The sequence below is a fragment of the Symphalangus syndactylus genome, chromosome 6 (genome assembly GCF_028878055.3).
Source record: "Symphalangus syndactylus isolate Jambi chromosome 6, NHGRI_mSymSyn1-v2.1_pri, whole genome shotgun sequence".
Classification (NCBI taxonomy): Eukaryota; Metazoa; Chordata; class Mammalia; order Primates; family Hylobatidae; genus Symphalangus; species Symphalangus syndactylus.
Window position 1 is genome coordinate 140,076,037 of NC_072428.2, and position 72,089 is coordinate 140,148,125.

At 39.5% G+C, this 72,089-nt stretch overlaps 2 protein-coding genes and 1 pseudogene across 3 annotated transcripts; all 3 read left to right on the plus strand.

Annotated features, from left to right (window-relative positions):
* Positions 1-21,430: 21,430 nt before the first annotated feature.
* Positions 21,431-23,610, plus strand: LOC129484063 (glutamate dehydrogenase 1, mitochondrial-like; annotated as a pseudogene).
* Positions 23,611-27,150: 3,540 nt separating this feature from the next.
* On the plus strand, positions 27,151-35,440 carry GIMAP2 (GTPase, IMAP family member 2). 2 transcript variants are annotated; one of them, XM_055284514.2, is made up of 3 exons: positions 27,151-27,618; positions 28,877-28,912; positions 34,117-35,440. In XM_055284514.2, exons 2-3 carry the CDS (start codon positions 28,885-28,887, stop codon positions 35,100-35,102), a joined length of 1,014 nt encoding a protein of 337 aa, XP_055140489.1. In that variant the 5' UTR covers positions 27,151-27,618; positions 28,877-28,884; the 3' UTR covers positions 35,103-35,440. The 2 variants fall into 2 exon arrangements, with proteins under 2 accessions (XP_055140489.1, XP_063498423.1); XM_063642353.1 differs by having other exon boundaries at positions 27,464-27,618; positions 28,877-28,940.
* Positions 35,441-65,598: 30,158 nt separating this feature from the next.
* GIMAP1 (GTPase, IMAP family member 1) lies at positions 65,599-70,171 on the plus strand. The gene is made up of 3 exons (XM_055284515.2): positions 65,599-65,733; positions 68,061-68,109; positions 69,052-70,171. The coding sequence occupies exons 2-3, from the start codon at positions 68,067-68,069 to the stop codon at positions 69,942-69,944; spliced, it is 936 nt and encodes a 311-aa protein (XP_055140490.1). The 5' UTR covers positions 65,599-65,733; positions 68,061-68,066; the 3' UTR covers positions 69,945-70,171.
* The last annotated feature ends 1,918 nt before the right edge of the window (positions 70,172-72,089 follow it).

Sequence of the window (72,089 nt, forward strand, 5' to 3'; positions counted from 1 at the left end):
ACACATCAGAGATTTTAAACCTTACTTGGAGTTCATGTAAATGGCCCAGTCATTCTGATGGTCCCCAGGGGTGCTAGTTTATAGTATTAGCTCCTTTTCAGACTTACTGTGTATTAGACCAGTGGTTCTCAAAATGTGGGCCATGGATCAGCAGCATCAGTATGAACTGGAAACTTGTTAGGAAATATGGGCTTCATCCTTAACTCACTGAATGAGAAACTCTGGGGGTGGAGTCCAGCAATCTAAGTTTCAGTAAACCCCCCAAGTGAGTCTGATGCCTGCTAAAGTTTGAGAACCACTGAGCTAAAGCTTTGTCTGTTAAAGGACTCTCACCTATGATTAAATCAGCTGAAATGGAGATCATAAGAGAGTTTTTAAAAGCACATCTGAAACGTAAAATTTTAGGTGAGAAAAGTCAACATAAGACCCTCTCATCTAAGATCATCCTAGAAGAAGCAAAATGGAGAGGTGCTGTGGGCCATCAGGAAACAGCCTAAATGTCCCTGAAAGTTGAGATGCCTCAGAAATAAACCTCCAACTTTTATTTGTAGCTGGGTGCAGGTCCCAATTCCACCAGTCGTGGCAGTGGCCCAACTTCAACAGTGCAAATGATACAGCAATGCCCAAGAGCAGTGGTTCTCAAAGTGAGGTCCCCAGACCAGCAGCATCATGGGAATTGTCAGAAATGCTATTTTCAGGCTCCATTCAAAACCTACTAATTCAGAAATTCCAGGGATGTTGCCTAGCCATTTGTATTTTAATAAACTCTTTAGGTAATTCTGATGCAGTCTGAGGCTTGAAAACCTCTGTGCTAGCCACTGGGAATTCACCCTTTACATGCACTTTTCCATTTAATTCAGACTGGATAGTTTAAATTGTTCCCATCTTAAGATGAAGGAAATTAGGCTCAAGTTTGAGTAAGGACACTTAGCTAGTCAGTGGCCAAGTAGAAACTGGAACTCAGTTCTGTCTAATTCCAGAACCCCAGTGAGAATATGGAGGACGTATTTTGGGTATATGTGATCACTGATGGACTGAGTAGTTAGAAATGTATGTGGGAGAACTGCAGGCCAGGATGAAGAAGGAAAGTTAGAGAAAGGCAAATAGAGCAGTCTCTGCTATTTTAATGGATGATATTCAAGCCCAGGATCTGTAGCAAGTTAAACCTATAGAGGTCATCTCTTTTACAAGATGTGGCCAAGATAACAGGCAACAGACCACGTCAAAGAAACCTTCCAGTGGACCCCCAGCATTTAAGGACTTGATTTTTTTGTTTGTTTGTTTGTTTTGAGGCAGAGTCTTGCTCTGTCACCCAGGCTGGAGTGCAATGACGTGGTCTCAGCTCACTGCAACCTCTGCCTCCCAGATTCAAGCAATTCTCTTGCCTCAGTCTCCCAAGTAGGTGGGATTACAGGCACCCACCACCATGCCCAGCTAATTTTTTGTATTTTTAGTGGAGACGGGGTTTCACCACGTTGGCCAGGCTGGTCTCAAACTCCTGACCTTATGATCCACCCACTTCAGCCTCCCAAAGTGCTAGGATTACAGGCATGAGGCACGGTGCCCAGCCAAGGGCTTGAATTGTTAACTCTTCACTTGAGCTATTAATATTTGATTTGTATTCAGCTCCTTTGACTTCCTTCTCAGTATCACCCTGTGCGTTATTTTCCCCTTACCTAGCCACTGTCCTGATGGAAAACCTTTACCTCTGAGACAGGAATGACAGCTCCAGACCAATGGGGCACATGTTTTACAGAGGGGAATTTCAGCCCTTTCAGATCACACAGGATAAGACAGTTATCTACCCTCTCTGAGGACAGAGCTTGCCACTATAGCAGCCCTGGGTCTTGTGGTTTCCTTTCACACACTGAAGTTATTTTTCACACTTGACAAAACACCTAGAAACCAAACGCCTCTCAACACTCAGGGAGATGAAACTGAGGAAGGACAGCCAGTGAAAATGAAAAGATATTATGGGAGAGTTTTTGGAGAGGAAATGGGGTAGGGGCTGACAGGGTTATGAGCAAAAGAAACAGAATGGGCTGGTGACCCCAGTGGGTTCACCTCAAAGTTTACAGCCAGGGTTCCTCTATGCTCTCTTTGACACACTTGTTCTGTTTCCATGCACTGAGATGGTGGGGTTGGTGGGAGGCAGAGCAAGTGGAGGAGGACCACAATTAAAGCGACCAAAATTCAGATCATGTAAAGCCTGATGAGGGAGAAGGTTTTGAATTCATAATTCACACAGCCCACAATTACATATATCTGACTGTGACATACCCAGATTCAAGCCTGGAGTGTTTTTCCATTTTCCATAATAAAACATTCAGGATCCAAACTTAATTATGAGTTTCTGTAAAAAATCATCTGCTAAAATCTCCAGCCTCATTTCTACACAATGTGACTTCCCTCCTTGAGGAACTAGCCATCCTTGGCTTTCTTTGATTAACTGAGAGCTCCATGTTTTCACTTACCTTGGAATATGCTTTATCTTCTTCCTGAAAATACTTCTAATCTCTTTCCCTAACTTCTACTCACTATTCAGTTTCAGCTCAAACAATGTTGATTTTTCTAAGAAGTCTTTTCCGACCACTCCTATTAGTTTAGCAGATCCTCTATACACTCTTAAAACATCCTAGTGTTCTCCTTAATAACATTCATTATCCTACAGTTTTGTTAACTGTCATGTTTGCCTGAGAAAGGAGGTAGTGATAGGGAAAAGGTGGTGATGGCAAAAATAGAAGAGAGAGGCTTTTATAGGATGGGCACAGAAGAAAGTAAAATATTTGATTGGTTACAGTTATACAGTTACCTTATTTGGTCTACCCTGTTGTAAAGTCCGTAGTTATGTTTGTTGGCTACTTCTAATTAGTTGAGCTTAAGTTCTGCTTTTATTTAATATTAAACATTTACAAGAAATAGCGCAAGTTAAGTCTTGCTTATCTTTGCAAATAAAGCAAGGTTGAGGTCATTTGTAAGGCCTAACTGCTTTTGTCTGCTCAGGGATTCTCCGGGTCTGGTCTCCATTTTAATTTACTTTAACAAAAAGAGATGAGACCCTGAAACCAGGTCCAGCTAGAACTAGCACAATTGAAGACAGAATTGCTCTGTCTTAGAAATGGATAAGATTACTTAGGAATATCAAGGCAAAAATCCTGAATTAGCTATTAACAAATAGAGTCAAGCAATATCTTGTATGATTAAGATTTGTCTAAGTATGCAAAGAATTCAATATTAGGAAACATTAGGAAATATTTTTATATAATCTAATGTATTACAAAGCTATGGAGCAACATAATCTGATCACCTCCTTAGCTGTTGAAAGGTAATTTGGTAAAATTAAATGTCTAATAATTGGTTCTTTTTCCCCATAATAAAATTTTCCATCTCAACCTCAAAATCTGCATCTAGTTTAGTGGTAAGCATTGAGATATTGCCACAAAAGTTAAGAACAAGCTAAGGAAGCCTACTATCATTGTGATTACTTATTTAACATTCTCTTAGATACTAGCCACAATAAATTAACAGTGAAAGAAATTAGAAGTTGTTTTATAAAAAATTCAAAAAAGAAGGTAAATTATCGTTTTTGGCCGTGTAAAGAACTTTTACAAATCAATATCAAAATTATTCCCATCAGAATTGAAACATGGGCAATAAATATATAAGACAGATATCAATAAAAAATATAGTTCTTTCTTTAATAAATAGACGTATGACAAATGACTCAATCATATTCCCATTGAGTGATGTGTATGAAAATCACACTAACATCATCTTTCACCTATCAGTCTGGCAAAGATAAAATTATGAGCAATCAACATGGGAAACTAATAAAATGCTGGTGAAACTAATTTGATTAAAATTTTTATTGTAAGCAATTCAGTAATATCTCTCAAAATTACAAATGCATGTACCAATTGTATAGCAATTCTCCTTGTAGGAACCCACTCAGGTGATCTGATTATCTGTTGCTGCATAAGAAACTACTCCAAAACTCAGTGGCTTAAAACAACATGTTTTTGTGTGTCAAGAATTTGGGCAGAGCACAGTGGGTACAACTTGACTTCACTCCTTGCAGACTGGGCCTCAGTTGGAGTGGCTCAAATGGCTCTAGATGGGGTGCAAGACAGATCAATGAGGGCCACATGTGGAGCCTCTGGTTGTCAACTGTGTCCCTAGCTGCTTCTCCATGTTGCACCTGCTGAGCCTAGAATTTCCCAAATGGCTTCTACCCTCCTTCACCAAGGTAACAGACTCTTCTCTTGGTGGTTTTACTTTCCCAGGTTCAACATAGAATTGTAAAGTCAGCAGAACTTAAAGGTAGTATTGGTCAGCTTTATTCACTGTTTGACTCATAATAGCCAGGAAAACAGATTGTGTGTGAGAAGCAGGCTCTCAGATGCTCAGAGATCTTTATAGAGACCTGACTCACCCACAACTCTTTGCCTTCATGGCCTGCTGAGTCTTTTACAATGCCACCCCATTACATCTCACAGTAGAGGAATCCCTTGCTCCAAATGTCATACATCCCAAAAAAAGTTACATAGCAAAATTCCACAATAGAGGCTCTATATTTCATCATTTAAAGGGGAAAAGCTGCAATACATTTCTAGCTCATCCAAAAACCCCAACAATTTCCTCTGGATATCACTAAAACACTTTTAAGCAATCAAAGCAATATAATAACAATCACCAATGATTTCTGCAAAATGTAAGGCCATTAAATGCCAATCAGCTAATTATTTAGCTGATTATTTGCCAGTTATTTAACACTACACTCATGTCTGTCTGCAGTAAGCAATGATATAAATGCAAACATTCTTTTCTACTACACTTCTACAAGCATTCAGAAAAATTGATTAAATATAAAAATAGGTTCATATAGATAACAAATTCAAATTTCACTCACAAATTTAAAAAAGGTTTATTTACTAATTAGAATTGCCTAAATGAGGTTTAGAGGAGAGGAGAGGGAGACCAGAGTCCTCACGGTGGCTGTTCAGTGGGGTGAGTGTGTGGGATGAGCTGATAAAGGAGGAGGTGGAATTGTTCACTCCTAGGGTTTGTCCATATCCAGTTCCAAGGGACTGGGAACTGTCTTTACGGCACTTGACCCTCCAGAGGAGATGATTGTGGCCTGTTGTCTGAAATCATAGTCAAAGCAATGTGATGGGAAAAACTCAAAATGGCCATGTCTTTGTGTTTCCTCTGCTTGAAAGCGTACAGACCCCTGGGTAATAATGTAACACTGTGCTTGAGATTGCATCATCTAGTGGAATGCTTCTGTTGATGTTTTTTGTATGATTTTAGTTTCTTTTATTATTATTATTATACTTTAAGTTCTGGGATACATGTGCACAATGTGCAGGTTTGTCACATAGGTATACACGTGCCATGCTGATTTGCTGCACCCATCAACCCGTCATCTACATTAGGTATTTCTCCTAATGTTATCCCTCCCCTAGCCCCCCACCCCCCAACAGGCCCCAGTGTATGATGTTCCCCTGCCTGTGTCTATGTGTTCTCTTTGTTCAACTCCCGCTTATGAGTGAGAACATGCAGCGTTTGTTTTTCTGTTCCTGTGTCAGTTTGCTGAGAACGATTATTTCCAGCTTCATCCATGTCCCTGTAAAGAGCATGAACTCATCCTTTTTATGGTTATATAGTATTCCATGGTGTGTATGTGTCGCATTTTCTTTATCCAGTCTATTATTGATAGGCATTTGTGTTGGTTCCAAGTCTTTGCTATTGTGAACAATGCTGCAATAAACATGTGTGTGCATGTGTTTTTATAGTAGAATGATTTATAATCCTTTGGGTATATACCCAGTAATGGGATTGCTGGGTCAAATGGTATTTCTGGTTCTAGATCCTTGAGGAATGGCTACACTGTCTTCCACAATGACTGAACTAATTTACACTTGCACCAACAGTGTAAAAGCATTCCTATTTCTCCACATCCTCTCCAGCATCTGTTGTTTCCTGACTTTTTAATGATCACCATTCTAACTGGCATGAGATGGTATCTCATTGTGGTTTTGATTTGCATTTCTCTAATGACCAGTGATGATGAGCTTTTTTTCATATGTTTGTTGGCCACATAAATGTCTTGTTTTGAGAAGCGTCTGTTCATATCCTTCACCCACTTTTTGATGGGGTTGTGTTTTTTTTGTAAATTTGTTTAAGTTCTTTGTAGATTCTGGATATTAGCCCTTTGTCAGATGGATAGATTGCAAAAATTTTTAAATTCAAAAATGTAGTCAATTAATCTTTAAGATTATTCTGCAAGATTGACTCCTTCTTGCAACTCTGAGCATCGGTTTGAATTGAATTCTCTGGCAGTAAGTCCTTTGCTATGTAAGGCTCACAATTCTTCACATTCTTCACTGTACATGTCACCAATTCAGACCTCTTCAAAAAGATCCAAGAAGGGTTTTTCTGTTGGTGATGTTGGTGTTGGTGTTGTTATTGTGTTGCTTTGCAGTTATCACTTCATGAAACTTTGGAAATCAGCAATAAATTGTCCCTTTCTCACAGAAGAAACTTTCACTTAATAATGTGGAGAAAATGATTCCAGCAATTAAAAACCAATTTAGACAACGTGGGAATAAGACAGGATCTTGTCAGGAAACAACTGAGATATGACTGCAGTTTACTTCACTTTCACCCTACAGACTCAAGGGCAATATCCATGTTTTACTGGTGTACACAACGAGATTTGCTTCAGTGGAGTTTCAATTCAAATAATGAATTTTGGGTGAAATCAATTGAAAGTTATTTATGGCAAATATTTAAATTTGGGGAGTTTACTGAGGGAGAGCTTGAAGTTAAACATCTCCTGAATTCTTAATTATTCCAAAATATAATGATGAATTGAAAACTGCCTAGTAAGTCAGGAAGCTAAACAAACCTAAAAGAAGTCACTGCAATTTTTTTCTTTTTTTTTTTACGAAATTTTCCTGGACTAAATTCTTTTTCTTTTTTTATTATTATTATTATTGTACTTTAAGTTTTAGGGTACATGTGCACAACGTGCAGGTTTGTTACATATGTATACATATGCCATGTTGGTGTGCTGCACCCATTAACTCATCATTTAGCATTAGGTATATCACCTAATGCCATCCCTCCCCCCTTCCCCCACCACACATCAGTCTCCGGTGTGTGATGTTCCCCTTCCTGTGTCCATGAGTTCTCATTGTTCAATTCCCACCCATGAGTGAGAACATGCGGTGTTTGGTTTTTTTGTCCTCGCGATAGTTTGCTGAGAATGATGGTTTCCAACTTCATCTATGTCCCTACAAAGGACATGAACTCATCATTTTTTATGGCTGCATAGTATTCCATGGTGTATATTTGCCACATTTTCTTAATCCAGTCTATCATTGTTGGACATTTGGGATGGTTCCAAGTCTTTGCTATTGTGAATAGTGCCACAATAAACATATGTGTGCATGTATCTTTATAGCAGCATGATTTATAATCCTTTGGGTATATACCCAGTAATGGGATGGCTGGGTCAAATGGTATTTCTAGTTCTAGATCCCTGAAGAGTTGCCACACTGACTTCCACAATGGTTGAACTAGTTTACAGTCCCATCAACAGTGTAAAAGTGTTCCTATTTCTCCATATCCTCTCCAGCACCTGTTGTTTCCTGACTTTTTAATGATGGCCATTCTAACTGGTGTGAGATGGTATCTCATTGTGGTTTGATTTGCATTTCTCTGATGGCCAGTGATGATGAGCATTTTTTCATGTGTTTTTTGGCTGCATAAATGTCTTCTTTTGAGAAGTGTCTGTTCATATCCTTTGCCCACTTTTTGATGGGGTTGTTTGTTTTTTTCTTGTAAATTTGTTTGGGTTCATTATGGATTCTGGATATTAGCCCTTTGTCAGATGAGTAGGTTGCAAAAATTTTCTCCCATTTTGTAGGTTGCCTGTTCACTCTGATAGTAGTTTCTTTTGCTGTGCAGAGGCTCTTTAGTTTAATTAGACCCCATTTGTCAATTTTGGCTTTTGTTGCCATTGCTTTTGGTGTTTTAGTCATGAAGTCCTTGCCCATGCCTATGTCCTGAATGGTATTGTCTAGGTTTTCTTCTAGGGTTTTTATGGTTTTAGGTCTAGCATGTAAGTCTTTAATCCATCTTGAATTAATTTTTGTATAAGGTGTAAGGAAGGGATCCAGTTTCAGCTTTCTACATATGGCTAGCCAGTTTTCCCAGCACTATTTATTAAATAGGGAATCCTTTCCCCATTGCCTGTTGGCCACCATAGCTTCAAGTCAACACTGCAAGGTCTACTGGGTATTGGAGCATGTGCTAAACACCTTTGGTCTTTCTTCTATTTGTGTTTTCACTTGGTAATGAGGTTCTCACAGGCACCACTTTTGGCTGCACTGGCTGTTCATCCCTTCCTTCCTGGGTTTCCTATTTTGCAAATGGTGCCATAATCTGTACAGTTGTCCAAGCCAAAGCCTTGACTGTTTCTTCCAATAAGTAACAAAAGAGTTGTGTATTATAAAGGCTTCATATCTCTCTGGAGCGTCCACTTTTTTTTCCTTATTTCTACTCAAGTTATGGTCACCATCATTTCTGGACTGGATTGTTGCAACTGTCTCTTTGGATTGAACCTGTTTCGAGGCTTGCTTCTCTCAAATTACCTTTCACACTGCAACCACAATGCTATATATTTATAAGACAAATATAATTGTGAGATGATGTCAGTGGGAATAGCAGAATAATGCCCTCCAAAAATCTCCACAAAAATAGAGAACACCGTCAAAAAATAGTCAGAATCAACTCTTTTTTTTTTTTTTTTTTTTTTCAGAACTCTGGGTATCAACCCAACACTTGAAGCAATATTGAGACTGTTCATTCAAGAAAAATAGTAAGAATAGTGAGTTCTGTCATGTTTCAACTTGCCCCTTTCTCATTACCCCCAAATCTGTGGTAACCTTGAAAACCAAAAAACTAAAATCACTATGAAAACTAGCAGCCTGGAAGCCACTGAAGGGAGCTGAATGGAGTTAGAGCCCCTTAAAAGTCCCATTTCTAGAAAAATGTCATTATTTGACCTGTCTAGTGGTGCCCTGGGAGATTCCACTTGCAACTCACCAATGGAAAACCAAATACTGTATTTTCTTCTTTCTTAGTGGGAGCTAAGCTATGAGGACGCAAAGGCATGAGAATGATATAATGGACTGAGGAACTGGGAGGGGGGAAGATTGGGAGGGGGATGAGGGATAGAAGATGACACATTGGGTCCAGTATACTCTGCTTGGGTGATGGGTGCACTAAAATCTCAGAGATCACAACTAGATAACTTATCCATGTAACCAAAAACCACCTGTACCCCAAAAACTATTGAAATAAAAATAAAAATTAAAAAAGGAACAAGGTAATGAAAAAGAATAAATATAGTACTAATTTAAAGAAAGAAAAATCCTGAAATCCTCCCCACTGTTTCCAAGAGTCCCCTTTTTCCTCAGCCTTTTCTCTACCTCCTCAATCCTACAGAATTATGCACTGTTTCTTTGCTGGTGCAAGACTCCAAAAGCCTAAAATTTGGTGTTTTTACTGTTACTTTAAAAAAAAAAACACACACCCTGGTATTCACCCACACAATTATTCCTATTTGACTTTTTCTTTACTGTTGTTTCAGTTTCAGGAACTTTTACTGGAGTTTCTGCAGAGAACATGCAGAGTCAGCATGCAGCCTTCCTTCCTGATTTTGATCACTGTTCCTTTTGCTCTTTCCTCTTTTAAAAAAGTGTAAGATGCTTTTATTTGTGTCTTTGAGAGACTGTTCTTTAGTGGATAAAAATATCTCTGTCTGTCAAGCTTTGGTTAAAATTTAGTCTGTCAAGCTTTAGTTAAAAAAACTCATTCCTACCCCCTTCCACATTATATTGAAAGGTAGAAAAAGTCAATTTAATAAACATTTAAAAATCCCACATATTCAGAATATTGGATACGTTATAAATGATCATCAAGTATGGGCATAAGAATATTTAGAGTACTCCATCAGGTTTAACAAAAATATATATTTATACTGATTTCTGGCATTCAATTTATGTTCTTTAAATATCTAAAAGACTCATTTCTAAATCTTCCACCTCCTGGAGAAAGGTTGTCTCTTTTTGAATTTTCTCCAGCTGCTTTTTTTCCTAGCTGTTTGCCGGTTGCTGCTTGTTATTTCAATTGTTTGATTGTTTTCAGTTTCTTAGGTTCTCATGTTTTCCCCGCTATCTTAAAATCTCTCAATGTTGGCTGAGAGAAGATATTTTGGGGTGTATTTCTTGTTTTGCAGCGACCGGCCTCATGCTTCCTTTGTTCTTAGGGGATGTTTTGGGAAATGGCTTATCATTTGCCCTTGTAGTTTCATATTCTCTGCGGCCCCTCCTCATGCAGCTTAAGATCAATGACTTGTTCATTTCTTCTAACTGGAGTTCTAAAAGTCATTGCGATATTGGCTCCTCACAGGGTACTTAGAACTGCTTGATAAGTTATTGATTTTATTGGAAATACTATGTCCAGAATTTTTCACTAAGGATTTCTGCATTTGATGGCATGATATTCTTGTGCAGGATAGAGCTAGTATAATGGAAAATCTCGCACCCATTATTAACACATAACCTGGGGGCACATGTAGTAGTTGTTGCAAGACAGGTTCAGTATACAAGTATCAGTCATGTATTACACCATATTAATAGAATGAAGGACAAAAATTGCATGATCATCTCACTGGATGCAGAAAAAACATTGTACAGCTCTTTCTCTGGGCACCAAGCAAAGTATGTAAAATTTGAAGCCGTAGGTTTGGAAATAAGTTTGTGGTTTTTAACGCCCCACAATTTGTCCCTTTGATTTCCAAACCCCTACAGTAGTAATATGTATGAATACAGTGGTAATATGTATGAAGGCTATAGCAGACTGTATTACAAGAGCCAGTTTCAAAGTCAAGTTTACAATCACACAGCAAGTAGAGAATTGCTGCTTTGACAAGAGTTTTCCTAGAGGGCCCAACTCATTATAAATGGGATCACTCTTCAGTATTTACATTATAGCATTTTATTTGTTGCAATATAGAAACATGTTTGTTATTGCCAGTAAGAAACTATGGTTTTGTTGACATCTGCACTACCTATTACCAACTCACTGGTAGCTTTTAGATTATATTTTAGTTCTCACTGCTAATGTTACTTTGCCTCAAACCAGGAAACAGATACCATCTTGGAAGCAAGGAGTAAGCCTTTACCAGGCACAGAATCTATTGTAGGATACTATTTGTAGAATAATATATCCAGTTAAAATATATTTGAAAATGAAGGTAAGATAAAGACATTAAGATTGAAAAAGAAGGAATTGCTGTGAATACAGTCACACTTCGAGATAAGAAAATTTTCCTTCCTTCCTTCCTTCTTTCTCTTCTTTCTTCTTTCTTTTTTTCACATTTATTCCCCTTTTATTAACTGATTTAAAAGGCAACTTTACAAAACAATATGTATATTATTGTATTGTAGAATCTATAACATAGAGAAATATAATGTTTACTAATAAAAGCACAGAGAAGGTGAGGGGAATAAAGCTATATTGGAGTAAGAAAATGACAAGAGCGGGGAGGAGCCAATGGCCAAATAAGAACAGCTCCAGTCTGCAGCTCCCAGCATGAGCGATGCAGAAGATGGGTGATTTCTGCATTTCTAACTGAGGTACCGAGTTCACCTCACTGGGGAGTGTTGGACAGTGGGTGCAGGACAGTGGGTGCAGCACACTGTGCGTGAGCCAAAGCAGGGCAAGGCATCACCTCACCCAGGAAGTGCAAGGGGTCAGGGAATTCCCTTTCCTAGTCAAAGAAAGGGGTGACAGATGGCACCTGGAAAATCGGGTCACTCCCACCTTAATACTGAACTTTTCCAATGGGCTTAACAAACGGCACACGAGGAGATTATATCCTGCGCCTGGCTCAGAGGGTCCTACGCCCACGAAGTCTTGCCCATTGCTAACACAGCAGTCTGAGATCAAACTGCAAAGTGGCAGTGAGGTTGGAGGAGGGGCGCACCCCATTGCCGAGGCTTGAGAAGGTAAACAAAGTGGCTGGGAAGCTTGAACTCGGTGGAGCCCACCACTGCTCAAGGAGGCCTGCCTTCCTCTGTAGGCTCCACCTCTGGGGGCAGGGCACAGACAAATAAAAGGCAGCAGTAACCTCTGCAGACTGAAATGTCCCTGTCTGATAGCTTTGAAGAGAGTAGTGGTTCTCCCAGCACGCAGCTTGAGATCTGAGAATGGGCAGACTGCCTCCTCAAGTGGGTCACTGACCCTTGAGTAGCCTAACTGGGAGGCACCCCCCAGGAGGGGCAGACTGACACCTCATACGGCCGGGTACTCCTCTGAGACAAAACTTCCAGAGGACCGATCAGGAAGCTGCATTTGTGGTTCACCAATATCTGCTGTTCTGCAGCCACCACTGCTGATACCCAGGCAAACAGCGTCTGGAGTGGACCTCCAGCAAACTCCAACAGACCTGCAGCTGAGGGTCCTGGCTGTTAGAAGGAAAACTAATAAACAGAAAGGACATCCACACCAAAAACCCATCTGTATGTCACCATCATCAAAGACCAAAGGTAGATAAAACTACAAAGATGGGGAAAAAAACAGAGCAGAAAAACTGGAAACTCTAAAAATCAGAGCACCTCTCCTCCTCCAAAGGAACGCAGCTCCTCACCAGCAACAGAACAAAGCTGGATGGAGAATGACTTTGACGAGTTGAGAGAAGAAGGCTTCAGGAGATCAAACTACTCTAAGCTAAAGGAGGAAGTTCCAACCCATGGCAAAGAAGCTAAAAACCTTGAAAAAAAATTAGATGAATGGCTAACTAGAATAACCAATGCAGAGAAGTCTTTAAAGGACCTGAAGGAGCTGAAAACCAAGGCATGAGCACAGCATGACGAATGCACAAGCCTCAGTAGCTGATTTGATAAACTGGAAGAAAGGGTATCAGTGGTGGAAGACAAAATGAATGAAATAAAGTGAGAAGTTTAGAGAAAAAAGAATAAAAAGAAATGAACAAAGCCTCCAAGAAATATGAGACTATGTGAAAAGACCAAATCTACTTCTGAATGGTGTACCTGAAAGTGACAGGGAGAATGGAACCAAGTTGGAAAACACTCTGCAGGATATTATCCAGGAGAACTTCCCCAATCTAGCAAGGCAGGCCAACATTCAAATTCAGGAAGTACAGAGAACACCACAAAGATACCCCTCGAGAAAAGCAACTCCAAGACACATAATTGTCAGATTCATAAAGGTGAAATGAAGGAAAAAATGTTACGGGCAGCCAGAGAGAAAGGTCAGGTTACCCACAAAGGGAAGCCCATGAAACTAACAGCTGATCTCTTGGCAGAAACTCTACAAGCCAGAAGAGAGTGGGGGCCAATATTCAACATTCTTACAGAAAAGAATTTTCGAACCAGAATTTCATATCCAGCCAAACTAAGCTTCATAAGTGAAGGAGAAATAAAATCCTTTACAGACAAGCAAATGCTGAGAGATTTTGTCACCACCAGGCCTGCCCTAAAAGAGCTCCTGAAGGAAGCACTAAACATGGAAAGGAACAACTGGTACCAGCCACTGCAAAAACATGCCAAATTGTAAAGACCATCAAGGCTAGGAAGAAACTGCATCAACTAATGATCAAAATAACCAGCTAACATCATAATGACAGGATCAAATTCACACATAACAATATTAACCCTAAATGTAAATGGGCTATATGCTCCAATTAAAAGACACAGACTGGCAAAATGGATAAAGAGACAAGACCCATCAGTGTGCTGTATTCAGGAAACCCATCTCACATGCGGAGACACACATAGTAGACTCAAAATAAAGGGATGGAGGAAGATCTATCAAGAAAATGGAAAACAAAAAAAAGCAGAGGTTGCAATCCTAGTCTCTGATAAAACAGACTTTAAACCAACAAAGATCAAAAGAGACAAAGAAGGCTATTACATAATGGTAAAGGGATCAATTCAACAAGAAGAGCTAACTATCCTAAATATATATGCACCCAATACAGGAGCACCCAGATTCATAAAGCAAGTCCTTAGTGACCTACAAAGGGACTTAGACTCCCACACAATAATAATGGGAGACTTTAACACCCCACTGTCAACATTAGACAGATCAATGAGACAGAAAGTTAACAAGGATATCCAGGAATTGAACTCAGCTCTGCACAAAGTGGACCTAATAGACATCTACAGAAATCTCCACCACAAATCAACAGAATATATGTTCTTTTCAGCACCACACCACACCTATTCCAAAATTGACCACATAGTTGGAAGTAAAGCACTCCTCAGCAAATGTAAAAGAACAGAAATTATAACAAACTGTCTCTCAGACCACAGTGCAATCAAACTAGAACTCAGGATTAAGAAACTCACTCAAAACCGCTCAAACACATGGAAACTGAACAACCTGCTCCTGCATGACTACTGGGTGCATAACGAAATGAAGGCAGAAATAAAGATGTTCTTTGAAACCAAGGAGCACAAAGACACAATATACCAGAATCTCTGGGACACATTAAAAGCACTGTCTAGAGGGAAATTTATAGCACTAAATGCCCACAGGAGAAAGCAGGAAAGATCTAAAATTGACACCCTACCATCACAATTAAAATAACTAGACAAGCAAGAGCAAACACATTCAAAAGCTAGCAGAAGGCAAGAAATAACTAAGATCAGAGCATAAGTGAAGGAAATAGAGACACAAAAAACCCTTCAAAAAATCAATGAATCCAGGAGCTGCTTTTTTGAAAAGATCAACAAAATTGATAGACCACTAGCAAGACTAATAAAGAAGAAAAGAGAGAAGAATCAAATAGACGCAATAAAAAATGATAAAGGGGATATCACCACTGATCCCACAGAAATACAAACTACCATCACAGAATACTATAAACACCTCTATGCAAATAAACTAGAAAATCTAGAAGAAATGGATAAATTCCTCGACACATACACCCTCCCAAGACTAAACCAGGAAGAAGTTGAATCTCTGAATAGACCAACAACAGGCTCTGAAATTGAGGCAATAATTAATAGCTTACCAGCCAAAAAAAGTCCAGGACCAGATGGATTCACAGCCGAATTCTACCAGAGGTACAAGGAGGAGCTGGTACCATTCCTTCTGAAACTATTTCAATCAATAGAAGAAGAGGGAATCCTCCCTAACTCATTTTTTGAGGCCAGCATCATCCTGATACCAAAGCCCGGCAGAGACACAACAAAAAAAAAGGGAATTTTAGACCAATAGCCTTGATGAACATTGATGCAAAAATCCTCAATAAAATACCGGCAAACCGAATCCAGCAGCACATCAAAAAGCTTCTCCACCATGATGAAGTGGGCTTCATCCCTGTGATGCAAGGCTGGTTCAACATATGAAAATCAATAAACATAATCCAGCATATAAACAGAACCAAAGACAAAAACCACGTGATTATCTCAATAGATGCAGAAAAGGCCTTTGACAAAATTCAACAGCCCTTCACGCTAAAAACTCTCAATAAATTAGGTATTGATGGGACATATCTAAAAATAATAAGAGCTGTCTATGACAAACCCACAGCCAATATCATACTGAATGGACAAAAACTGGAAGCATTCCCTTTGAAAACTGGCATAAGGCAGGGATGCCCTCTCTCACCACTCCTGTTCAACATAGTGTTAGAAGTTCTGGCCAGGGAAATCAGGCAGGAGAAGGAAATAAAGGGTATTCAATTAGGAAAAGAGGAAGTCAAATTGTCCCTGTTTGCAGATGACATGATTGTATATCTGGAAAACCCCATCGTCTCAGCCCAAAATCTCCTTAAGCTGATAAGCAACTTCAGCAAAGTCTCAGGATACAAAATCAATGTGCAAAAATCACAAGCATTCTTATACACCAATGACAGACAAACACAGAGCCAAATCATGAGTGAACTCCCATTCACAATTGCTTCAAAGAGAATAAAATACCTAGGAATCCAACTTACAAGGGATGTGAAGGACCTCTTCAAGGAGAACTACAAACCACTGCTCAATGAAATAAAAGAGGATACAAACAAATGGAAGAACATTCCATGCTCATGGGTAGGAAGAATCAATATCGTGAAAATGGCCATACTGCCCAAGGTAATTTATAGATTCAGTGCCATCCCCATCATGACTTTCTTCACACAATTGGAAAAAACTACTTTAAAGTTCATGTGGAACCAAAAAAGAGCCTGCATTGCCAAGTCAATCCTAAGCCAAACCAACAAAGCTGGAGGCATCATGCTACCTGACTTCAAACTATGATACAAGGCTACAGTAACCAAAACAGCATGGTACTGGTACCAAAACAGAGATATAGACCAATGGAACAGAACAGAGCCCTCAGAAATAATGCCGCATATATACAACTCTCTGATCTTTGACAAACCTGACAAAAACAAGCAATGGGGAAAGTAACGACAATTTTTAAATTCACAGTAACAGGCATCCCCACCCCACGTTTTGGAATTTTGGGATGTTAAATCTACTTGTTCCTTTTGTTTTGCAATTTCTCATTATATCTTTACCTGTGCACCCCTCTCCTTTGACAAACACAATGCTTTGTATCATCTTATTAAGAATGATATACTCTATAACTGCATGGTTCAAAACGGTAACCACTAGCCACATGTGGCTGTTTAATTATATGATTTAAAATTAAAATGTAAAATTCAGTTTCTCCATCACATTGGCCACCTTGCTATGCTCAACAGACACATGTGCTAGTAGCTGCCATATTGGACAGGGCAGACAGTAAACATTTCCATCACAGAATTCTCTATTGAACAGTACTGCTTTATAAATAAACACTTTACAAGAAACCACAGAACAATTGTCAAGTACATCTCAATATGACTGCAGGAAATCTGTGGTCTATTCCTTTGGCTTGACCCATTTTCCAAAATTGCCTTGAACCATGGGAATAAAATGAATTTTAAAATGTCATAGTACTCTAAAACATGCACCTCTACTCAGCCACTGCCCTCTCCTTCCTCACCTCCTCCCAACATCTATCTTACTCCTCATTTAAGGCTGTAGTCACATCACTTGCTAGAAGCATGGGACGTAGGGGAAATGTCCCATGTATGCTCATGTTCAGAAGGGACAGGAGTGAGAAGGCTTGAGCAAGAAATTTCATCAGGGAGATATTTAAAACTGTGCTTGGAAGTCTCTACAGATGATCTAAAAGATGAAGCAGGAGAAGCAATATTTGCATCTCCAAACCTAGAGGAACAGTGCAAAAACAGAAGGACCTATCTCCAGTTGCTGGGAGTGAGGCCAGTTGTTAGCTCTCAGCTGTTGAGCTGTCAGACCTGTCCAGAAATTAGCTTGTGCTGAAGAGAGATGCCCTACGTAAGTCAAGTATCTTTTCCAGTGGAAGTTTGCATCCGATAGGGATTATAAAGTCCTTCTCACTCTCCTTCATTCTGAAAGTCCAACCAAACTTTAGAACTCCCTGAAGAGTCTGTATTTGTTGTGACTACATCTCAGTCTCACTTCTCCCTGCCTAATCCTGGGTTCTTCCCTTCCCCCTCTAGCACTTTTCCTGAGAAGATTCCCTAACGAATTTCCTTCATCCATTTTATCTTCATCTCAACAGTCCGTATTCCATGGAACCCAAACTTTTGCACATGTACATGTACATATCACTTATGTTCGGAAACACAGTGATGTAATTTGCAATATTAGTAGGTCAAAAGGAAAAAGACATGGAATTATATCAGTCAACATTAAAATAAATTTTTCTAAATTTATACCTCAGATAAAAGACTTTCATGAAATAGGACTAAGCAAAGTATAGCCACACTGATTTTAAAATAAACTAATTAATAGCCAATAACCAACATCAATATTAATGATAAGATATTAGGTGCCCTACAGGTAAATAAATAATAAAAACACATTAACTCACTTTTGAAAAGGTAGCAAGCAATTGTAATCATACAAGAGAAAGCAACATAAGATATTTTTGGAAACAAGGAGGGAAAATTATCACTATTTGCAACTGAGTCTATAACAAACCTAGAAACTCCGAGACAATCAAAAGGAAATTTTTTAAATGCTAAGACGTGGAGAAATAGGAACACTTTTACACTGTTGGTGGGACTGTAAACTAGTTCAACCATTGTGGAAGTCAGTGTGGCGATTCCTCAGAGATCTTGAACTAGAAATATCATTTGACCCAGCCATACCATTACTGGGTATATACCCAAAGGATTATAAATCATGCTGCTATAAAGATACATGCACATGTATGTTTATTGCAGCAGTATTCACAATAGCAAAGACTTGGAACCAAGCCAAATGTCCAACAATGATAGACTGGATTAAGAAAATGTGGCACATATGCACCATGGAATACTATGCAGCCATAAAAAATGATGAGTTCATGTCCTTTGTAGGGACATGGATGAAGCTGGAAACCATCATTCTCAGCAAACTATTGCAAGGACAAAAAAACCAAACACCACATGTTCTCACTCATGGGCAGGAACTGAACAATGAGAACACATGGATACAGGAGGGGGAACATCACACACTGGGGCCTGTTGTGGGGTGGTGGGGGGATAGCATTTAGGAAATATACCTAATGTTAAATGACAAGTTAATGGGTGCAGCACACCAACATGGCACATGTATACATATGTAACAAACCTGCACGTTGTGCACATGTACCCTAAAACTTAAAGTATAATAAAAAATATTTTTTAAAAAAGAGAAGTTACTGACCCAGGAGTATGAGACTTTTACACCCATGAATCTGACATAGAGGGAGTTATATAAGGGTGGGAAAAACCCTGTATCGAATGGTGCATTAAAAATATTTAATCACCTTCAAAAAAAATTAAATGTTTTAAAATATTGAAATAAGTAAATTAGCTGTTTATGAAATTAATTTACTAATTTTATTGTATTCCTCTTATAAAATAAAAGCCCTTTAGATAATAGGGTAAAAGGATAAATTCTGATTTAGAATCGCAACTTAAAAAGTTAAATTCTCATGAACAAACTGGGTAAAAACTGTTATGTGCTGTCTATGAAGAAAGACTTAATACTCCACCAAAGGGCACAAAACCTGCCACATACTTTCCAGAAGTGTTGTAACATTTTACACTCCCATCAACATTGTATGAGAGTTCTGATTGTTCAAAATTCTCACTTGTTGCCTGTCATTTTGAATTTTATTTTAACCATTCTGAGTAATGTGCAATGTTATGTCATTCTGAAATAAACTAGGTATTGAAGAAATATACCTAAAAGTAATAAGAGCCATCTATGAGGAACCCACAGCCAACATCATACTGAATGAGCCAAAGCTGAAAGCATTCCCCTTGAAAACTGGCACAAGACAAGAATGCCCTTTCTCACCACTACTATTCAACGTAGGATTGGAAGTAATATTGGCTGGAGCAGTCAGCCAACAGAAGGAAATAAAGGGCATCCAAATAGGAAGAGAGAAATTTACATTATCCTTGTTTGCAGACAAGGTTTCTATATCTAGAAACCCTCATAGTCTCTGCCCAAAAGTTTCTTCAGCTGATAAACAACTGCAACAGAATCTCAGAATACAAAAATTAATGCACAAAAACAACATTCTTATACACAAACAACAGTCAAGCCAAGAGCCAAATCAGGAATGCAATCCCATTCACAATTGCCTCAAAGAGAATAAAATACCTAGGAATAGAGCTAACTAGGGAAGTGAAGGATCTCTGTAATGAGAACTACAAAAACACTGCTCAAAGAAATCTGAGATGACACAAACAAACGAAAAAACATTCCATGCTCATGGGTAGGAAGAATAAATATTGTTAAAATGGCCATACTCTGCCTATATTAGTCAGGGTTCTCTAGGGGGATAGAACTAATGGAATGTACATATATATTTCACACAATAGGCTGTCTGCAGGCTGAGGAGGAAGGAGAGCCAGTCCAAGTTCCAAAGCTGAAGAACTTAGAGTCTGATGTTTGAGGGCAAGAAGCATCCAGCATGGGAGAAAGATGTAGGCTGGGAGGCTAGGCCAGTCTCTCTTCAGATTTTTCTGCCTGGTTATATTTTAACCACGCTGGCAGCTGATTAGATTGTTTCCACCCAGATTAAGGGTGGGTCTGCCTTTCCTGGCCCACTGACTCAAATGTTAATCTTTTTGGGAACACCCTTACAGACACACCCAGGTTCAATACCTTGTATCCTTCAATCCAATCAAGTTGACACTCAGTTAACCATCACACTGCCCAAAGCAATTTAACGCTTGAATGCTATTCCTATCAAACTACCAATGACATTCTTCACAGAACTAGAAAACAACTATTTTAAAACTCATATGGAATCAAAACAGAACCTGAATAGCCAAGGCAATCCTAAGCAAAAAGAACAAAGCTGGAAGTACCATGCTACCCAACTTCAAACTATACTACAGAGCTACAGTAACCAAAACAGCATGGTACTGGTACAAATATAGGCACATAGGCCCATGGAACAGAATAGACAGCCCAGAAATAAGGCTACCACACCTACAACTTCTGATCTTCAAAATAGCTGACAAAAACAAGTAATGGGGAAAGGACTCCCTATTCAACAAATGGTGCTAGGATAATTGGCTAGTCATATGCAGAAGATAGAAACTGGACCCCTTCCTCACACCATATACAAAAATCAACTCATGCTGGATTAAAGACTTATATGTAAAACCCAAAACTATAAAATCCCTGGAAGATAACTTAGGAAATACCATTCTGGACAGAAGAACTGGCAAAGATTTTATGATGAAGTTGCCAAAAGCAATTGCAACAAAAGTAAATTTGACAAATGGAATCTAATTAAACTAAAAAGTTTCTCATAGCAAAAGAAACTATCAACAGAATAAACAGACAACCTATAGAATAGGAGAAAGTTTTTGCAAACTATTTGTTCCTTATAGATGCTGGATATTAGACCTTTGCATCTGACAAAAGTCTAATATCCAGTATCTATAAGGAACTTAAACAAACGTACAAGAAAAAAACAAAAGACCCCGTTAAAAAGTGGGCAAAGGACATGAACAGACACTTTTCAAAAGAAGACGTACATGCAGCCAACAAGCATATGAAAAAAAGCTCAACTTCACTGATTATTAGAGAAATGCAAATCAAAACCACAATGAGAGACCATCTCACACCAGTCCAAACGACTATTATTAAAAAGTCAAAAAATAACAGATGCTAGTGAGGTTGCAGAGAAAAGGGAACACTTATACACCGTTGGTAGGAGTGTACATTAATTCAACCATTGTGGAAAGCAGTGTGGTATTTCCTCAAAGATCTAAAAACAGAACTACCGATCACGCACCTCCCCTCCGCCTGCCGCCATGTACCACTACCTGGGCGAAGCACTGCTGCTGTCCCGGGCTGGGGCCCCTGCCCTGGGCTGGGCGGCCGCCGACTGGGCCTCGTTGCTGGGCCGGGCACGGGGACAGCCTGCCGCCGCCCCGCAGCCCGGGCTCACAATGGCCGCCCCGCGCCGCTACAGCGAGGCGGTGGCCGACCGCGAGGACGACCCAAACTTCCTCAAGATGGTGGAGGGCATCTTTGATCGCGGGGCCAGCATCATGGAGGACAAGCTGGTGGAGGACCAGAGGACCCGAGAGAGCGAGGAGCAGAAGCGGAACCGGGTGCGCGGCATCGTGCAGATCATCAAGCTCTGCAACCATGTGCTGAGTCTCTCCTTCCCCATCCGGCGCGAAGACGGCTCCTGGGAGGTCATCTAAGGCTGCTGGGCCCAGCACAGCCAGCACCGCACGCCCTGCAAGGGAAGTATCCGTTACAGCACTGATGTGAGTGTAGATGAAGTAAAAGCTTTGGCTTCTCTGATGACATACAAGTGTGCAGTGGTTGATGTGCCGTTTGGGGGTGCTAAAGCTGGTGTTAAGACCAATCCCAAGAACTATACCGATAATGAATTGGAAAAGATCACAAGGAGGTTCACCATGGAGCTAGCAAAGAAGGGCTTTATTGGTCCTGGCATTGATGTGCCTGCTCCAGACATGAGCACAGATGAGCGGGAGATGTCCTGGATCGTTGATACCTATACCAGCACCATAGGGCACTATGATATTAATGCACATGCCTGTGTTACCGGTAAACCCATCAGCCAAGGGGACATCCATGGATGTATCTCTGCTACTGGCCATGGTGTCTTCCATGGGATGGAAAACTTCATCAATGAAGCTTCTTAACATGAGCATTTTAGGAATGACACCAGGGTTTGGAGATAAAACATTTGTTGTTCAGGGATTTGGTAATGTGGGCCTACACTCTATGAGATATTTACATCGTTTTGGTGCTAAATGTATTGCTGTTGGTAAGTCTGATGGGAGTATATGGAATCCAGATGGTATTGACCCAAAGGAACTGGAAGACTTCAAATTGCAACATGAGTCCATTCTGGGCTTCCCCAAGGCAAAGCCCTATGAAGGAAGCAACTTGGAGGCCAACTGTGACATACTGATCCCAGCTGCTAGTGAGAAGCAGTTGACCAAATACAATGCAGCCAGAGTCAAAGCCAAGATCATTGCTGAAGGTGCCAATGGGCCAACAACTCCAGAAGCTGACAAGATCTTCCTGGAGAGAAACATTATGGTTATTCCAGATCTCTACTTGAATGCTGGAGGAGTGACAGTATCTTACTTTGAGTGGCTGAAGAATCTAAATTATGTCAGCTATGGCCGTTCGACCTTCAAATATGAAAGGGATTCTAATTACCACTTGCTCAGGTCTGTTCAAGAGAGTTTAGAAAGAAAATTTGGAAAGCGTGGTGGAACTATTCCCATTGTACCCACGGCAGAGTTCCAAGGCAGGATATCGGGCGCATCTGAGAAAGACGTCGTGCACTCTGGCTTGGCGTACACGATGGAGCGTTCTGCCAGGCAAATTGTGCACACAGCCATGAAGTATATAACCTGGGATTGGACCTGAGAACAGCTGCCTAAGTCAATGCCATTGAGAAAGTCTTCAAAGTGTGCAGTGAAGCTGGTGTGACCTTCACATAGATGGATCATGGCTGACTTCCTCACTATCCTCTTCACGTGTAACTTCCACAGACCTATCACAAGTTTACATGTAACCACAGAAATCCCTTTCTCTCCTGACTCATTAATAATGGATACCATTCTCAACAAGTCAATCCAAATTAGCCCGCTGAGAAAGCAATTAAGGTTAGGGGATCATGTACAAGCAGAGTGTGAAAGTAGAAATCACCTACACGAGACAGCCATTTTGGTATTTTGCCTTTAAATAAAAAGCCTCCTCCTTCTGGCTGTGCAGCCTTGCTCTGTGGCTTTTCCCAACACAAGCAGTGCGAGTGCTGGGGAAGGGACAGTCAATAACAGCCAGTTGCTTACTTATTTTGCTCTGGATGAGTCTGGGACACGCTGTAACTTTAACACATTTAAGAAGTAGGTGTGTGGCCTTTTCAGAAGGTGGCATGGTCCTCAAGTGAGTTCTTAGTATTTTCTATCAGCAAAATAACTCAATTTTGCAGGTTGCAAACAAATATCAAAGCTGTTTCTGTTTACGAATTTTATTCTTTTAGAATAGAATAAGTACATGCTGCTGTAATAAAATTGCCTTTAATCACTTAACAAGCCTACCCTTGATTCAAACAGTGAATGCCTATAGAAATAATAAATGAAAAACACTAGTATTTTTATATCATAAAACAATGTCATTTATAGCTTATCATTCATGTATTGTTGTCCAGCAGACATTAAAAGCCCTGTGGATAATTGAGTTATCTTCATACCTGCAAAATGGTGGAGGCTATTTTCGTTAAAACTGTCAGAATTTGCTTACTATAATTATGACACAGTCTAAAGAATGCAGTAACCTTTTTATCATGTTAACTAATTGTTCTCTTTTGAAGATCTATGGTTGACTAATTAAACAATAATTCAACTACAGTGTCCCAGAAAAAAACCACTTGGGCTCCCTGTTTGGAGTCTGGCTGGCTCTGAGCATTGCCAATGGCCCCTACTCACCTGATTTTGTATCCTGTCCTTTTAGAGGCTTTGCATTCTGCACCCAGCTTCACTAACAGTGGGCTGAAAACAACCTTAGGTTGAGTGTTTCATTTGGGAGTTATTTGGCCAGGGCCTTTTGAAGGGTAGTGTCCCCATGAAGTGCTAGATAATATATGTGTAAGAATCAGCTTTTTTTTTTTTTAACTATAACACCCTTCCGAAATTTCTAACTACTTTGTAACTGCATGGCTTAACCTGGTGATAAAAGCAGTTATTAAAAGTCTACGTTTTACAAAAAAAAAAAAAAAAAACAGAACTACCATTTGACCCAGCAATCCCATTACTGGGTATATACTCAAAGAAATATAAATCATTCTACCATAAAGACACATGCACATGTATGGTCACTGCAGCACTATTCACAATAGCAAAGACATGCAATCATCCTAAATCCCCAACAACGGTAGACTGGATAAAGAAAATGCAGTACATATGCACCACAGAATACTCTGCAGCCATAAAAATGAATGAGATCATATCCTTTGCAGGAACATGGATGGAGCTGGAGGCCATTATCCTTAGCAAACTAACACAAGAACAGAAAGCCAAATACCACATATTCTCACTTATAAGTGGCAGCTAAATGATGAGAACAGATGAACACATAGAAGGGAACAGTAGACACTGGGGATTACCAGAGGGTGAAGAGTAGGAGGAGGAGAGGATCAGAAAAAAGAATTAATGAGTCCTAGGCTTAATATTTGGGTAACAAAATAATGTGCACAACAAACTTCTATGACACGGGTTTACCTATATAACAAACTTGCACATATACTACCGAACTTAAAATAAAAGTTAAAAAAAAATGATGTTAAGCAACTTGGTTATTCATATATCTCCTTTTCTGAAGTATCTGTTCAATTTTTGCCCATTTTTATTAGATTATGTGTCTTTTTTAAATTATTGAGTTATAAAAGTTATTTATCATGAATAACATATTTTTCTAGATAGATTTTTCAGAATTTTTTCTCCCAGCTGTGGCAAGGATTCCTTCCTTTCTCTTTCTCTTCCATACTTCCTTTCTATCATTTTTGTATAAACACCTACAGCTCTATACTACCTTTTAAGCACTGATTTAACTACATTCAATTAGTTATGATGTTTTATTTTCATTATCAGTTTTCAAATTTTGACATATTTGGGCATTATCTAGACATCCTATTGTTACTGATTTCTGTGCATCATTCAATTGTTGTCAGAGAACATACTTCGTATGGTTTCAATAGTTTCAAATTTATTGAGACTATTTTCCATCATGTTATGTCTTCATGAAGGTAGATGTGCAATTGAAAAAGAATAGGTATTCTGCAGTTGTAAGGCATAATGTTTTATAAGTATCAATTATCTCAAGATGGTTACAGTACTTTTCTGATCTTCTATATCATCATGTATTTTTTTATCAAGTTATTCTATCAATTACTAAAAAAGGAGTATTAAAATCTCCAACTATCTGTGGATTTGTTTCTTTCTCCCTCTAGTCCTGACAATTTTTGTTTTATGTATTTTGAAGCTTTGTTATTATATATATCGTTTTTGTTTTTTATTAAAAAGTTTATTTTTTCCTTAAAAAACAGTCACAGAAAAGGAAAATTATAACATTTCTCTAGACACTGCTGTTCCTGAGCATAATTATGGAACAACAAATCCATCTTTCTACCAAAGTAAGGTAAAGCCAACACAGAAAATGGACAGTTAGAGAGATGAAATGAACATGGGTTGTGTAGGCTATCCACTGAATTCTTCATTCCTGTAGATGCCTTGCACTCCCACTTACATTATCCAATATTTTTTATTTATAAACCTAAATTATTGGGCTGGGCGCGGTGGCTCATGCCTGTATTCCTAGCACTGTGGGAGGCCAAGGCGGGCGGATCACGAGGTTAGGAGATCAACATTATCCTGGCTAACATGGTGAAACCTGTCTCTACTAAAAAATAATAATAATAATAATACAAAAAATTAGCCGGGCGTGGTGGCCAGCGCCTGTAATCCCAGCTACTCAGGAGGCTGAGGCAGGCAAATCGCTTGAACCCAGGAGGCGGAGGTTGCAGTGAGCCGAGATGGCGCCACTGCACTCCAGCCTGGGCGACAGAGTGAGACTCCATCTCAAAATAAAATAAAATAAGCCTAAAGTACTTTTTTGGTATTCAGAAAAGCATGTATTATAATTCTGGTGTTCTAAGTTGACAGTTTTTCTCATATATAGGTGCTTTACCAAATTTATTTATGATTTAGAAAATTGGTAAGCTTTCAGTTTGATGCATATTACATTATATTTGTTTTACACATAAAACAATAAGAAATAGGCCCCAGTTAGTGTTTTTACATAGAATGTTTTATTTTTAGGACTAAATTATAGACTTACAGATTATAGATTTCAAGCAGGAGTTGCCTGTGTTGTATTGTTTTTCAAGCACGCTTACGAGATTGTACAGCAAAGGATCTGGAAGAAAATGAAATAAAGCAACAGTCGCATGTTGTAAAGGTGGTGGTGTTCACCCGGGTTCCATAGGGTCCACTGCATTCCCCAGCCTCCCTCATAGGAGGGCCATGTGATTAGGAGCCTAGAGCTGTGTGATTATTCTTGACCAATGAGTCTGAAAAGAAAGCAATGTGTGTCACTACTAATCTGGGGGTATTTAAAGGCAATACAAATTCCATGTCTTCCTTCCGCTGCTGTGGCAACTGCCCTATGTATAAGAAAAAGGATATTTGGACGATTTCAACTTTAATTATTTGAGTTATTCTTCTTGAATATAAACACTCCAGATTATTACTATAGACATTTCCTAGACAATTTCTCCCCACAGGGAGGTTCTCTGAAATTACAGAGCTGGACAGGGAAGAAAGGCCCAGAATCCTAGAAGCCATGAATGAGTTATGTAAAAATGTTTTGATGGTTAATGATCCTTACAGTCAGACTCAGACACAAACGGCCCCTCTCAGGTTCTCCTTTCTGTGCCCTTCTTCCCCTGGGCAGTGCCTATCAGAGGCTCCTCTTCTCTCCCAGTGGCATCTGCTTTAGAACAATCCCTGCTGCCGGTGTCAGTGAGGTTTAAGCCCTTCTCAGGGGGCCATTTGCATCTAGACAAACTTCTAACTGTTGGGACATATCCCAGCTGGGAAGGACTGAAATCCACCAACTTCCTTGGCATTCGTGCCTTTCTTTCCAGTCCAGATGAAATCATGAAAACACTCTTTTTTCACTTTTAAGAAAAAGAGACAGTTGGCCCACATGACAGCAAATAACTACTGATTAACTTTCCATTTAAACTGTTTATTTTGTATAATGGCATGAAAGAGAATTTCAAACACAGGCACGTGGTGGGGTTCATTAGCAGTCAGGAAGCTCAGTGAAGATTCAAGAGAGGAAGAAGACCGACTGGAGTCTCGGTTTTACTTTCTTTTTCTCTCGGAGCTGAGCTACAAGACAACAGGACTGAACAGGGAGCCAACTGTTTCTTTGAACAGTACATCAGGTAAGCCCAGATTTACGAAAAGTTCTGCAGTGTTGATTTCTAGGTCCCAAGCCATGCACAAACATTTTCATTTTTCTTAGAACAAATTTGTCCTGTTTTAAGAGAAGCAATTTAGAGTGACTGCCTTTTCCTTAAGTGAAGCCAGTTTACAGGAAACCGATGTAATTTACTTTACACATTACTGGCAAAGAAAGAATTTCCATAGTATAAAGCCAATAAAAAGTGCTAACTGGGAAGAATTTGGGCATTAACCTGTGGCTTTCAGTTTTCTGTGCTTGTTGGCTTGGTCTATGCCTGCCAGATTTAAGCAAGAGAAACTAGCTGATGAAAATGTACCGATACTTTTCACTCCATTGTAGTTCCTACATTGCAAGGGCTTCATAACCAGTGGCTGTTGGAGAATGAGAAAAATTCAAGCAATTGATGGATCAAGTAAAGTGTATTTTTGGCTTAAAGGACTGCACGGTTTCCCAGAGTCATAATCTTAATTCACTGAGTCAGCAAAGACTCAACATGAGGGAGGAGGTTTGGAGAGAGCAGAGGAGGGAAGGAGGCAAGGTGGGAAAAGAAAGAGAGGGAAAGGGAGGACTGAGCCTCAGGTGTAAGGGAAGGCACACCTACAAAGAAAGCTGACAGAAGGGAAGAGTGTGCAGGCAAAACAAAAGCAGAAGGGAGCCGGGCTGACCTGTGAGAGGACGGGAGGAAGAAAGCGAGAGAGAGCTGGGCGTGAGGCTTACGAACGAAACCCACTTCTCAGCTCCTCAGCAAGTGATTCCAGTTCTCTGTAAAGTAGGAAGTCATTCCTTTCCCACCCACCTTGTTCCTTACGAGTAGACAAATGAAACATGGTTGTTTAGAAATATAAGGATCTTGGCCTAGCGCGATTGCTCACGCTTTTAATTGGGAGGCCGAGGCGGGTGGATCATTTGAGGTCAGGAGTTCGAGACCAGCCTGGCCAACATGGTGAAACCCTGTCTCTACTAAAACTACAAAAATTAGATGGGCGTGGTGGTGCACACACGTAATCCCAGCTACTCAGGAGGCTGAGGCAGGAGAATTGCTTGAACCCAGGATGTGGAGGTTGCAGTGAGCCGAGATCACACCACTGCACTCCAGCCTGGCTATGGGTGACAGAGTGAAACTGTGTCTCAAAAAAAAAAAAAAAAAGAAAGAAAGAAAGAAAGAAAAAGAAAAGAAATATAAGAATTTTTCATGATTTAGAACTGAAAAATAAGTTTCTTGTCTCTCTGTTTCTCAGGAACACCAATGGACCAAAATGAACACAGTCACTGGGGTAAGAAAGTGACTTCGCATGTGTGTGCGTGAGTTTGGCTCTTATGATGATATTGGGGCAAAATAAACAAGGGTGAAGGATCTTATTCTAACTCCCACAACTACCACCACCAGCAGCTGAAAATTGTGGGGTTTTGTTTTGGTTGTTTGTTTGTTTGTTTGTTTGGAGACGGTGTCTCTCTCTGTCACCCAGGCCGGAGTGCAGTGGCGCAATCTCGGCTCACTGCAACCTCCACCTCCCAGGTTCAAGTGATTCTCCTGCCTCAGCCTCCCGAGTAGCTGGGACTAAAGTCACACACCACTACGCCCAGCTAAATTTTTTTTGTATTTTTAGTAGAGACTGGGTTTCATCATATTGGTCAGGCTGGTCTCAAACTCCTGACCTTGTGATCCACCCGCCTCGGCCTCCCAAAATGCTGGAATTACAGGCATGAACCACCAAGTCTGGCTTGAAAATTGTTAAAATACTCACCAGGATCCAAAATATGCATCCAGGCTTTTCCCTTATGCACAAATCTTTCAGATCTCTTTGAAATACTCCTTCTCCTACCATTCAGTCTTCTCTTCCTTCTCTCACAATTCTATAGGTTCTCTGTCTCTGTCTCTCTCTCTCTCTCTGTCTCTCTCTCTCTCTCTCTCTCTGTCTTTCTGTCTGTCTCTATCATTCCTTTCTCTTCCCTTGTCCTTTCTCTCTCTCTCCTCTTCTTGCACCTGTTTCTGCTATCTGTATGGTATGGGCGTCTCTCTCTCTGTATCTTGACCTCCCCTTTCCCACTCCCTCCTCCTCACTCTCTGCCCCTCGCCAGCCCTGTCTTCAGTCTCTTACATCAAGAAGAGCCCAGATCTTCCTCCCTTCCAAGTTCCCTTCACACTCAACCCTCACCTGTGAGAAATAGGAGGTCTCTGGCTTCATTGTGTATGGAACTTGTTTATTGATCAAGCTGAACTCTGAGATCCAAATGAGAAACAACTTTTTTACCTCCCAGCCACTGCCTCTTATTATGCAATCTTGATTTCCTTTTGTTTTGGTTGGGGGGTGGAGGGGATGGAGTCTGGCTCTGTGGCCCAGGCTGGAGTGCATTGGTGCAAGCTCAGCTCACTGCAACCTCTGCCTCTCAGCCTCAAGTGATTCTCCTGCCTCAGCCTCCTGAGTAGCTGGGATTACAGGCATGTGTCGTCATGCCTGGCTAATTTTTATATTTTTAGTAGAGACAGGGTTTCACCATGTTGGCCAGGCTGATCTCAAATTCCTGACCTCAAGTGATCTGCCCACCTAGGCCTCCCAAAGTGCTGGGATTACAGGCGTGAGCCACCGCGCCTGGCCACAATCTTGATTTATTGATGCCATCTCAGGCAGTTGCCTTTCTGATTAATAGAGACTAGAAGAATAGTCTATTAAAGTCACTATGACACATGTATCAGGTGTTGTACTGTTCGGTGCCATCTAACATCAAACTTACATTCAATTTGAGTTTCTCCTTCCTCTACCTCAGCCTCAGCCTGAACTCTGGGACCTTCCAAAAGTCCTCCTCTCCCTTCCAGCTCTGCCCCCTCAACCCTCATGCTAGTCCCTCCTTCCCCATCAGGCAGGAGGATGGGTGACTGGAGAAAGAAGGTGGAGTGCTTGAGTCCCATTGTCCTTGCAGTCATCTCCTGGCTGGTCCTCACCGCCATCCCATGCCCCATTACAGCAGACACTCCACTGTGTGAGAACACTGTGGAGTTCCCACAGGGCTAAGTTGCACGCTTCCCACCAGAGGCTGTGTCCTCTCTGGCTGAATTCTCCAACTAGACCTCTGCTCCCATCCTCATGGCACCCCTGGCTTCCTCTTACTATTGCACTCCCCTTGCCATACAAGGCAGGCCTTTGGACAGGGCCTCATCAAGGCAGCTGTGCCTAGTTATTTTCTGTAAGATCCCTTCTGTCTATGGGAAACTCCCTAAGCCATTGCTGCTTACTCCTTATCCTGGTCTCCTAGATGGCTCTAGTCAGCCTTCAAAATTTAGAATTCTCCAGAAAGGAAATAGACACCAATTTCCACGTTTATGCATGTCTCCAAACTTCAGGTTACATCTTACTCCTCTCAAAAATTTGCTCAAGAATTCTCTTCACTTTGCTGCACTTGGATAGGCTTATCAATTTCTGTCATTCAGCAGACATCCATCTGGGAAATGACCTACCTATCGCTCAACTTTGGTGACATGCCTAATATTTATGAGTGGATGTTTTAGAGACCCTCTCACTTGGCTTTGGATGCAGAGAATTCTCTTCCCTATACCCTCCGCATGGGAGAGAATGAGGTAGCACTCCCTAGGAGGCCAGCAACTCAGGACTCCCACCGCTTCTCTTCAGTGACTCCCCTGATTTCTGTTTTCGTAGGCGAGAGGAAGGTTAAAGGTGCAGTTTGGCCACCTCTAAGCAAGCTCCAGCATGGTGTATCAGGAGCTGCTTGGCTGCTGTTTTCAGAATATAGAAATGTGTAATGTAATGCCTGCTTCCTATTAAGTAAAAGTGTCCATTGCATGTCTACTGTGAGGCCATAACTTCACTGGCCTACAGAAAATAAGATTAAATGTCCATAAATTTTGGCCAATTTGGCTGGAAGAGAAAATACTTAAATATATGCAACAAGCGTTGGCGTAGCAGCATGGCAAAGCACTAATACTTCAGGCATAGAAAATGGGCAGGTTCAAATGCCAGCTTTTTCATTTACAAAACTGGTTACTTTTAATGGGCTCTAAGTTCTTGGGCAAGTTGCAAATTTATGTGTAAAATAAGGTGAATAAAAAGAAACCATGGGTAAAAAGGTTGACAAACCCTTTCCCTTTCTGCCTGAGAATTTAATCTTTGGTTAAATGTTTTAGCTCAGATTCTCTAATAATTTAATAATAGTAAAAAAAAAGTCTATAATATTATTAGGAACTTTGCTTATGATTGAAAACTTCTCTTGATGGGTGAATTATATCTATATTGGGAGAACTATAAATACATGCTAGGAAGCTATGTTTCGAACTTCCCTGAGCAGAGTGACTCTTGTAACTCTCATGTTCCTTGCAGGGAATCTGGAAGCTAAACCCCAGAGTTGCTACAAGAGACATTGGCTCCTGTGAGTCCAGGTGGCTTCTATAACTGCTCAAGATGCCATCTCCTTGTCCTGGGACCTCCTTAGGTGACAGTTTGCAGTGTTCCATGAATTACTGCATAGACTTCCACTACGTGGAAGGCCCAACATTGTCCCTCTGGCAAGCGAAGGTTTCCGTTCTTCTGAGTAGACTAGTGTCCCAGTGAGGCCCATGGCAGTCCTGTGAGCCCGAGAGGTCATTTGAACCAACTGAGAACAAGACCGCTGGTGGGCATTGCAGCACCTAACCCTAAATCATATCATTGCTAGGAGGAGTAAATTAGGTAATGCAGGTAAACCACCTGGAACAGATCCTGGCACATTAAAAGTGCTCAATAAATGGTAGATTTCACTAACTATTTAGGTGACTCTGTCCAAGTTACTTAACCCCTGCATGCAAGTTACTTCCTCTATAAGGAGGTTGCTATAAACAATCCTAGCCTAATTTTCACTAAGTGCTTAAGTGCACCAGCAGTCTTTTAAGTTCTTTACATATATTAGCTTATTTAATCCTTAGAACACCACCACATGGAGTAAACCATCATCTTCTCCAGATGCAGAGAAATTGATCAGTTGTCCAAGATCATATGACTAGCAATGGAAAGACAATTAAAACTAAGCAATCCAGCTCCAGATTCTTTTTTTCTTCACCACTGCATGCTGCCTCTCAGAAAGCTCATTTTCTTTGTACACTCTAAGTTCTTTCTAAGCTCTGATATTCTGTAGTCAATGTAGACTTTCTTTCTCCAACTTTCTCTCTGCAACATGAGAGTAAGGAACAGCTAAACCCCAAAAGGCAATGGGCTTAGCAGGAGAGTCTTAGTTTGTTTGGATATTCCCTCCAGAAAGATTCTTCTGTTATCATGGTATTCCATTTCATTCATATAGGTCAAATATTCCTCCCTTACAGTAAAGGAATCAAGGGGTTAACCCTCAAGAGCTAGAGTCACCCTTGCCTTGCAAGTTAAATCGCTCCTGTCTCCACTACAAAGCTGCATCTTGATTCTTCCATGAACCCGCCCTAGACAAGTCGTTCCTTTCACTGCCATGTGGACCAGCAGAAATGGCACCATGGCTCCTATGCCTTCCCCTTTTATGTGTCTGAAACACATTTTTTCCCTAAAGCCTCAAGCTCCTTCATACCTCTGTCCCCATTCACTCCTCTCCCCAGAACCTTACCCACATTGAAGGGAAATGGGGAAGGAGAGAGGGAAGTTTACCATATTCTGTGACTATTTTATACAAAAATTATGCCATCCTTTCTAAGCAAAATTATGATATCCTTTATATCAGTTGTTTCTTCACTAATAAAAATAATTTTACTCTGCTCATTCTAATATTTTGCTGGTCCAGCCACTTCCCTGGTAGTCATGACCCCACTCTGCCCAGCAAAGGTCAAAGTAGCAACCTCTGGCATTGAAACAGAGCCAGGTCACTTGGCCCACATTGAGATGGAACCCATGGCCTTGCCTACACATCTCTGATCTCCAGAAAACTTTTCTTCTAGAGATCCAGGACTGAGTGATTCAGGCAACCATTACATGATGAGAAATGTTTCTAAATCCATCTCATCCCCAAGTATGTTTTCCTAGGCTCCAACATGGCAATACCCAGCAGTCCTAGAGAAATCAAGTTAGCTTTCATTTCATACATGAAATAGATGTGAGAGTATCTTTTTACATAACGGGGAATACCTCTTTATCATTTAAAATATTCCACTACTGGCCGGGCCTGGTGGCTCACGCCAGTAATCCCAGCACTTTGGGAGGCCGAGGTGGGCGGATCACGACATCAGGAGATCGAGACCATGGTGAAACCCTGTCTCTACTAAAACTACAAAAAAAAAAATTAGCCAGGCACGGTGGCGGGCATCTGTAGTCTCAGCTACTGGGAGGCTGAGGCAGGAGAATGGAGTGAACCTGGGAGGTGGAGCTTGCAGTGAGCCAAGATCACGCCATTGCACTCCAGCCTGGGAGACAGAGCTAGACTCCATCTCAAAGAAAAAAAAGAAAAAGAAAAGAAAAAAAAATATTCCACTGCCATGATCAGTGTAGTGATAACACAGTAAATTTGCTCCTCACAGGACCACATGCAAAGGGCCAATGTGCCAGCAGATCTGAGGTGAGAATCATCCTGGTGGGCAAAACAGGAACCGGCAAAAGTGCTGCAGGGAACAGCATCCTCAGGAAGCAAGCATTTGAATCGAAGCTGGGTTCCCAGACCTTGACTAAGACTTGCAGCAAAAGTCAGGGAAGCTGGGGAAATAGAGAGATTGTCATTATTGACACACCAGATATGTTTTCTTGGAAGGACCACTGTGAAACTCTGTATAAAGAGGTGCAGAGGTGCTACTTGCTCTCTGCACCAGGACCCCATGTGCTGCTCTTGGTGACTCAGCTGGGCCGCTATACCTCACAGGACCAGGAGGCTGCACAGAGGGTGAAGGAGATCTTTGGAGAGGATGCCATGGGACACACAATTGTCCTCTTTACCCACAAGGAAGACCTCAATGGTGGCTCCCTGATGGATTACATGCGCGACTCAGATAACAAAGCCCTAAGCAAGCTGGTGGCAGCATGTGGTGGGCGAATCTGTGCCTTTAATAACCGTGCTGAAGGGAGCAATCAGGATGACCAAGTGAAGGAACTAATGGACTGTGTTGAGGATCTGTTGATGGAGAAAAATGGTGATCACTATGCCAATGGGCTGTACAGCCTAATACAGAGGTCTAAATGTGGACCTGTGGGATCAGATGAAAGATTAAAGGAATTCAAAGAGAGCCTTATAAAGTACATGGAAACTCAAAGAAGTTACACAGCCTTGGCTGAGGCAAATTGCCTAAAAAGAGCCTTAATCAAAACACAACTGTGTGTTTTATTTTGTATTCAGTTGTTTCTCAGATTGCTAATTCTGTTGCTTTGCATACTGTACAGCATGTGCAATTTGTTTTGTTGCTTACTCTTTAGTATGTGCAATTTATTCTGCAGCTTACTGTTTATTATACCCAAAAAGTTAATGATATTTTTGAGAACAGTTATTAGACTAGAACGCAGGACTCCTAGGTTATAGTTACATATCCCAGTTATTATTTACTCACTATCATTTAGTGGGCGAATCACAGTGTACCTGTAAAATGTGGTACCTGACGTCATATTTGAGATTCTATGAAATGTCTAAATCTTAACATCACTCCAATTATTAATGAATCAAATCATACAATAAGTTACTGTTTGCATTGAAATGTAATGTCAAAGCCTTTTGAAATCTGTAAACATAAAATTCCTCTCATTTTCAAATATCTAAAGCCAGTTTTATGTTCCTAAAATCTCATTTTCTTCTTTCTAGTACTACTATTTCTATTGAATATAATGAAAATGGCAATAAAATAATATTACATAAACAGTAAATTTCCTTTGATCATATGTTGTTAATTCTCTTGTATAGTTTTCTCCTTAGAAAATGGTAAGTGGACACGTGACTCATTTTAGCCAGATTTTAAGCCCTGACATCCTTCAGATTTTTCACTGAAACATAGGTAAAGACAAATGTCAGAAAAGATAGCAAATTGGACTGGATATTATGAAGCATCATCATGCTAGATGCAAATAGAGGCTACATTTATTAAAAGAAACAGAATTTTTATAATTGATGAGTTCACCAGAAAAATAAAGAAAATTCCAAAGGTGGAGCAAACAATGTTTTTTTTTTTAAATGAGGAGCACGAATTGGAGTTGAGGCCCATGAGGAATACACGAACAAGGAAGGCAGATTGACTAACAGACAAATGCCGGTACCAATCCTAAGATGAAGAAATCAATCTTGGGCTGTCAGTAAAATTGGAGAGCTGATTTGGAGCATTCTGTATTAATTTAGGACCTTCCAGGAGACTAAAGTTATCCAAAATTAGTTGAATTCTTGACATCCAGTAGAAGCAAACACAAATCTCTAGAGGAAAACATCTCCAATTTACTTGAGTATTCAGATGGAATTAATTCAGTAAAGTGAACCCAAATCATGTCCCTATGAACAAGATCAAAAAGATTAAAAAACCCAACAGAAGTAGACACAGAAACTTTAATATCATAGTACTAGTTACAGTGTACTAAGTAGCTATGAAATATTTCTTAAAATATCATACACACACAGCCCAAATTAAAAAGGAACAAAAAACTACCAAAGATGATGAGCTGTTTTTGAAAAAACTCATGAAATTTTAATAAATCAAATCATAATTGATTTTTTAAAAGTTAATAATGAATACTCCTATTAATGATGGAGAAGTATATTGATTACATAAACTCCTCCATGGGTGGCAGTTATAAAAACTTTTAAAAATTTTAAATCAATGTAAAGATACTGGAAAACACCTAAAAGTGGACAGATGAAAAAAGAGAGTTTCTCTCAAACATTGCAGGGATTTGTATTCAAATTTGGAGCAACAAAAGATGCAGACTATCACTGCTTCTATTTAGCATTTTACCACAGGTCTTATCTATCTAATAACTTAAGAAAAACAAATAAAAATAAAAGGTATAAGTACTGATGAGAAAGAAAAATAGTACTTTTAGATAGATAATTAAAGGTAATAAAATAGAGCAATGAATCTCGATATAATATCAACTTTTTAAAAGCTACAACACTTCCATATCCTGACAACAGACAGAAAAACTGAATTTAAAAAACAGAGTTCAGACTTCCTTGTCAGATCAAAATAGTATAACAAGGACCAGATACCCCCTTCCTGTCCCAAGTGAAACAATAAAAAAATGGACAAATGATATAAAATGACAGTGTTGAAGACACTGAACATCAGGTAACAAATAGGAGTAATCACTGAGAATTGGAAAACAAGACAAGAGTTTCAATTTTCCTAGCCTACAGTCTTGAGAGAGTTTTCAGGTCACAACCCAGAGAGGGTATAACAGACAGACCCTATGTTGACTTCAAACGATTCCTGGCCCCTGGTGTTCACACCTTTGTAGAACTCCTCCCCTCGATTGTGGGTGGGATCTGAAACCTACTTCTAACCAATAGAACATGGCATAGGTGACAGAATGTCACGCCAGTGATTTATATAGCTGCACAAAGACTTGCTTTTCCTCTCCTCCTGGCCTTCAAGGAGCAAATTTCCATTTTATGAATTGCCTATGAACAGGGCTAACATGGCAGAGAACTGCAGGTGGCCTCTAGCCAACATCCAGGAAAAAGTCAAAATCCTTGGTCACAGCCACAAAGAAACAAATTCTGTCAACATCCTGAGGGTTCAGATCTTTCCCTAGTTAAGCCTCTGATTAGACTTAAGCTAGCATTACAGGCTGGTGAAACCCTAAAGCAGAGAACATACAGTTCAGCTATGTCTACACTCCTTGCCCACACTAATCTTGAGATAATAAATCTATGCTGTTTTAAGTTGCTAAGTTCATGGTAATCTGTTATGCAGCATTAAAAAACTAACATTTATGGAAACCAGGTGGAGCCTGTCAGACTCCCTGATTTGAGAAGATAGAGTTGGGATTCTGGAGATACAAACGTGGCTAAGAGTTCACGTAACAGAGTCTGAGAGAGGAGACAGCTATATGGAGAGAAATCCAGACACCTGCAGAGAGTCCCCCTTGAGTCTTCAATTGAATACTGATCACCACATGCATGTGGTGAGACCCTCTGAGGTGACAAAAAGAACCAGTCAACAAGATTAGAGGAAACAGTGTCCTGCACTCACCACGGACCATAAAAACTAAAAAAGCCTGTGATTTGTGGGGCATTGGGTAGATTTCACAGAAGAGCCTTGCCTCACTAGTGGGAAATAATTGTTTCTAGACTGAAAACTTATCAAGTATGCCTACCAAATATTAAAAGCAAGACCTGAAGGATCAAACTGTTACCAAGTAACTTAAATGCATCCCAGAGGAAACCTCAAGAATATTTACAGGAGTATGAAAATATTCAGCACATAAGAAAGTCAAAACCAGATGTCTGGCATCCAATTAAAAATTACCAAACATGAAAATTAGCAAGAAAATATGACCAATGGTGAAGAGATAAATCAATGAATAAATACCAGCCCAGACTGACAAAAGTGTTAGAATTATCAGCCAAAGACATTAACACAGTTATTACAACTGTGTGCTATATGTTAAAACAGTTAAGTCGTAAGATGGAAGACATTAAAAAGATCCAAATTTAACCTCTAGAGATAAAAACTACCATAAAAGATATAAGAAGTACATTGAATAGGGTTAGCAAAACATTAGGCTGAAAAAGAAAAGATTAGTGAATTTAACAATCATCTAAATAGATGCAGAACAGGCTTTCAATAAAATTCAAAAATCCCTTCATGTTAAAAACTCTCAATAAACTAGGTACTGAAGAAACATACCTTCAAAATAATAAGAGCTATCTATGACAAACCCACAGCCAACATTATACTGAATGGACAAAACCTGAAAGTATTCCCCTTGAAAACTGACACAAGACAAGGATGTCCTCTCTCACCACTTCCATTCAACATAGTATTGAAAGTCCTGGCTAGAGCAATCAGACAAGAGAGAGAAATAAAAGAGAGTAACAAAAGAGAGTTTGTTTCTCTCTTCCAAATGGGAAGAGAGAAATTTACACTATCCTTGTTTGCAGACAGCATGAGCCTATATCTAAAAAATCCCATAGTCTCAGCCCAAAAGCTCTTTCAGCTGATAAAGAACTTCAGCAAAGCCTCAGGATACAAAATCAATGTACAAAAGTCACTAGCATTCCTATATACCAACAACAGTCAAGCTGAAAGCTAAATCAGGAATGCAATCCCATTCACAACTGCCTCAAAAAGAATAAATATTTAGGAACACAGCTAACAAGGGAGGCGAAAGATCTCTATAATGAGAACTATAAAACACTGCTTAAAGAAATAGAGATGACACAAACAAATGAAGAAACATACTATGCTCATGAATAAGAAGAATCAATATCGTTAAAATGACCATACTGCCCAATGCAATTTATAAATTCAATCCTATTCCTATCAAACTATCAATGACATTCTTCACAGAACTAGAAAAAAAACTATCTTAAAATTCATATGGAATCAAAACAGCCTTAACAGCCAAGGTGATCCTAAGCAAAAAGAACAAAGCTGGAGGCATCATGCTACCTAACTTCAAACTATACTACAGAGCTACAGTAAGCAAAATAGCATGGTACTGGTACAAAAACAGACACATAGCCAATGGAACAGAATAGAGAGGCCAAAAATAAGGCCACGCACCTACAACCATCTGCCAAAAATAAACAATGGGGAAAGGACTCCCTATTCAATAAATGGTACTGGGATAACTGGCTAACCAGGCTAGCCATATGCAGAAGATTGAAGCTGAACCCCTTCCTTATACCATATACAAAAATCAACTCAAGATGAATTAAAGACTTAAATGTAAAACCCAAAAACTATAAAAACCCTGGAAAACAGCCTAGACAATATTATTCTGGACATACGAACTGGCAAAAATTTCATGATGAAGATGCCAAAGGCAATTGCAACAAAAGCAAAAACTGACAAGTAGAATCCAATTAAAGAGCTTCTGCACAGCAAAAAAAAACTATCAACAGAGTAAACAGACAACCTACAGAATGGGAGAAAATTTTTACAAATTATGCACCTGACAAAGGTTTAATATCCAGCATCTGTAAGAAACTTAAGCAAATTTATAAGAAAAAAAAGACAACCCCATTAAACAGTGGGCAACGGACATGAATAGCCACTTTTCAAAACAAGACATACATGTGGCCAACAAACATATTTTAAAAGAGCTTGGTATCACTGATCATTAGAGAAATACAAAGTAAAACTACAATGAGATACTATCACACAACAGTCCAAATGGCTATTACTAAAAAGTCAAAAAATAACAAATGCTGGCAAGGCTGCAGAGAAAAGGGAACACTGATACACTATTGGTGAGAGTGTAAATTAGTTCAACCATTGTGGAAAGCAGTGTGGCGATTCCTCAAAGAGCTAAAAACAGAACTACCATTCAACCCAGCAATCCCATTACTGGGTAAATACTCAAAGGAATATAAATTATTCTATCATAAAGACACACATGCATATGTATGTTCATTGCAGCACTATTCACAATAGCAAAAACATGGAATCAACCTAAATGCCCATCAATGCTAGACTGGATAAAGAAAATGTGGTATGTATACACTATGGAATACTACACAGCCATAAAAAAGAATGAGATCATGTCCTTTGCAAGAACATGAATGGAACCAGAGGCCATTATCCTTAGCAAACTAATGCAGGAACAGAAAACCAAATAGTGCATGTTCTCATGTGGGAGCTAAATGATGAGAACGTATGGACACAAAGAGGAGAACAACAGACACTGGGGCCTATTTGAGGGTGCAGGATGGAAGGAGGAAAAGGAACACAAAAAACAACTATTGGGTACTAGGCTTAGTATCTGAGTGACAAAACAATCTGTACAACAAACCCTTGTGACACAAGTTTGCCTATATAACAAACCTGCATATTTACCCCTGAACCTAAAAATTTAGAAAAGAGAGAAGATTAATGAACTTGAAGACACAGCAATAGAAATGTCCCAACATAGAAAACACAAAAGAAAAAAGAATAATAGTCACTTTCAAAGAACAGAGCTTCAGTGAGCTCTGGGACAACCTCAAGTAGAGTGTATATGTAACTGGATTCACTAAAAATAAAAGGGGGTCAGGACAGAAAAAATATTGGAATCAATAATGGCCAAAAATTTTCCAAATGTGATGAAAACTGTAAGCACAAAACCCAAGAAGTTCAATGAACCCCAAGCAAATCAAACATCCACACGAAGAAACATTATAATCAGGTTGATCAAAATGAATGATAAAAGGACAATTCTTAAAGCAGCCAGAGGAAAAAAACATATGTTATGTCCAGAGAAACAAAGGTAAGGATAACAACAGATTTTTCTGAAGAATTAATGTGACAGAGAAGACAGTGAAACAACATTTACAAAGTACAATCATGTGTCGCTCAACAATGGGAGATATTCTGAGAAGTGCACCACTAAGCTACTTCATCATTGTGTGAACATCGTAGCGTGTACTTACTTACACAAACCTAAATGGTACAGCCTACTACACACCTAGGCTATATGACATGGCCTATTGCTCCTAGACTACAAACCTGTAGTGCATGCTACTGTAGTGAATACTGTAGGCAACTGTAACACACTGGTAAGTATTTGTGTATCTAAACATATCTAAACACAGAAAAAAATGCAGTAAAAATAGGGTGTTATACTCTTATGGGAAACAACATCGCATATGTGGTCTGTTGTTGACCAAAACATCATTATGTGACACATGACTGTATTAGAAGAAAAACTGTCAAATTAGAATTATTTTTCAAAATTACCTTTCAAAAATGAAGGCAAAATAAAAGCTTTTTCAGACATTCAGTAGCTCAGTTTGTTGCCAGCAGACCTGAACTACAAAAAAAAAAAAAAAAAAAGTTAAAAAAGGAGAATGATATCAGAGAAAAATACTGATCTATTCAAAGGAATTAAGATCATCAAAAATGGTAACCACATGAGTAAATATATAGGGTATTTTTCTTATTAATTAAATACCTTTAAAATATAATTGACTGCTTAAACAAAAATAATAATAATATAGATTGAGGTTTACAATATATGCAAAAGTAAAACGTGTGAGAACAATAGGACAAAAAATCAGGAGAGGAAAAATGAAAAGATACTATTATAAAATGTTTATGCTCTATGTAAAGTGATATGATATCACTTCAAGGTGAACTGAGGTAAGTGAAAGCTCTATACTATAAACTCTAAGTCAACCAATAAAATAACAAAACAAAGAGTTATAGATAATAAGCCAACAGAGACAGGAAAAATGGAATTTTTTAAAAGTTCAATTAATATAAATGAAGGCACTAAAAAGGAAAACAAAGAACAAATGAGACAAAATTTAAAAATAGTAAGATGATAGATTTAAATCTAAAGAAGTCAATAATCTAAATATTAGAGTACATGGTCTGAATATCCTCAGTTAAAAGACAGCAATTATCAGAGTGGATTTAAAAAGCAAAGCTTATCTATATTTTGCCTACATGAATCTTGCACTAAATATAAAGACAGCTGGCTTAAGCAGAAAAGGATGAAAAAAGATATTCTATAATGACACTAATCAAAAGATACTTGGAAGGACAATATTAATTTCAGACAAAGTAGACTTCAAAGGAAAAAATATTATCAGGAATGAAGAAGGACATTCTACAATGATAAAGCCATCAATTCATCAAGAGGACATAACAATCTAAAACTTTTATGTGTGTAATAACAGAATTCCAAAACACATGAAGCAAAAAGTGACAGAATTGCAATAATAAAAAGAAAAACTTACAAATATGGCCAGAGATTTTAATGACCCTCTCAATAATTAATAGTATAGAAGATAGGTATGGAAAAATAATAATAACAGTACAAGTAGACAAAAAAATCAGTAAAGATAGAGAAGATTTGAACACCATTGTATTAGTTTCCTATGGCTGCTGCAAGAAATTCCTACAAGCTTCGTGTCTTAATACAATCCTTTTATTCTGTCACAGTTCTGGAAATCAAAAGTCCAAAATCAGTTTCATGGGGCTGAAATCAAGGTGATGGTAGTGCCCTACTTCTCCAAAATCTCTAAGGGAAATATTTTTTTGCCTTTTGCAGCTTTTAGAGCAGCTCACGGCCCCTCCCTTCATCTTCAAAGCCAGCAGCACAGCATCTTGCTTCAGTCCTCACATTGCCCTCTTTTTCTGTGGCTTCCCTCTGCTTTTCTCTTAAAATTTATATTTAGAGCCCATCTGGACAATCAAAGATAATCTCTTTATCTCAAGATCCTTAACTCAATTACATCTGCAATGTCCCTTTTTGACATATAAAGTAACATCCACAGGTATGTCCTGGGCAATAAGACATGGATATCTTTGGGGGCATTATTCAGTGTGCCAACATTATCAACCAATTTGACCTACTTGACATTTGTAGAACATTCCACTTAATAACAGCAGAATACACATTTTCAAGTCCAATACGCTTAGTTTCCTGTTGCTGCTGTTACCGTAAATTTATTAGCTTGAAATAACAAAAAATTATTATCTTACAATTTTGGAACTTAGAGGTTCAAAATGAGTCTCAAGTTGTTGGTGAGGATGAGTTCCTTTCTGGAGGCTGTACTGGAGAATCAATTTCCTTGCCTTTTGCAGCTTCTAGAGATCACCTGCATTCCTTGGCTTATGGCCCACTTCCATCTTCAAAACCAGTGACAATGGATTGAGTCCTTCTCATATCAAATCACTATGAACTTCTTTTCCACATCTCTCTCCACTTTTAAGGGCCATTGTGATTACACTAGGGGTACCCAGACAATCCAAAATAATCTATTTTAAATGCAGCTAATTAGCAACCTTTTCCCCCCAGATTACTCCAGCAGTAAAATCAAGCCTCCAGCTTGTGATTTTGGCCAGCCTGATTTGTGTGGTTTATTCCTACACAAGACTGGAGAGGTAGCTGTTTTATCTGATGCACAGAAACCAACACAAAATCAAGGAAAATGAAGAAACAGGAAAATATGTTTCAAACAACCACAACAACAAAACAAAAAACAAAACAAAACAAAAAAAGATAAAACTCAAGAAGTCAATTTAATAAAATAGTGACAAGTTATTTACCCAGCAGGGAATTCAAAATAATGGTCTTAAAAATATTCACTGAGGTCAGGAGAGAAAGGCATGAACAAAGTGAGACTTTCAACACACAGAGAGAAAATATTTGAACGTACCAAACAGAAGTGATACAGCCGAAGAATACAATGCCTGAACTGAAAAATTCAACAGAGAAGTTCAGCAGCAGACTAAACCAAGCAGAAGAAAGCATCAGTGAACTTGAAGACAGGCCATTGGAAATCATCCAATCAGAGGAGCAAAAAGAAATAAGAATGACAGAGTGAAGATACCTTAAGTGACTTATGGGACACCATAAAGCCGACCAATGTATACATTATTAGAGACCCAAAAGAAGAGAAAAAAGAAAGTGAAAGAAAGTATTAAGCTGGTGCAAGAGTAATTGCAGTTTTTGCAATACATCTGCAAAAAAACACAATTACTCTTGCACCAACCTAATATATTCCAAGAGATAATAGCTAAAAACATCCCAAGCCTGGGGGAGTAAATAGAAATCCGGATCCAGGAAGTCCAAAGGATACCAAATAAGGTGAATCCAAAAAGACCCAGTATAATTAAATTGTCAGAAGTTAAAGACAGAGAATTTTGAAATCAGAAAGAGAAAAGCAACCTACTACATACAAGGGAATCTTCATAAGACTATTAGTAGATTTTTCAGCAGTAACCTTGCAGGCCAGAAGTGCATGGAATGATATATTCAGAGTGCTGGGAGTGGGGAACTGCCAATCAAGAACACTGTATCAAGCAAATCTAATCTTAAAAAATGAAAAAGAGATTAAGACTTTCTCAGAAAAACAAAAGCTCGGGGAGTTTATTACCGCTAGACCTACCTTACAAGAAATGCTAAAGAGAGCTCTTCAAGTTTAATTAAAAGAGTACTAAACAGCAACACACGTGCATAAGAAGGAATGAAGCTCACTGGTAAAGGTAAATATAGACAAAAATAGAATATTGTATTACTATAATGGAGGTGGTAAATCACTTTTAATTCTACTATAAAAGCTAAAAGACAAAAATATTAAAAATGTCTATAACTAAATGACATTAATAGACACATAATACAAATAGATGTACATTGTTACATCAACAGAATATAATGTGGAGGGAAGAGGGATCAAAGCAGTTATTGTATGCAAATGAAGTTATTATCAGCTCAAAATAGACTGTTACAACTATAAGACATTTTATGTAAGCTCCTTGGTAGCCACAAAGAAAATACCTGTAGAAGTTACACAAAAGAAAAACTAAAGAAATCAAAACCAATTAATTAAAAATGAAACAGAGCAAGAGATAAAAATAGGGACAGGAGGGCTGTAAGACAAAGAGAAAACAGTTAATCAAATGGTAATAATAAATTCCTCCTTATCAATAATTATTTTAAACATAAATGGACTAAACTTCCCAATAAAATGATATAGAGTCATTAAATGGATAAAAAATAAAGATCAAACTATCTGCTGTCAACAACAAACTCACTTTGGATTTAAGGACACACAGAGGCTGAAAGGAAAGGGATGAGAAAGGATATTTCATATAAACAGTAACCAAAGGAGAGCAGGAATGGCTCTGCTTATATAAGATAAAGCAGATTTTTGGTAAAAAAAAAAAAAAACTGTTTTTAGATACAAAAAAGATCATTACATAATGGTAAAAGAGTCAATTTAACAGAAACATATAACAATACTAAATATAAATGTGTCCAACATCGGAGCATCTAAGTATATAAAGCAAATATTGACAGATTGGAAAGGAGAGGTTGACAGCAATACAATAATAGTAGAAGACTTCAATATCCTACTTTCAATAGTGAATAGGACATCCAGACATAAAATCAACAAAGAGACAATGGAACTAAACTACGCTATAGGCCAAATGGACCTAATAGGCTTACACAGAACTTTTTATCCAACAGCAGAAGAATATATATTCTTCTCATTCATACATGGAACATTCTCCAGAATAGATCACATTTCAGGTCACAAAGCAAACCTTAACAAATTTAAGAAGATTGAAATCATTCCAGATATACTATCCAACCACAATAGAATGAAGCTAGAAATCAATAACAGCAAGAAAAATGGGAAATTTCACAAATACATGAAAACTAACACACTCTTGAATAATCACTGGGTAAAAGAAGAAATCAAAGAAATTTTAAAACTATCTTGAGAAAAGTAAAATAAAAATATAATTTATCAAAAGTTACAGGATACAGCAAAAGGAGTTCCAAGAAGGAAATTTATAGCAACGTGGATGCATCTGAAGACCATTATCTTAAGGAAACTAACACAGGAACAGAAAACAAAATACCATATGTTCTCACTTATAATGGGAGCTAAACATTGAATACACATGGACACAAAAATAGGAACAATAGACAGTGGGGATTACTTGAGTGGGGAGGGTGGGAAGCGGGAGAGGTTGGAAGGCTACCTATTGGGTACTGCGCTCACTACCTTGATGATGAGATCATTCATATACCAAGCCTCAGTGACACACACTGTACTCATGTAACAAACCTGTACATATACCCCCTTAACCCAAAATAAAACTAGAAAAAAAAGAAGAGCAATCTCAAATAAGCAACCTAACTTTACACATCAAATTACTATAAAGACAACAAATAGATATGGATAGCACTGAATCTATAAATTACTTTGGGCAGTATGGCCATTTTCACACTAAGCAAAAAGAACAAAACTGGAGGCATCATGCTACCTGAATTCAAACTATACTACAAGACTACAGTAACCAAAACAGCATGGTACTTGTACCAAAACAGATAAATAGACCAGTGGAACAGAACAGAGTCCTCAGAAATAACACCACACATCTACAACTATCTGATCTTTGACAACCCTGACAAAAACAAGAAATGGGGAAAGGATTCCCTATTTAATAAATGGTGATGGGAAAACTGACTAGCCATATGCAGAAAACTGAAATTGGACCACTTCCTTACACCTTATACAAAAATTAACTCAAGATGGATTAAAGACTTAAACCTAAAACCTAAAACCATAAAAACCGTAGAAGAAAACCTAGGCAGTATCATTCAGGACATAGGCATGGGCAAAGACTTCATGACTAAAACACCAAAAGCAATGGCAACAAAAGCTAAAATTGACAAATGGGATCTAATTAAACTAAACAGTGTCTGCACAGCAAAAGAAGCTATTATCAGAGTGAACAGACAACCCACAGAAGGGAGAAAAATTTTGCAATCTATCCATCTGACAAAGGGCTAATATCCAGAATCTACAAAGAACTTAAATAAATTTACAAGAAAAAAACAAACAACCCCATCAAAAAGTGGGCAAAGGATATGAACAGACACTTTTCAAAAAAAAGACATTTATGCAGCCCACAAACATATGAAAAAAAGCTCATCATCACTGGTCATTAGAGAAACGCAAATCAAAACCACAATGAGATACCATCTCACGCCAGTTAGAATGGCAAACCTTAAAAAGTCAGGAAACAACAGATGCTGGAGAGGATGTGGAGAAATAGGAACACTTTTACACTGTTAGTGGAAGTGTAAAGTAGTTCAATCATTGTGGCAGTGTGGAGATTTCTCAAGGATCTAGAAACAGAAATACCATTTGACCCAGCAATCTCATTACTGGGTGTATACCCAAAGGATTATAAACTATTCTGCTATAAAGACACATGCACATATGTGTTTTTTGCAGCACTATTCACAATAGCAAAGACTTGGAACCAACCCAAATGCCCATCAATGATAGACTGGATAAAGAAAGTGTGGCCCATATACACCATGGAATACTATGCAGCCATAAAAAGGATGAGTTCATGTCCTTTGTAGGGACGTGGATGAAGCCAGAAACCATAATTCTCAGCAAACTAACACAAGAACAGAAAAGCAAACACCACACGCTCTCACTCATAAGTGGGAGCTGAACAATGAGAACACATGGACATAGGGAGGAGAAATCACACACCAGGGCCTTTTGGGGGGTGGGAGGCTAGGGGAGGGATAGCATTAGGAGAAATACCTAATGTAGGTGACGAGTTGATGGGTGCAGCAAACCACCATGGCACGTGTATACCTATGTAACAAACCTGCACGTTCTGCACATGTATCCCAGAACTTAGAGCATAATAAAAAAAATTTTTTAAGAAAAAAAAGAACAAATAAAACCCAAAGGTAGCAGAAAGAAGAAAATAATAAAGATCAGAATGGAAATAAATCAAAGAGAAAGTAGACAAACTATAGGAAAAACAACCCAAAATTAAGGGTTGGTTTTTCAAAAAATAAATAAAGTCAACAAACCTCTAGTTAGACTGGAAAAAAGAGAAGACATATAAATAATATCAGAAATGAAACAGAAGACATTACAACGGATGCCTCAGAAATTAAAAGAATCATAAAGGACTATTTGAAAAATTATATGTCAACAAACTGGATAACCTAGAAGTGTATAAATTCCTAGAAATATATAACCTACAAAGATTGAATCAAGAAGAAATAGAAATCCTAAACAGATCAATAACAAATAAGATTGAAGCAGTAATAAAAATCCTCCCAGCAAAGAAAAATCCAGGACCAGACAACTTCAAGGCTAAATTTTACTACACATTCCAAAAATAATTAATACCAATGATTTTTAAGCTCTTCCAAAAACAGAATTAGAGATTATACTTCCAAACTCATTTTATGAGACCAGCATAATCCTGATGCCAAAGCCATGCAAAATTACAAGAAAAGAAAACTACAGGCTAATATCTCTGGTGAACACAGACGCAAAAATTCTCAATAAAATATTAGTAAACCAAATTCAACAACACATCAAAAACATTATACACCATTACCAAGTGGGATTTATCCCTGGAATGCAAGGTTTGTTTAACATATGCAAATCAATGTGTTACACCACATTAACAAAATGAAAGATGAAGACCACATGATCACCTCAATAGACACAGAAAAAAGAACATTTGACAAAGTTAAACATCCTTTTGTGATAAAAACTCTCAACAAAATAGTCATAGAATAAAATTTCCCCTGACACAATAAAGGCCACTTATTTAAAGCTCACAGCTAACATTATAATCAATGGGGAAAAACTGAAAGCTTTTCCTCTAAGATCAGGTACAAGTCAAGGTTGCCCACTCTCACCACTTCTATTCAACCTAGCACAGGAAGTACTAACAAGAGCAATCATACAAGAAAAAGAAATAAAAGGCAATCCAGTCAGAAAGGAAAAAGTACAATGATCCCTGTTTGCAGATGACATGATCTTATGTGTAGAAAACTCTATAAACATGCCACAGAAAAAACCTGTGAGAAATGACAAGTGAATTCAGTAAAGTGGCAGGATACAAAATCAACCCATAAAAATCAGTTGCATTTCTTTAGCACGATAACAATCTATCCAGAATGGAAATAGTGAAATAATCCCATTTTGATAGCATCAAAAACAATAAACAATGAATAAATTTAACCAAGGAGGTGATAGATCTGTACACTGAAAACTGTAAAACATTGACAAAAGTAACTGAAGAATATATAAATAAATGTAAAGATAGCCATGTATATGATTTGGAAGAATTAACATTTCTAAAATGTCCATACTAACCAAAGTAATATATAGATTCAATATAATCCATATCAAAATTCCAATGGCCTTTTCCAGACATAAAACAATTGGATGTATCTATAATCCTTTGTATGTATGTAACTACAAAAGACTGAATAGCCAAAGCAGTCTTTAGGAAGAAGAGCAAAGTTGGAGGTATCACATTATATTACAAGACTATAGTAATCAAAACAGTATGATACTAACATAAAACAGATACATACACCAATAGAACAGAATAGAGAGCCCAAAAAGAAATCCACTCATGTATTATCAACTAAATTTTTACCTGGGTGCCGAGAAGACACAATGGGAAAAGAACAGTCTCTTCAACAAATAATGTTGGGAAAGCTGGATGTCCACATGCAGAAGAATGAAATTAGGCCCTTATCCTACATGATACATAAAAATCAAGCCATAATGGATTAAAAACTTTAACATAAGGCCTGAAGCCATAAAACTCTTACAAAAAAAAAAAAAACACAGAGAAAAAGCTGCTTGATATTGGCCTTAGCAATGATTTTTTGAATATGACACCAAAAGGTTAGGCAACAAAAGCAAAACTAAACAAATGGGACTATATCAAACTAAAAAGAACTTTTGCACAGCAAAGGAATCAATCAACAAAACAAAAAGGCAACCTGAAGATTGGGAGAAAACATTTGCAAACCATGTGTCTGATAAGGCATCAATATCCAAAGTACATGAGGAACTCACACAATTCAATAACAAGAAAACAAATAGTCTGATTTTTTAAATGGACAAATGACCTGAATAGATACTTTTCCAAAGAAGGCATATAAAAGGCCAATAGGTATATAAAAAGGTACCCAATATCACTAACCATCAGGAAAGTGCAAATCAAAACCATAATGAGATACCACCTCACTCCTGTTAAGATGTCCACTGTCAAAAAGACAATAGATAACAAGTGTTGGAGAAAAAGGAAGGTTTGTACACTGTTGATGGGAACGCAAATTGGTACGGCGATTATGGAAAACAGAATAAAAGTTCCTCAAAAGAATTAAAAATAGAACTAACATATGGTTCAGAAATTCCTCTTCTGAGTATATATCCAAAGGAAAACTAACCATGTTAATTGCAACATTATTCACAATAGCCAAGATTTGGAAACAACCTAAATGTATGTCAATGGACAAGCTGATAACCATGTCTTTATCTGCTCATCCACTCATGTCCTCTTAGGATATTATTCAGACTTCAAAAAGGGAGGTTCTGCCATTTGCAACAACATGGATGAAACTGGAAGACATATGCTAAATGAAATAACCCAGATATCCAGAAAGAAAAATAGTGCATGATGTCACGTATATGTGGAATCTAAAAAAGTTGAATACATGGAAGCAGAGAGTAGAACAGTGATTACCAAGGGCAGTTATTGTAGTTAATAATAATGTATTGTATCCTGGAAATTTGCTAAGAGAGTAGATCTCAGGTGCTCCTACCATAAAAAAAAGGTAACTGTGAAGAGAGATACATTTGTTAACTTGTAATCATTTCCCTATGTATATGTATATCAAAGCATCATGTTGTACATCTTAAATATATACTATTTTTATTTTTTAAAAATGGAAAAACAATAGAGAAAATCAATGAAACAAAAATGGATTATTTGAGATTAATAAAACTGATTAACCTCTGGCCAGACTAATCAGGAGAAAAGAGAAAACACAAATTGCGAATATCAGAAATGAGACAGAGGACATCACTACAAGCTCTACACGTGTTAAAATGTGACAGAATATTATCAACAACTTTATGCCAATAAATTTGACTGTGTAGATGAAATGTGTAACTTCCTTGAAAGAAATAAATTTCCAAAGTTCAATCAAAAAGAAATAACTCGAATAGTCCTATATCTATTAAAGACACTTGATTTATAGTTAAAAACCTTCCCACAAAAAAAAACTCCACACAGATAGCTTCACTGCTAAATTCTATGAAATGTTTTAGGAAGAAATACCAACTCTATAAAAACTGCTGTAGAAAATTGAAAAGGAGGGAAAACCTCCCAACTGCTCACCTGAGGTCAACATGGGCCTCCTCTGCTAGACAATGTGAAGAAGTGGTTTTCACTAACGAACTACCAACATGTAGCATGCTTTAAATGATAATGAATGAACCACTAGGGAATAAATAGTGACAAATGACATAAAAAGACCTGAGTGTTCATCTTTTCTCTGCCACTAAATCTAAGGGCCAACTGGCACAGGCCGTTCAACTATCAACCATAACGTAATCATCTCTAATATTAATCTGTTAAATTATATGAGTGATATTCAAATATTAGGAGAGTATAGAGGAGAAATGTATACTCATTTCAAAGGTTCCATGGTTTGATAATGTCTATTCAACCTTATGATTTTCTGTTTCAAAGATACCCACCACTTTTGTTTTGCAGTTCAAAAGAAAACAGTAAGACCTAATTCTTTTAATGCCCTGATGAAAATTCACAGAAGATACAGCCTCCTTTGAAAAGCAAAGCACAGTCCCTGAGAGTGTAAAACTTTGCATATCAGAGGCATGAATTTATTTTTTTTAAAAATAAGTTTGTGAAAAACCGACCAGATGTTTCCCTAAGCAGTTTTCAATTCTCCCACTCTTTTTCCTAATGGTCCCCAGCACCTCGGCCTCTTGCCTCTTCTCAGATGTCCCGTCCCTACAGAGGTCAGAAGGGAGGTTGAGGTAGCTGAGGCTGTGGGTTTCCTGAAGAGACCACAGGACTGATGACCCAGGGTGGCTTCCTATCGGATGGCTCCTGAAACACTTCCAATGCTTCTGTATGGAAAACCTTCATGGGACATCTTCCTTCTGTGGCTGGTTTAATTTTAGTTCTCACCATGCCAGCTGATTCAACATCTGCTGTCTTCCTCCAGACCAAATGGGAAATGGAGTGAGTCCAGGGGAGAATCTACACCTATCTAACAACACAAAATAGTTGGGGCCCAGATACATTTGTAATTTTTCAACACAAGGTTATTAAGCCTTGTATTAAGCCTATCAAGGTTATGATGCCTCTACTGAGTTGGAAAGTTCCCCTCCTCCTCTATTTTATAAGAGCTGTGTAAAACTGGTGTAATTTCTCCCTAAGTATTGGACCAAATTCATCAGTAAAGCTATCTGAATCTAGAGTTTTCTTTGTGAGAAAACCTTTAATTACACATTGAATTTTTAAACTAAATATATAAAGCTGTTCTTATTTTTTATTTCCTCTCATGCTTATTTTGATAAGTTATCCTTGTAAAGGAATTTGTTGATCATATTAAAATTATTGAATTTCTTTGGACAAACTCGTAAAATCTTATTATTATCCCTTAAATACATATAGGAACTATAGTAATTTTCCTCTTTGAAGTCTAGTATTAAAAATTTAGACTGAATCTCCTTTCTTCTTGATCAACCTAACTAGAGGTTTATCTATTATTTTAAATTTTATAAAAATCTAGCTTTGTCTTTTTCTATTGTATTTTCTGTGTTCTATTTTATCATGTTCTTAAAAGTGTCTCTTGCAGAGCAGAAGTTTTTTATTTCATTGAAGTCCCACTTACCAATTTTTTTCTTTCACGAATTGGGCTTTTAGTATTGTGTATAAAACGTTATCTCTAAACTCAAGGTCACCTAGATTGTCCCCAGTGTTATCTTCTAGGAATTCTATAGTTCTGCACATTTTACGTTTACATCTATGATCTATTTTGAGTTAGTAAATGTACAGTTGTTCCAGAGTCATTTGCTAAAAAGACCATCCTTTCTCCATTGAATTACTTTTGTTCCTTTGTCAGAAATCAGTTACATTTAATGCAAGTAGAGCTATGGTTGGATTTCAGTCTACCGTCTTGCTCCTGCTTTCTGTTTACCCCATCTTTTCATTGCTCCTTCTTATCTCATTCTTTTCTATTAATTGGTTTTTAAAACTTATTCCATTTTGTCACCTCTTTGGGCATTCATTGTTTTAGTGGTTGGTCTAGGGACTAAGGTATTTATCCTTAACTTATTCTCTACCTTGAGTTAATGGTGTTCCACTTCAAATAAAATGTAAGAACCTGAAAGTGGTGTAGCTCCATTTAACTGCTACCCTTCCTTAATGATAGTGTAGTCATTTTTTACTCATTCATATGTTTAAAACTCACAATATGTTCTTATTTTTAGTCAATTTAATTTTAAAGAAATTAAATAATCAAAATAATAATTTTTTCCTATTTCCCACATATTTTAAATTTTGAGCAATCTTTATTCTTTCTTGTTGATCTAAGTTTCTGTCTGGTATCATTCTTCTTCAACCTGAACAATTTCTTTAATTTCTTGTAATACAAACCTTGTGAAACAAGATAATTTATCTCTGGTTTTCATTTGTCTTTTTAAAATTTTCAATTGTCTTTTTAAAATTTTCAATTACTTAAGAGTAGTTTTGCTGAATATAAAAATGTATAATGTTACTTTTCTTCAGCAAAGTATGAACATATGCCAGTGTTTTCTCACTTAAATTGTTTCTTATTTTTTTAAAAAGCAGCCATTATTCTTATGTCATTCCCCTGTGTGTTATGTGTCTTTTTATTCTCCTCTCCTTTATTTAACATTTTTATTTTTTTCTTTGGTTTTCAGCAATTTGACTATAAAATACCTGTGTTTGTTTTTCCTTGTATTTACTACTCGAGGTTCTTTAAGATTTTTGGATTTATGAGTTTAAGTTTTTCAAGAAATTGTAAACATTTTGTCTATTATCTCCTCAAATATTTTTTCTAGCCAGCTCATTCTTTTTTCTCCTTCTTTTATTTATATTAGATTGCTTGACATTATCCCACTGATCATTAATGCCATGTTCATTTTTTTTTCAATTTTTTTCATTTTAAGCTTCAGTCCAAATAATTTCTGTTGAAATTCCTTCAAATTAATGTATCATTTCTACAATGTCCAGTATGCTATTAGATCCATCCACTTAAGTTTGTTCATTTCAGATATTTTATTTTCTAGTTCCAGAATTAGTTCTTTTCAGAGTTTATATTTCTGTCCTGAAATTCTTCATCTCTTAACCCATTATATTTATTTTTCTTTAAAGTCTTTATCACATTTATTATAAAGTCCTTATACAGTGATTACAATGAATGAGTCATCTGTGGTTCTGTTTCTACTAACTGTTTAATCTTTTGATTATGAGTCATATTTTCCTGATTCTTCATATGCCATGTAAATTTTTATTGTATTGCACACAATAAAGCTGAAATCTAAAGTACATGTTTAGTCTGGTTCAGTTTTTTCCTGGAGAATGCAAGTTCATTTATCTGCCTAGTGGTTAGAGTGACCACACCATTTGCTCTTAAATTTGATTTGAAGTTTGAATAAGCCATCATTTTATGTAGATTTAGTTCATTTCTGATTCATGCAACCCACAACAACCTCTTATGCAACTACTGCCTGCTTTTCTATCTAGTCAACATTTGAACTGGGAGGGTAAAGGATTTCGACTTAAAAATGGCTTTACTTCACTAGTAAGACCTATTGATAATATATGAAATGGAATAATTTCTCTCTGATTTTTTGATCCTTCATTGCTGCTCTCAGGGAAAAAAATTGTGATGGGGGAGGGAGGATCACATAGATTCCAATCTATTTTAATAACACACATTGTTATCAAAGGCTTATCTAATTTCTCCACTCTGCAAAGTCTGTCTGTAGCAGGCCAATGCCTCCATTTATTTACATCCAGGGTAGATATAGGAAGCACCTCAGCCCTCTGATCACCTACATAGAGCTCTCTTCCCTCTGGAATTTGGCACCTCAATGCTTCATCACTCTTGGCTACACAGAAGTATGTTTTGATTCTTTCTATTTGTCATCATCAGTGTGGAAGGTACAGGCTTTTGCATCTTTCTCTAACTTAACCAGAAGAAAAAACAATTTAACTGATTTTTTTCCCTTTTTGTTTTCAAACTTCCTTTAGCCTTGTTTTTAATAACACACTCTTCAGCTATCATCCTGCTTTTTAGTTATCATCTTCTAACATTTGCACCATTCTCCCATTAATGGCTCCAGGCTTATAAGGGTCTTTGGGGTTCTGCTTTCAGTTCTTTTTTTAAATATTGTACATATTTTATCTGCGTGATTTTCCTCACTATATTTATTATGTTTATTTTATTTATTTATTTTTCATGGCATTCTGATGCTCTTTAAATATACCTCCAGCTGAATCCTTTCTCCTGGTCTTTTATTAGTTGAAACTCATCCTAGATTATTGAGCAAGTGTAGGTTTATTGTCATGTGTGTGTCTCTCTCATTCTGAACTGTTTTTACACCTTTGACTTCAGTGTCTCATTGGACCTGGTATTTGAAGATAAAATACGCAGCATTTAACTTCTGAATTGGTTTACAAATGTCCATAGCCTTTCTTTCTTTCTTTCTTTCTTTTTTTTTTTTTTTTTGAGACGTAATCTTGACCTGTTACCTAGGCTGGAGTGCAGTGGCATGATCTCGGCTAACTGCAACCTCCACCTCCCAGGCTCAAGTGATTCTCTCATCTCAGCTTCCTGATAGCTGGGACTACAGGCATGCTCCACCACACCCAGCTAATTTTTGTATTGATGGGGTTTTACCATGTTGGCCAGTCTGGTCTTGAACTCCTGACCTCAAGCAATCCAATCGCCTCAGCCTCTCAAAGTGCTGGGATTACAGGTATGAGCCTCTGCGCCTGGCCGCATATCCTTTATACCATGCTGTCAACCCTGGCTTCTCTCCTGTGAAACTGAATCCTGAATTCTATCTACTTGGCTGGTACTTATAACAAGTAAACCTTGATTGCCACAATCTCTTCCCCACCCCACTGAAAAGAAAGCAGGATCTACATGGACACTGAAATAGTGCTTCTGTAAGTTGGGGCACAGTGGAGCTAGTATCTTTCAGATAATCAGTATTTTATTGAAGTCATTTCCCTATAGCCTTATCTTCTGAAATGCTATTTGGACCACATATGAAGTCCCTTATTCCTTTATGGCCCTAGGGATTCTTCTGGTTGAGCTCTGGGCATATCAAGAAAAGACAGGGAAGACACCGGGGCTGAAGCATGACCTCAAAAGGTTTGAACTTCTTATTACTGAAGATCTATTCAAGAAGGATGTTTTCCTTAATATTCATAAATTCAATGTTTTCCATATCTTCTGATTATGGTTTGAATTTGTGTCCCACCAAATCTTATATCAAATTGTAATCCCCAGTGTTGGAGGTGGGGCCTAGTGAGGGGTGACTAGATTACAGGGGTAGATTTCTTATGAATGGTTTAGCACCCTTTCCCTTGGTACTGTCCTCATGAGAGTGAGCAAGTTCTCACAGATGTGGTTGTTTAAAAGTATGCAGTACTGGGCAAGATGGCCAAACAGGAACAGCTCCGGCCTGCAGCTCCCAGGGAGACCAATGCAGAAGGCAGGTGATTTCTAACTGAGGTACCTGGTTCATCTCACTGGGACTAGTTAGACAGTGGGTGCAACCCACAGAGGGCAAGCAGAAGAAGGGTGGAGTGTTACCTCACCCGGAAAGTGCAAGGGGCTGGAGAACTACCTCCCCTAGCCAAGGAAAGCCATGAGGAACTGTGCTATCTGGCCCAGATAACATGCTTTTCCCACTGTTTTTGCAACCTGCAGACCAGGGGATTCCCTCTTGTATCTACAACACCAGGGCCCCCTGTTTCAAGCACAAAACTTGGCAGCTATTTGAGCAGACACCAAGCTAGCTGCAAGTTTTTATTTTTTTCTGTGCCCCAGTGGCAACTGGCACCACAGCGAGACAGAACCGTTCAGTTCCCAGGAAAGGGGGCTGAAGCCAGGGAGCCAAGTAGTCTCGCTCAGTGGGTCCCACTCCCACAGAGCCCAGCAAGCTATGAACCACTGGCTTGAAATTCTCACTGCCAGCACAGCAGTCTGAAGTCGACCTGGGGCAATCCAGCTTGGAGGAGGGAGGGGTGTCCACCAGTACTGAGGCTTGAGTAGGCAGTTTTCCCCTGACAATGTTATGGAAGCCAGGAAGTTCAAACTGTGCAGAAATCATCACAGTGCAGCAAAGCGGCTGGGGCCAGACTGCCTCTCTAGACTCCTCCTCACTGGGCAGGGCATCTCTGAAAGAAAGGCAGCACCCTCAGTTAGGGGCTTACAAATAAAACTCCCATCTCCCTGGGACAGAGCACCTGGGGTAAGGGGCGGCTCTGGGTGCAACTTCAGCAAACTTAAATATTCCTGCCTGCCAGCTCTGAAGAGAGCAGCAGATCGCCCAGCACAGTGCTCAAGCTCTGCTAAGGGAGACTGCCTCCTCAAATGGGTCCCTGACCCCCATGCCTCCTGACTGGGAGACACCTCCCAGCAGAGGTTGACAGACACCTCATACAGGAGAGCTCTGGCTGGCATCAGGCAGGTGCTCCTCTGGAACAAAGCTTCCAGAGGAAGGAGCAGGCAGCAATCTTTGCTCTTCTGCAGCCTCCACTGGTGATACCCGGAAAAACAGGGTCTGGAGTGGACCTCCAGCAAACTGCAGCAGACCTGCAGAAGAGGGGGCTGAATGTTAGAAGGAAAACTAACAAACAGAAAGCAATAACATCAACATCAACAAACAGGACACCCACACAAAAAACCCATCAAAAGGCCATCAGCATCAAAAATCAAAGGTAGATAAACACATGAAGATAAAGAAAAACTAGCACAAAAATGCTGAAAATTTCAAAAACCAGAATGCCTCTTCTCCAAACGATTGCAACTCCTCTCCAGCAAGGGCACAAAACTGGACAGAGAATGAGTTTGACAAATTGACAGAAGTAAGCTTCAGAAGGTGGGTAATAACAAACTCCTCTGAGCTAAAGGAGATTGTTCTAACCCAAAATGTTACAGGAACTGCTAACTTGAATAACCAGTTTAAAGAAGAAAATAAATAACCCAATGGAGCTGAAAAACACAGCACGAGAACTGTGTGAAGCATATACAAATATCAATAGCCAAACTAATCAAGCAGAAGAAAGGATATCAGAGATTGAAGATCAACTTAATGAAATAAAGTGTGAATACAAGATTAGAGAAAAAAAGAATGAAAAGGAATAAACAAAGCCTCCAAGAAATATGGGACTATATGAAAAGACCAAACCTACGATTGACTGGTGTTCTTGAAAGTAATGGGGAGAATGGAACCAAGCTGGAAAACACACTTCAGGATATTATCCAGGAGAACTTCCCCAATCTAGCAAGACAGGGCAACATTCAAATTCAGGAAATACAGAAAACACCAGTAAGATACTCCTCAAGAAGAGCATCCCCAAGATACACAATCATCAGATTCTCCAGGGTTGAAACAAAAGAAAAAATGTTAAGGGCAGCCAGAGAGAAAGGTCGGGTTACCTACAAAGGGAAGCCCATCAGACTAACAGTGGATCTCTCTGCAGAAATCCTACAAGCCAGAAGAGAGTAGGGGCCAATATTCAACATTCTTAAAGAAAACATTCTTAAAGAAAAGAATTTTCGACCCAGAATTTCATATCCAGCCAAACTTAGCTTCATAAGCAAAGAAGAAATAAAATCCTTTACAGACAAACAAATGCTGAGGGATTTTGTCACCACCAGGCCTGCCTTACAAGACCTCCTGAAGGATACACTAAATATGGAAAGGAAAAACTGGTACCAGTCACTGCAAGAAACATACCAAAATATAAAGACCAAAGATACTATTAAAAAACTGCAACTACTGTGCAAAATAAACAGCTAACATCATGATGACAGGATGAAACTCACACATAACAATATTAACCTTAAATGTAAATGGGATAAATGCCCCCAATTAAAAGACACAGACTGGCAAATTGGATAAAGAGTCAATACCATCTGTGTGCTGTATTCAGGAGACCCATATCACACAGAAAGACAGGCTCAAAACAAAAGGATGGAAAAATATTTACCAAATGAAAAGCAAAAAAAAAAAAAAAAAAAAAGCAGGGGTTGCAATCCTAGTCTCTGATAAAACAGACTTTAAAAAGCAAAAATCAAAAAAGACAAAGAAGGTTATTACATAATGGTAAAAGGATCAATGCAACAAGAAGAGCTAACTATCCTAAATATATATGCACCCAATACAGGAGCACACAGATTCATAAAGCAAGTCCTTAGAGACGTACAAAGACACTTAGACTCCCACACAATAATAATGGGAGACTTTAACACCCCACTGTCAATATTAGACAGATCGATGAGACAGAACATTAACGAGAATATTCAGGACTTGAACTGAGCTTTGGACCAAGCAGACCTAATAGACATCTACAGAACTCTCCACCTCAAATCAACAGAATATACATTCTTCTCAGCACCACATGGCACTTATTCTAAAATCGACCCCATAATTGGACATAAAACACTCCTCAGCAAATGTAAAAGAACAGAAATCATAACAAATAGTCTCTCTGACCACAATGCAATCAAGTTAGAACTCAGGATTAAGAAACTCACTCAAAACTGCACAAATACATGGAAACTGAACAACCTGCTCCTGAATGACTACTGGGTAAATAATGCAATTAAGGCAGAAATAATGAAGTTCTTTGAAACCAATGAGAACAACAACACAACGTATCAGAATCTCCGGGACACAGCTAAACCAGTGTTAAGGGGGAAATTTATGGTACTAAATGCCCACATCAGAAAGTGGGAAAGATCTAGAATTAACACCCTAACATCACAATTAACAGAACTAAATAAGCAAGAGCAAACAAATTTAAAAGCTAGCAGAAGACAAAAAACAAATAAGATCAGAGCAGAACTGAAGGAGACAGAGACATGAAAAAACCCTTCAAAAAAATCAATGAATCCAGGAGCTGTTTTTTTTTTTAAAGATTAACAAAATACATAGACCACTAGCCAGACTAATAAAGAAGAAAAGATAGAAGACTCAAATAGACACATTAAAAAAATGATAAAGGGTATATCACCACAGATCCCACAGAAATGCAAACTACCATCAGAGAATACTATAAACACCTCTATGCAAATAAACTAGATAATCTAGAAGAAATGGATAAATTCCTGGAGACATACACCCTCCCAAGACTGAACCAGGAAGAAGTCAAATCCCTGAATAGACCAATAACAAGTTCTGAAATTGAGGCAGTAATTAATAGCCTACCAACCAAAAAAAAAAGCCCAGGACCAGATAGATTCACAGCCGAATTCTACCAGAGTTTCAAAGAGGAGCTGCTACCATTTCTTCTGAAACTATTCCAATCAATAGAAAAAGAGGGGCTCCTCCCTAACTCATTTTATGAGGCCAGCATCATCCTGATACCAAAATCTGGCAGAGAAACAACAAAAAAAGAAAATTTCAGGCCAATATTCCTGATGAACATCGATGCAAAAATCCTCAATAAAATACTGGCAAACTGAATCCAGCAGCACATCAAAAAGCTCATCCACCACAATCAAGTTGGCTTCATCCCTGGGATGCAGGGCTGGTTCAACATATGCAAATCAATAGATGTAGTCAATCACATAAACAGAACCAATGAAGAAAAACACATAATTATCTCAATAGATGCAGAAAAGGCCTTCAATATAATTCAACACGCCTTCATGCTAAAAACACTCAATAAACTAGGTACTGATGGAATGTATCTCAAAATAATAAGAGCTATTTATGACAAACCTATAGCCAATATCATACTGACTGTGCAAAAGCTGGAAGCACTCCCTTTGAAAACTGGCAGAAGACAAAGATGCCCTCTCTCACCACTCCTATTCAACATAGTATTGGAAGTTCTGGCCAAGGCAATCAGGCAAGAGAAAGAAATAAAACATATACAAATAGGAAGCAAGGAAGTCAAACTGTCTCTGTTTGCAGGTGACATGATTGTATATTTAGAAAACCCCATCGTCTCAGCCCCAAAACTCCTTAAGCTCATGAGTAACTTCAGCAAAGTCTCAGGATACAAAATCAATGTGCAAAAATCACAAGCATTCCTATACACCAATAACAGATAAACAGCCAAATTATGAGTGAATTCCCATTCACAATTGCTACAAAGAATATTAAATACTTAGGAATACAACTTACAAGGGATGTGAACAACCTCTTCAAGGAGGACTACAAACCACTGCTCAAGGAAATAAGAGAGGACACAAACAAATGGAAAAACATTCCATGCTCATGGATAGGAAGAATCAATATCATGAAAATGGCCATACTGCCCAAAGTAATTCATAGATTCAATGCTATTCCCATCAACCTACCATTGACTTTCTTCACAGAACAAGAAAAAACTACTTTAAATTTCATATAGAACCAAAAAAGAGACTGTATAGCCAAGACAATCCTAAGCAAAAAGATCAAGATCAAAGCTGGTGGCATCACGCTACCTGACTTCAAACTGTACTACAAGGCTACAGTAACCAAAACAGCATGGTACCGGTACCAAAACAGATATATAGACCCATGGAACAAAACAGAGGCCTCAGAAATAACACCACACATATACAACCATCTGATCTTCAACAAACCTGACCAAAACAAGCAATGGGGAAAGGATTCCCTATTTAACAAGTGGTGCTGGGAAAACTGGCTAGCCATATGCAGAAAACTGAAACTGGACCCCTTCCTCACACCTTACACCCTATACAAAAAATAACTCAAGATGGATTAAAGACTTAAATGTCAAACCTAAAGCCATAAAAACCGTAGAAGAAAACCTAGGCAATACCCTTCAAGACATAGGCATGGTAAAGATTTCATGACTAAAACACCAAAAGCAATTACAACAAAAGCCAAAACTGACAGATGGGACCTAATTAAACTAAAGAGCTTCTGCATAGCAAAATGAACTATTAACAGAGTAAACAGACAACCTACAGAATGGGAGAAAATTTTTGCAATCTATCCATCTGACAAAGTCTAATATCCAGAATCTACAAAGAACTTAAACAAATTTACAAGAAAAAAAACAAACAACCCTATCAAAAATTGGGTGAAGGATATGAACAGACACTTCTCAAAAGAAGACATTTATGTGACAAATATATAAGAAAAAACTCAGGCCGGGTGCGGTGGCTCACGCTTGTAATCCCAGCACTTTGGGAGGCCGAGGCGGGCGGATCACGAGGTCAGGAGATCGAGACCACGGTGAAACCCCATCTCTACTAAAAAAAAAATACAAAAAATTAGCCGGGCGTGGTGGCGGGTGCCTGTAGTCCCAGCCACTCAGAGAGGCTGAGGCAGGAGAATGGCGTGAACCCGGGAGGCGGAGCTTGCAGTGAGCCGAGATTGCACCACTGCACCCCAGCCTGGGCGACAGAGCGAGACTCTGTCTCAAAAAAAAAAAAAAAAAAAAAAGAAAAAACTCATCATCACTGGTCATTAGAGAAATGCAAATCAAAACCACAATGAGATACCATCTCACACCAGTTAGAGTGGCAATCATTAAAAAGTCAGGAAACAGATGCTGGAGAGGATGTGGAGAAATAGGAATGCTTTTACACTGTTGGTGGCAGTGTAAAGTAGTTCAACCATTGTGGAAAACAGTGTGGCGATTCCTCAAGGATCTAGAACCAGAAATACCATTTGACCCAGCAATCCCATTACTGGGTATATACCCAAAGGATTATAAATTATTCTGCTATAAAGACGCATGCACATATATGTTTATTACAGCACTGTTCACGATAGCAAAGACTTGGAACCAACCCAAGTGCCCATCAATGATAGACTGGATAAAGAAAGTGTGGCCCATATACACCATGGAATACTATGCAGCCATAAAAAAGATGAGTTCATGTTCTTTGTAGGGACATGGATGAAGCTGGAAACCATCACTCTCAGGAAACTAACACAGGAACAGAAAACCGAACACTGCATGTTCTCACTCATAGGTGGGAGTTGAACAATGAGAACACATGGACACAGGGAGGGGAACATCACACATGGGGGCCTGTCGGGGAGTGGGGAGGCATGTGGAGGGAGAGCATTAGGACAAATACCTTAAAACCTAGATGACAGGTTGATGGGTGCAGCAGACCACCATGGCAAATGTATACCTATGTAACAAACCTGCATGTTCTGCATATGTATCCCAGAACATAAAGTACATTAAACAAAAATTTTTAAGTATGCAGCTCCTTCCCACTCTCTCTTGCTCCTACTCCAGCTATGTGATGTGTCTGCTTCCCCTCTGCCTTCTGCCATGATTGTAAGTTTCCTCAGGCGTCACCAGAAGCCAAGGAGATGCCAGCATCATGCTTCCTGTACAGCCTGTGGAACCGTGAGCCAATTAAATCTCTTTTCTTTATAAATTACCCAATCTCGGGTATTTCTTTAAAGCAGCATGAGGACGGACTAATACATTTTCTTCACTGCATTTATAAGGATAGGGAAGAAAACAATGAACATGCAAAGACTGGAAAGAGAGGAAGGAAGCGTTAATACAGGGTAGAAAAGGAAGCCGGAGTTCTAGATATAATTCTGAGACTCAAGTGTAGTCAGGGTCTGAGCTTCACCTGGGTTTCTACAACTGATAGTAAGTATCAATGAATAATAAAAGGCAACAAAGCCCAGAGACAGTGAGACATAATCAAGAGCTAACAGAAATGCAGAGGAAAATAAAGACAGAAACGGTTACTTTTCAATAGGAAGAAGATCCCAGAAAGCACCAGTAGGAAAGTGGAAATGTGAGACAGGAAGGGATAGTAGCCAACGCAGGTTGCATTAATGAGCACATTACCACTGTATACGGTGATAAGGATGTTCCCACTGCAGACAACTGGGTCGCAGTCCTGCTGGGGACTCAGCAATTTGTATGCAGTACATCACAGAGTTGTCTCACTTGGTGGACAACTTGATAAGTTGTGGTGTTTATCTATAAGTCCTAACTGACATTGATTGAAATCTGCTCCTAGGATATCAGCTCTGACAACTTCAGGCTGCTGCATGCGCTACCTACACATACTTTTGTAGTCAGATAAACCCTCTGACAGAGAGTTATGAGTGACTGAAGTAAGACATCATACACATGCATGGAAACAATAAATGGCAGGGAGCTGTTGAAGAGGCTCTGAAAGCGTCTTTATGAAAGGTACACGTCAAGTATCAAAGACTTACTCAAAGCTGATCTACGTGGCTTGGGCTAGGATGAGGCTAGTGAGAAGCCCTAGGCACCTCACTCTTAAGAAAACGCTCCCTCCCAGGGTCACCCACCTACAGGATCTGCACTTGGGTGACCTGAGAGTGAGTGCCTCCTTAAGCTGTGTCCTCTAGATGCCCCACCTGCCTCACAATAGCCCCAGCCCTGCTGGTCTACTGGGAGAATGACAGGCTCCCTGTTTCAGCAATGATGAACGGAAACAGTGGACATGTCAGACATCCAGGAGACTCTGTGCCCCCAAAAAGATGGGAAACAGTAAAAACTGGGTCTCTTCCCTACCAGAAAAAAAGTGGGCTGGCATGAAAGAGGTTAAAAAGCAGATCCTATCCAGTAGGGTAAGACTCGGGTTATTGTCTTCCCCATATACTCCAGAAAGCCAACTCCAGAAAGTTTAAATGAGTTAGGTGAGGTCCTATAGCTGGTTAATGACCTAACCCAATATGCAGCCTGCTCCTCTGTAGCCTTCTCACCACCCAATGATTCGCTTTTTTGCTGACCTCATGATGCTCTTGACAGAAGATAGAATAACTAGAACTGGTGATACCAACATAGACAACTAGACTAAGCCTCCTAATAAGGCTAATTTGAAGATAGTGCAAAGGTGTTCATCCTCAACATACCAGTTCCCCTCAAGTCCTTCAATAGCTGGGAAAGCCCTCCTCTCTCAGAGAATGATAGGACTTTGCCTTCAGGTTTTTCTGGCAGACTAGATCTGGGGCACTGGCCACATGAATGTCTAATTAATGGACAGATGATGAGAACAGCTATCATGTTATTTGTTCTGGGGCAGGAGACTCTCTGGGCCTATTTTATATGAGGAAACGTCCCTAAAGGGCAAAGGCAACTGAAGATTAGCTCAGTAATCAATTTTAGAAGTACAGTCAGGCCTCAGGGACTACAACATCTCTCCCTTCTTAGAGTATGGCAAGATATTTGACATCATGAGGTCCTTCTGGAGACACATAGCCTCAGTCACGGCAGAAAGTAGAGTTGGTAGAAGTATTGCCAACCCACAGCTCAATGGGAAATGTTTCTGTCTCTTTAAATCGTAACCATGGGGCCCACCCTGAGCTTCCTGATTTCTGAAGTCTGAGTGATTTCCTCTGGGTGCCGAGAAGAAACAGCCTTCTGCATTCACAGCCGAAGGGAAAGCAGCAGGTTGCGGCTTCTTGTGGCCAACTTCAGAGCCTGTCACCAGGAAAGGTGAGCCTGAGCCTGGGAGTGGCGGGGACTGGGGGTGCTCTGAGAACCAGAAAGAACATGATTCCTAGAGCGTTTACTGCCTGAACACTTGCATTCTACAAGGCATCATGCAGGCGAGCAAGATCTGGAGCAATCAAGGACATGCTTCCAGGTTTTTAAGTAGGCAAAGTTCAGAGGAAATTTTAGGATCGTCTTCCCCAGCTCTGGAGCACACACGTTGTTGGTGGGGAGTGAAACCTGTCTCCTCCCACATTCCCTTAACAAAGTAAGAAAAGAGTGTGCTGAAACCACCTCCAGGAATAAAATACAGTTTGAAAGGCATTAAACATTCCTCAAGCTCCCTGTTGAGCGAAGGCAAAAGATATTTCTGTGGCCTCATAAGCCATCTAACCTCGGAGTGAGTTACAACATGACAAGACTGGTTACATTTGAACTCTCCTCCTCACTGTCCACAGAAGGGGCCCCTGAGGAGACATCTGAGATTAATATCTTGGTCTTCAACCCCTTCCCCTGCATGTTCCCTTAAACATCTGCTCCCTTAATTCAAGCTTCTCCTGCTCCAGCCACAGGGACACCTCGAATTCCCATCTGTACAATAAAGGGGGTTGCAAAAATGACTGATGTCCAAGTTCTGAGCTGGACATCAGAAACATTTAATTCATGAATCAGAATCTCTGAGGATGGATCCAAGAGATGTACATTTTTAAAGAACATTCAAGTAATTCTGAGAAGCAGCACATTTGAGTGGTGAAGAACTCAATGAACTTTGTGGTCTCTTAAAGTGTTAGGAATATAGGATTCTATAAGTGTACATTCCTCAATGATTAAGGGCCATTTGTCACCTCAGAGTTCAGCTGGGTCTTACTTTCCTTTAAAAAAAAAACTATTTAAAATCATTTAAACCCCTCTTCCAAACTATGGAAAATTCCAATGGCCTATCCAGAATTCTGCAGCACACATTCTCATTTTCTTGGTTGACAAGGACATTTTGCTTCATCTAAATTCTTTTCTCTGAATCTTGCAACTGTTTCTTCATTTCTGCTCTGATGTCATTTATGATCGTCTGTTCATTCCTACATGCAAAATAATTAATCACATAAGGCCCATGGAGTGAATTTTATTGAAGGCTTTGGGGAGGGCCAGTAGAGTGCCTGCAGAAATAGAAACAGCTCTAGATTTAATATGAGGCAAATCTGTTCTCCAAGTCCTTCAATCAAAGACAGGTTACTCAGCCAGCCTCTCTCTCTCTGCCCTTCCTTCATGTGTGGTGCCAATGGGAGAGAACACAGGTACCTGAGTGACCAGGGTGCAAGACACAACGAGTTTGACATGGATGGTGAGGCACAGACAGATGGTCAGGGAGGATCAATAGTCCTAGGAGGGGAAGCCGAGTGGGTTGGAAAGGCCCTGAAATCTGCTGATTGTGGAGTAGCTGACCGAGTGGGGGATTGTCTGGGAATGAGGCTGGAGACGTAGATGCAGGGAGAAGTGCATTTGTGTTCAGGAGCTTGTGTGATTAAGCAAACTGGATCACAGAGTGTTTAGCTGTATTACACAATGTTAGATTTCAGCATAATCAGATTTGGAGGGGAAACAACTTCAGGAGTTGAAGGGAAATGTTCAAGTCTCTCCAGCACAAATATCATATTTAGACATCTCTAGACAAACCAAATTATTTGATTTTAAGAAAACAGAGTCAGGGGCCCTCCAGATCTACTTGGGAGATCTGTTCAATTTCCAAAAGAAAAATCCCAATTTTCTTCTTTTTTCCCAGGTCAGCCACTTGAAGGTGGGTGCCTCAGTCACTGGGCAAATTTTCTGGTTCTGAGGGTTTACCTAATCTTCCCCCAGCTGCTGAATCCCCTGATATCTCTAGCTTATGTCAGTGATATAGAATCACCAGGGGAAAAGTAATACCTAAAGCCCATTGGCATTGAGTAAATGTTATAACCGACCCTCTGCTTTTTGCTTTTGGAGTTCCTGAAAAGACAAATCCAACCTCACCCAATGTTCTCACAGCATCCCACCAACTCAAGGGCAGGGTGTTGGCCCTTCCAAGGCCATTCTCTCAAGTTCCGATATGATCCTTACTTAAAGAAGGATTAGCACAATGTATTATATTTGACGAAATCTACCTGTCTTCTCTCTAGCCACATGCCCTTCTGCCAAGACATACACCTAAATTTTTAGATCCTTGCAAGCAAAAACCATGTCTTTTCACTGTGCTGTCACCAGCTCTTTGGACTTTGCCTGACACCCTGTAGGTGGTTATGCCTATTTGAGGAACAAACAAATGAATTAACAAATTGTGTTTGGGACTCTTCCAGGTAAGCATGGGAGGAAGGAAGATGGCGAGAGATGAAGAAAATGTCTATGGTAAGACCATATCTCTACACCTCATACTTGCCCCCCTAGGCTTGAGCTTAGGATAGTAAGGAGAATGCGGCTTCCTCAAGACTGAACAGAGATAAGTTCCAGAGGTGTCTTAACCCTGGGATGAAACACCACCAGCCCTGAGATTTGCATTTTAGCTGGATCTCTGCTGTGAGAAGTTAAGTTCTGTGACTAGCCTGCTCCCTTGGTTTCACAGTATAAAATAAGGATAATAAACCTACTCCGATCACCACAGAAGTGCAGAGGGGATTAAATCATGCACTACAGTGAACATGATTTGTGAGGTAGAATGTTTAGAGAACAAGGATAGAGGGTTAAAACATATATTCTTTTTAGGCAGCCAGTTTAAGAGAGAGAGAAGAGAGGAAGGAGAGAAGGAGGGAAGAAGGAAAGAGGGCTTATCTCACCCCCTCAACAGGCCTCTGAGAAACAGGCCTCTATTATCACTCCCACTTTTGCCGAAGAGGCTTAATACTTAGATTATGCAACTTTCCCAAGGTTACACAACCAGCGCATGGTGGGGCTGTGATTCAAACCAGGGTATCTGGGACTCCACACAGCTCTTCACTACCAGGCAGTACTGCCCCCACTGCCTGTCTCTGGGGATGGTCTCTGGGAGAATATTTCAGAGTCCATCGAGATTTTCAAATATGAAATAAATATGTCTGCATGTGTGTGGATGACCAGAAATGTCAGATGAACTATCTGGCTGGACTGATAAAGAAGCATTTCTATGATAATCAGCTGTAGTTGGAGCATCTGCCGGCGCACGCAGACAACACAAATACAAAAGGAAAAGGTGGAAATGAACGCCCAGGGGTTCAAATCTCTATTCTTAACCACTTATGCTAAAGGCAAGAAGATTCCAGTTTCCAAAGGGAAGTTGGTTAAACTTAAATGATATTATAACACTTGGTCTCACAGGTTTAGAAGAGAACACTCAGTCCCCGCAGGCGTCCACGCGGAGGCTCATCCTTGTTGGTAGAACAGGGGCCGGCAAGAGCGCCACTGGGAACAGCATCCTGGGCCAGAGACGGTTCTTTTCCAGGCTGGGGGCCACGTCTGTGACCAGGACCTGCGCCACGGGCAGCCGCAGGTGGGACAAGTGCCACGTGGCAGTCGTGGACACTCCAGACATTTTCTGCTCCCAAGTGCCCAAGACAGATCCTGGCTGTGAGGAGAGAGGTCATTGCTACCTGCTCTCGGCCCCCGGACCCCACGCGCTGCTCCTGGTGACCCAGTTGGGTCGTTTCACCGCCCAGGACCAGCAGGCGGTGAGGCAGGTGAGGGACATGTTCGGGGAGGATGTCCTAAAGTGGATGATCATCGTCTTCACCAGGAAGGAGGACCTGGCCGGGGGCTCCCTGCATGATTACGTGAGCAACACAGAGAACCGGGCCTTGCGCGAGCTGGTGGCCGAATGCAGGGGCCGGGTCTGTGCCTTTGACAACCAGGCCACCGGCCGGGAGCAGGAAGCCCAGGTGCAGCAGCTGCTGGGGATGGTGGAGGGCCTAGTGCGGGAGCACAAGGGCGCCCATTACTCCAACGAGGTGTACGAGCTGGCGCAGGAGCTGAGCGGGGCAGTCCCCGAGGAGCGGCTCCGGAGGGTGGCGGAGCGCGTGGCCGCCAGGGTGCGGAGGAGGCCATGGGGCGCCTGGCTGCCGGCTGGGCTGTGGAAGTGGCTGAAGCCCCCCAGGAGCTGGAGGCTGGGCCTGGCCCTGCTGCTGGGGGGCGCGCTCCTGTTCTGGGTGCTGCTCCACTGGCGCTGGTCGGAGGCTCTTGCGGAGGTCGGGCCTGACGGACAGCGCAGGTCCTAAAACTGAAGACAACTTGGTTAAGAGAGGCTAAATTCTTGGAGCTGAAGGGAAAACTTCATTCCAACGGAAGGAATACCGTAGTTTCAGGCATAGTTTTAATGACACAGAAAACTTTGAATGCTGCATCATCTTTGCAATTTTGCCAAGGCTCAGAGTTCACTTTTTAAGTTTTTAACTCATTTTAAATGATGTGTATGCAGTTTTAAAATAAATTCGTCTAACAATAACTTCCTTTGGTAGTTTTGGTAGTCTAATGTCAAGTATCTTGTAGTGGGGACAAATGCATGGCACAGGGAAAACAAGTGCCATTATTTTCGAGCTTTTTAAAAAATGTAGACTGCCCCTCCTTGATAATTTTCTAGTTCTTATACATGGGTAGGTATGTTCCTTTGTGATCCTTGTGGACTTTTAGCATCAATAAAAGAAATGTGGGGGTTATACATGTTAATGTTACTTCTGAGACATCAGTTTATAGTACAATGATTTACTACCAAAAAGATGAATGTAACTGTACTGTTACAAAGTGGAAAATAACAGTTTCCACTTTTCTAGAACATATTATGGTTCATGGCATTCCAAAACGAAGTAAGGGCTGGGCGAGGTGGCTCACGCCTGTAATCCCAACACTTTGGGAGGTCAAGGCGGGTGGATCACCTGAGGTCAGGAGTTCGAGACCAGCCTGACCAACATGGCGAAACCCCATCTCTACTAAAAATAGAAAAATTAGCCAGGCGCGGTAGCATTCGCCTGTAATCCCAGCCATTCAGGAGGCTGAGGCGGGAGAATCATTTGATGCAGTGAGCCGAGATCGTGCCACTGCACTCCAGCCTGGGTGACAAAGCAAGAATCTGTCTCAAAAAAAAAAGAAAAGAAAAAAAGAAAAGATAAAGAGTAGGATATTGGGAAAATAACATATAATATCTTCTATATGGTTATTCATATTTTTATCACACACACACACACAGTCTGTATCTCGAGCTCCTCTCTGGTTATGGAGAAGAGGCAGAGCACCAGGTGCATAGGCTGAGACTGCAGATACCTGAGCATCCTATGCTGTGAGGCAAAAGCATCCGTTTTTTTCAGGATGGGCCTGTCCAGGAAGGTTCTTGAATGCCACGTGATTAGAAAATGTGACGCTGACTGGTTGTGCGAATCAAACAACAGGATTTCCTTATTTCTATTTCTGAGCATAATGAGAACCCTTTAAGGGAACTCATTGTCTTTAAATCAGCCAACCTCTAGTGAGGTCATGGAGACATGGGAAGCAGGTATTCACATTAGCTCCATTCAAGAAAAAGAGGAGGAGGAAGGGAGTGTGCGCAGGCGCCCTAGGGTCTTCCCGAGCACACGTTGGGAAGGAGGGGTCTGCAAGCATGCGCACAGTTGCCGGGTCAGGCTAAGGACTGCAGGAGGTTCCAGGTGGGTTGCGGGCTTCGGGCAGGCTATGGTGAGGGGTCCTGAGGGCCTTGGTGACCGCTGCAGGCAGTTGGACTTTTTGAAGCGTGGCTCAAGAAAAACCCATGTTTAATTCCTGCCTTTCGCTTCCTCAGCAGCCATACTGGGCCCATGCAGGGGCCTCGAGCCAGGGAGGGATCCTTTGATGACCGAAGAGGACAGCAGGGAGGTCACAGCGTGGTCGTCCACGGCCACTTGCGCACGAGCCAGTGCTGCTGGTGGTGTTAGACAACAACTTTTATCAAAGTGGTTTAATGTACGGCAGCAACAAAGCTGCTTTGTGGAGCAGCACTCCCCATAGGCAGTGTGCCCAGAGTAGCAGCTCAGAAGCAGTTCTGCAATCATATTTATACCCACTTTCAATTATATGCAAATTAAGGGGTGGATTATGCCAAAATTTCTAGAAAAAAGGTGGTAACTTCCAGGTCGTGGGATTGTTGCTATGGAAAGGAGCCAAAACTTCCAGGTGTTGCCTTAGCAATGGTAACCTGACATGGCACTGGTGAGTGTGTTTTATGGAGAGACTCTTTCACCTTTTCCCTTTCAGCTCGTCTTCAGTGTGGTCTGGAGCCCAATCCCCACCTCCAGAGTCTAGTCCTGCCTCCTACCTCAGTAATAAAAAGTAGTAGTATATGATTAATTGTAAAATACATTTGCAAAGTGTAATCAAAGATATACTACCAATCTGAA

Excerpts from the sequence above, each read along its gene's own strand:
- GIMAP2 (XM_055284514.2), top strand. The coding sequence starts at position 28,885 with ATGGACCAAAATGAACACAGTCACTGGG. Across the intron at positions 28,913-34,116 it reads AAATGAACACAGTCACTGGG|GACCACATGCAAAGGGCCAA; the intron begins GTAAGAAAGTGA and ends TGCTCCTCACAG.
- GIMAP1 (XM_055284515.2), top strand. The coding sequence starts at position 68,067 with ATGGGAGGAAGGAAGATGGCGAGAGATGAAGAAAATGTCTATG. Across the intron at positions 68,110-69,051 it reads AGATGAAGAAAATGTCTATG|GTTTAGAAGAGAACACTCAG; the intron begins GTAAGACCATAT and ends TTGGTCTCACAG.